At 48.5% G+C, this 66,903-nt stretch overlaps 1 protein-coding gene across 1 annotated transcript; it reads left to right on the top strand.

The window, feature by feature from the left end:
- The first annotated feature begins 6,331 nt into the window (after positions 1 to 6,331).
- On the top strand, positions 6,332 to 41,770 carry LOC140404383 (sorbitol dehydrogenase-like). The gene is made up of 9 exons (XM_072492828.1): positions 6,332 to 6,555; positions 18,951 to 18,984; positions 22,372 to 22,536; positions 24,783 to 24,942; positions 26,864 to 26,982; positions 29,506 to 29,571; positions 34,638 to 34,816; positions 37,950 to 38,071; positions 41,371 to 41,770. Exons 1-9 carry the CDS (start codon positions 6,505 to 6,507, stop codon positions 41,666 to 41,668), a joined length of 1,194 nt encoding a protein of 397 aa, XP_072348929.1. The 5' UTR covers positions 6,332 to 6,504; the 3' UTR covers positions 41,669 to 41,770.
- Positions 41,771 to 66,903: the final 25,133 nt, after the last annotated feature.

The following is a 66,903-nucleotide window of genomic DNA, read 5'->3' as shown; positions in this document are numbered from 1 at the left end:
ACATTTCTTTAAATAAATCTTGTACCTTCCTTTTTCACATGAATATGCTCCAGAACGGACCACTAAAGAGCGAGGGGCACTCTGATAGATGTACCATTCTGCTGTTTCTGAAGCATTAAAGGGAATAGTTAATAAGGGAATACCCTCTCCTGAGTTAGTATTGGTTGCAATGCATACCCAACAATTGGAAATGTTGAAATTTTTAGTGTATATCTTAGACGTGTAAAGGAATGTGTTCTCATTCAGTTCTGGTACAACATTTACAAAGCCATTCAAATAACTGAAAATTAATATTACGGTAAACATTTTACAGATCTTAATATTTATACGTGCGCTTCACATGTGATGCGTGGATACAACTTTTCTTTCCTTACTGTTGCTTAAAACATTGATATACTGATTAAAAATTGATATCGTGATTACATAATTCAGTAATAAACAATTAATAATAATAATTTCATGTACACAAATAAAATGATTATACAGTAAAAAGTTGAGTATATGATTTAGTAATAAATGGTAAAATGATTATCAAAATTGATTATGTAATTTAGTAATGAATTATTAAGAATAATTCACTAATAAATGAATAATGATGCAGTAAATAATAGTTCAAATGAAACTTTCCATTTTGATGTTATTGGCTAGTGGTGCATATGAATTAATATGAACCATATGGATTAGTGGGGCATTATGGTTAGGCATCGTTAGCCAAAGTATCTGATCAGCAACATTAGTACGTAAATGATAAGTCCAAATATGCAAAATAGGAAAAGTCCCTTAATGATGTTAATTCCTGTGCCACCCAACCAATTGGAAAGCCAACACCAAAGAGTGTAATTAAAGGGTTGGTCAAGTTTTTTTAAAACTTTGTATTGGATGTGAATTGCTAAGTCTTTGACATCTTCTGGATTATACACAAAAGCCTGTTGAAAGGGTTAATTTTCTTGCAGAAACAAAAAGGGGCATATAGCTTGGAATGATGTCATTCGCATCTTTCTCAAACATTTTTTATATATGTCACTCAAATGGACTGGGAGTAAAAGTTGGATTGCTGCCAAATTACTGCTTATCAATTATCTTAGAACAATGTGCTCTTGAAACATAGATTTGCTTTTAATCAGAGTTGTGTTTTTTTTAAAAACAGCTTTCACATTGTCTGAAGTTTTAATTTCCAGACTAATTTTAAACATTTATTTTAAAATATCAAACACAATAACTTATTGAATATATGACTGAACCAATCTTGTGCTGAATGAACTTGGTTTTCTGTAGATAAATTTGTCAACTCTGTTAAAGGAAGCACAGCTAACAAGATTTGTTAATTTTTTTAAATTAATAAAGCAACATTCAAAATAATGACAGTTTTCTCAAGTTAACAGCTCTTGGCAACTTTTAGCGATACGTGACTTGGAGCGTATCCCTGTAGCCAGGAGGTGGGCCTTCATCATGGGAGACCAGTTTGTAATCATGAAATCTGAAACTCGCAAAATGGCAGTCTTCAACATGAGAAAGGAATTTCATATCTCTTCTGGAATTCTTTTTCGAAGTGAGTACAAAGGTTGGATTTGTCATTAACGGAGGAGGAGAAGCAACGATTGATGTGCTATTTTTAGCAGTTGCGGTTTCGGACTGGGACTGAAGTCTGGGTAGGATCACATTTAAAGCTGCAGACAGTTCTGGTTTTAAACCAGTGACAAAATGGGTTTTTGATAGATCTTTAAAATGGTTTAAAACCCAGGCTGTTGTCTTTATCACTTCAACTCCAAGCTGTTTGGTGCTTAATGGGTTAAGTTGTATTACACTTTGTTTGCCACTAGGCTCGTTGCTTAACCGAACAGGAGTTTCTTGTTTAAAAATCTCACAGTCTATTAAAGCTGCCATGAAAGGCTTTTGGATCGGAGCCAGCAGCATTTTGTGATCGGTCTCAGAGTAAGATAATGGTTTGTTCTGGGGTAAAAGGGTCCTTGAACCCGGAACAGACAGATAGCTCATTTGGCCATACTCCCCCATGTGGAACTTCGATCAGCGTATCCATTGTTTTCAAGTCAGTAGCAGCTTGCAATAATGCAGGATCTGATCTAGTTACCGCTGGTACACCTTGGGCCTTAGTTAAAATCATTTCAATTCTTCCCGTTGGTGGCGCTGTTAATTTGTCTGTCAGTAATTTGTTATGACATTTCATGGTGTCCATGTCACTTTCCGAAATACATTTTTCTTCAAGTAACTGGCAATTGTGACTTTCAAGACCATCATTTTCTGATATTAACTGTTAAAGTTTGGATTCTGAGTCAGTATTTTTCTTTTGGAGTTCATCAATTTGTAATAGTAATAGTTGAGCATTTTGAGTCTGCCAATAGTGTTTCAGTTTGATCAGATTTCTCGAGCTTAGATTTTCCAGCTCCCAATTGGTCAATGACTGCCACTAGTTTTTCTTTGGCAGTTTTAAGTTCGCAATTGTGTTTTGTGTTTGTGACTGTTTCTTGCTGTTTATGGAGCTGTGCCATTACTGCAAAAGACCATTTCATAGGTTTTGTTTTGGTCAATCGTGTGGTTTTCTCCAAAATTTTTTTGATGTTGTCAAGGGACCACTTTCCTTTAGGGGTGTCATATTTTGATTCAATTTTTGTGGATACTTTAGACAATCCAAATCGTCTATAAATCAAAGATCTAAGATCACCCAATATATCATCAGAGACATCCAGTACAGCGCGACCTCCCTTGGACGTTGTGGGAAGTAGTTCTCTACCATTTCAAGGTTCTGAATCTATTTTACGAGTCATGTCCGCCATAAACTCAGCCTTACACCCAATTTTTTGATCGTCAACTATGTTTTTGTGCACTCTTTGTACACTACCGTGACTATTCACTATTCAGTCCCGTTTTATTTTAGTTTCTACGATCGGCACCCGATTGAATGACGCAGTCTGAAAAAGGTTCTATCTAAGGGGTCGAAGCACTGCTTGATGCGGCTTTAAGACTGTTACTGGGTAAAAAAGATGTTTTCTTACCCCAGTCTTAGCTGTTTTTTGGATAGATGCCTTTGGGTCTTCCATCCTTCTGGTCTTTCTTCAGCCTTCCGATTTCCTGCGACTCTGCGCTCCTCCCCTTTTGCCAAACTATGCCAAATTGATGAGATCTACCATGCGGAATTAGTGAGGTCTTGCGACACTAAAACTCAGTAGAAATTTGAGTTAAACTTCTCGGATGCGAACAAGAATCTTTATTGTCTCTATTTGATGACAATTAGGAGAAACTTAAATCTATTCTCAATAAAGTCAGGCTAGCAAAAGGACGTAAAGAGAAGTAACTTGTACACAATTTAACTTTCAAAATAATACAGAAATGGTTTCTTGCTTACAGCAAAACAGCTTGCATTTGCTTCAAGAGGTAGTGGAAAAGTGAAAATATGAAAAATGGAGATAGCGAATAGTTTAGATCAAAGTATAGAATGATCCTGGATAAAGATGGTCGTACGGACCATCACGTTTATAGGAAATCTTATCTGTCTTGAGCCATTTATCTACACCTCTATGTCGTCCTAATTGGTTTGGGTTAGAATCAAATGTATTCGATTTGACGGTTAACTGTCAATCCTCAATGTGCAACATAAGTTCTGAATGTTTCATGTTTGAATATTTGTGTATGTTATGGAATGCGATTCTGTGCTATTATCAAGACTAGTTTCTACTGGATTTCTGCTGACTTCACTTTATCCACATTATGAACAATAGTGCCTTCATGTTGCTATGGTGCCTGCTTTGTCCTTGATCAGATTACTGGTACAGCTCATGTTTTAATGTCAAACTGTCTTTGAAAATATGTTTGTGAGAACAATAGCTTTTTCATCCTTGCTCAGTAAAAATGTTGTTTTTATCTCCAATGAGTTTAAGCATGTGTCAGGCTTTTTGTGTCTCTGTTGAAGCTATTTGTTTTATCATGACCTGAGGTTATGAGTGTTGAAATCCTCAATTTAAAATGGGTATTTAAACTGGGGCTTAATATTTACACTAAATAGCCTTCTTTTACCTATCAGATCTATCAGGAAATAGTCGATTCCTATCAGCCGGGATCGAACCCGGGTCCTCAGCGCCGTAGGCAGCATTGCTAACTACTGCGCCTCTGTATCACCCCAAAATAATTGCGTTTATACCCTACAATTAATCTGCTTCTATGACCTGAAAAGCCTGATTCAAATTGAAGGTCTTCAAAATAATGCATACTGCATAAACAAAATATATACTGCATAGGTTAACTTCCATAATTCCGTAACATTAAGCAAGTGTGCCAAGTAATCATTGAGACTCAGTATTTATTATCCAAGCATGCCGTAGGTGGTTTATTATGGGAGCCAGTTTAGCTCAGTTGGCTGGGCAGCTGGTGCATGATGCAGATGGAGGCCAACAGCGTGGGTTCCATCCCCCTACTGGCTGAGGTTATTCATAAAGGCCCTGCCTTCTCAATCTCAGCTGAGGTGTAGTGATCCTCAGGTTAAACCACCACCAGTCTGCTCACCCCTCAAAGGGACTATGCTGACTTAACTTAGTAGATGTGCTCCTATGATTTTGCATCTTTAATAAAAAGGGACAAAACCCCAGATAAGTGGCGGCTCTTTTTCAATCTCGACGGGACTTTCCACCCCCTCTTGCTAATAATAATGATCTTTATTATTATCATAAGTAGGGGTTACATTAACACTGCAATGAAGTTACTGTGGAAATCCCCTAGTCGCCACACCCTGGCACCTGTTCAAATACACAGAGGGAGAATTCAGAATGTCCAAATCACCTAACAAGCACGTCTTTCGGGACTTGTGGGAGGAAACTGGAGCGCCCGGAGGAAACCCACGCAGACACGGGGAGAAGGCGCAGACTCCGCACAATCTGGTAATCGAACCCGAGTCCCTAGCGCTGTGAAGCAACAGTGCTAACCACTGTGCTACCGTGCCGCCAACTGCGACTACGTGTATTCCTGGAAGTCCCATCATATGATTTTTGCCCCCATGCTCCAGCCAATAGATGGCCAACACATCCACCCTGGTGACCTACACCAATTGGAAAGGAGTAAGTCTCATTATTGTAATATCCCACACAGGACCTACAAGTTGGGAATGTGTGTCTTCCCCATGCTCCTTGCAGAGTGCGAGATCCCTTGCTAGGAGCGGGGTACCTCAGTTACCTGTTGTGTATAAAGTCGGCCAGTAAGACGCTGAGAGCAGAGATCTACCGGTTTGTGTATATTTCTCTGGAGAAAAACGGAAAATGGGTGGCACAGTGGCACGGCGGTTAGCACTGCTGCCTCACAGTGCCTGGGGACCCGGGTTCAATTCCGACCTTGGGAAACTGCCTGTGCGGAGTTTGTACTTTCTCCCCGTGTCTGCGTGGGTTTCCTCCGGGTGCTCCGGTTTCCTCCCACAGTCCAAAGATGTGCGGGTCAGGTGGATTGGCCAGGCTAAATTGCCCTTTAGTGTCCAGAGGTTAGGTGGGGTTACAGGGATAGTGAGGGGGCGTGGGCCTGTGTAGCGTGCCCTTTCGGAGTGTCGGTGCAGACCCGATGGGCCGAATGGCCTCCTTCATGCACTGTAGGAATTCTATGAAAACGCCGGGGAAACTCAACGGGTGTGGGCAACATCTGGGGCAGAGAGAAACAGAGTTAACATTTGGAGTCCAATAATAATAATAATTAGTCTTTATTGTCACAAGTAGGCTTACATTAACACTGGAATGAAGTTACTGTGAAAAGCCCCTAGTCGCCACATTCAGGCGCCTGTTCGGGTACACAGAGGGAGAATTCAGAATGTCCAATTCACCTAACAAGCACGTCTTTCGGGACTTGTGGGAGGAAACCGGAGCGCCCGGAGGAAACCCACGCAGACACGGGGAGAAGGGGCAGACTCCGCACAGAAAGTGACCCAAGTCGGGAATCGGACCCGGGACCCTGGCGCTGTGAAGCAATATGACTCTGCTCCGGTACTGCCAGGGTTGCACCCACACCAGTGTCCTGGAGATTTGGCCATCAACACCTGCAGATTCCTGGAGGGTTGGAACTGTCTGACCCCAGCAGTGTGGCTGGCCCTCCTTAAGTTTGGGGAGAAAGTTGAAAGTGAAAGTTGCCTGCTGTATTTATATATGCACACTTTGACATCTGATTGGCTGAAAGGGGGGGGGGCGAGGTTTCAGCCAATGAAGCCCCCCCCCATTGTAAATAATAACGAGATGGGGGCGGGATGTCAGAGGTCCGTCTGAGAGGTAACAATGATAGCTTGTGTGATGCAAGGTGTGTTAAAACAGCCCTGCGCTGGGGCTGGGAGGCTAATAGCGAGGGAACAGGGCAGTGAACAGCGTGTGTGCTGGCGACTGGGGGCGACAACTTGGAAAGAACAGCCGGAGGAAGTGCAACGCAGACCAATGATAGCTTCATCCCAGTAGGAAAGCAGCTGAACCAGAACTCCCACCTCCCCCGACCGCCTCCCAGCTGATCAAAGCCACTAACCGCAGGCACAAGATGTCGGAGAACTTATCTCTCGTGGTCCACGGGCCAGGAGATATTAAACTGGTAACCCCATTTTGCCTGGACGGGCTTGTCCATCACGTGCACTCGCAGGGTGACCATTTCTTGGTTGCCCAGGGATTAGAGTTACACAGGGAGGCTGGCTGGAAGGGTTCTCCCCGGAGCACAGAAGCTTCCCCCCCCCCCACCCATGGAGGAGGGTTGGTTAGAGGTGTTTAAATCAATGAGCAAAGGGTAACGAAAGAGACAAATTGGCCGGGATTCTCAGGCCGCTCGCTGCCGGTGGGATTCGCTGGTCCGCGCATCCGTGGGTTTCCCGGCGTCGTGGGGTGGCTTCAGTGGGAATTCCCGTCGACAGCGGCGGGAGCAGGGAATCCCGCCGCCAGAATGGGATTTGGATTTGATTTATTGTCACGTGTACCGAGGTACAGTGAAGAGTATTGTCCTGCGTACAGTCCAGGCAGATCGCTCCATACATGACAAAAACATAGGACACATGATAGATACACAATGTAAATACATAGACATCGTGTGAGCATACGGAGAGTAGTATTACTCAGTAGAGAAGATGTGTGTAGAGATTAGTTCAGTCTATTGAAGAGTAATTCTGGAGTCTGGTAACAGCGGGGAAGAAGCTGTTTCGTGCATGTTCTCAGACATTTGTATTGCCTGCCCGATGGAAGAGGTTGGAAGGGAGAATAACCCGGGTGGGAGGGATCTTTGATTATGCTGCCCGCTTTCCCCAGGCAGCGGGAGGTGTAGCCAGACTCAATGGATGGGAGGCGGGTTTTGCGTGATGGACTGGGCTGTGTTCACGACTCTCTGTAGTTTCTTACGGTCTTGGGCCGAGCAGTTGCCATACCAGGCTGTGACGCAGCCAGATAGGATGCTTTCTACGGTGCATCTGTAAACGTTGGTAAGAGTCAATGTGGACATGCTGAATTTCCTTAGTTTCCTGAGGAAGTATAGGCGCTGTTGTGCTTTCTTGGTCATAGCGTCGACTTGGGTGGACCAGGGCAGATTGTTGGTGATGTGCACACCTAGGAATTTCAAGCTGTCAATCATCTCCACCTCGGCACCATTGATGCAGACGGGCTCCATTAACGGCGCGATGTCCACCAACCGGCGCCAAAAACGGCGCAAATCAGTCCGGCATCGCGCCGCCCCAAAGGTGCGGAATCCTCCGCATCTTGACCGGCCGAGCCCTAACCTTGAGGGGCTAGGCCCGAGCCGGACTGATTTCCGCCCCGCCAGCTGGCGGGAAAGGCCTTTGGGGCCCCGCCAGCTGGCGCGGAAATGACATTGCCGGGCGGCGCATGCGTGGGAGCGTCAGCGGCCGCTCACAGCATCCCCGTGCATGCGCAGTGGAGGGAGTCTCTTCCGCCTCCGCCATGGTGGAGACCGTGGTGAAGGCGGAAGGAAAAGAGTGCCCCAACGGCACAGGCCCGCCCGCGGATCGGTGGGCCCCGATCGCGGGCCAGGCCACCGTGGGGGCACCCCCCCCCCCGGGGCCAAATCGCCCCGCGCCCCCCCCAAGACCCCGGAGCCCGCCCACACCGCCTTGTCCCGCCGGTAAGAGAGGTGGTTTAATCCACGCCGGCGGGACAGGCATTCCAGCAGCGGGACTTCGGCCCATCCGGGCCGGAGAATCATGGGGGGGACGCAACCAACTGGCGCGGCGGGGGGTCGGAGAATCTCGCCCAGGGTTCTGTTCGATACTACGCTTCCTGAAATCAATGACCAGCTCCTTAGTTTTGTTAAAGTTGAGGGAGAAATTGTTGTTGTTACACCACGCCACTTGGTTCTCTATCTCCCTCCTGTACTCTGACTTACTGTTGTCCGAGATCCGACCCACTACGATCGTGTCATCAGCAAACTTGTAGATGGAGTTGGAGCCAAATTCTGCCACACAGTAGTGTGTATATAGGGAGTTAAGTAGGGGGCTAAATACGCAGCCTTGCAGTGTTTGAGGACTTTCATGGAGGAGGTATTGTTGTTTATCCTTACTGGTTGTGGTCTATGGTCAGGAAGTTGAGGATCCAGTTGCAGAGGGTCCTAGGTTTTGGAGTTTGGATATGAGCTTGAAGGTGGAGCTGTAGTCAATGAATCGGAGTCTGATGTAGGAGTCCTTGTTGTTGAGATGCTCTCGGGATGAGTGTAGGGCCAGGGAGTCTGCTGTGGACCGGTTGCGGCGGTATGTGAATTGCAGTGGATCAAGGCATTCTGGTCTCATGACTAACCTCTCGAAGCACTTCAACTTCATAATGATAAATATCAAGGCCACCGGACGGTAGTCGTTGAGGCATGTTGTCTGGTTCTTCTTTGGCCCCGGTACGATGGCGGTCTTCCTGAAGTAGGTGGGAACCTCGGAACAGACTAGGGAGAGGTTGAAGATGTCCGCGAACACACCCGCCAGTTGGTCCACACAGGATCTGAGTGCATGACCAGGGACTCGGTCAGGACCCGTTGGTTTCCTAGGGTTCACTTTCAGGAAGGCCGATCTGACTTCAGAAGCTGTGACGGTAAGTATGGGTATGTCTGAGGCAGCTGGGGCGGTTGACAACGGCTTGATGGTTTCCTGCTCGAACCGAGCATAGAATGCATTGGGTTCATCGTGGAGGGGTGTGCTGCTGCCGGAGATTCTACATGGCTTTGCTTTCTAGCCGTCACGTTGTTTAAGCCTTGCCACAACCGACGAGTCCATGTCACTAGTCTCTAGCTTAGTCTGGTATTGTCTCTTGGCATCCCTGATGGCTTTGCGGAGGTCAGTACCTGGATTTCTTGTATAGGTCGGGGTCGCCTGTCTTGAACGGCTCAGACTTGGCCTTCAGTAGGGAGTGAATCTCCCAATTAAACCATGGTTTTCTGCTGGGGAATGTATGTACTACCTTCTTTCGCACGCAATCTTCTGCACACCTTCTGATGAAATCTGTGATGGTGGTGTCATACCCGTTTCGGTTGGTCACTGAGTTCTTGAATATGACCAGCCCACTGACTCAAAGCAGTCACGTAGGAGCTCTTCTGTTGCCTCAGACCAGCATTGCACGACTGTCTTAACCGCTTAAGTTTCTGCATGTATGCCGGGAGAAGGAGCACCGTCTTATGGTTCGATTTTCTGAAGTGCGGTCAGGGGATGGATAGGTAGGCACCCTTGATGTTTGTGTAGCAGTGGTCATGGATGTTGGGGCACCTGGGTGGGACAGGAGGTGTGTTTGTGGAGTTTTGGCAGTACACTCTTGAAGTTGGCCTGGTTGAAGTCCCCGGCCATGATGAACAAGGCCTTGTGGGAATTCTGTGTCATTGTTATTAATAGCGGTGTACAATTCGTCAAGCGCCTTCTTCACTTCCGCCTGGGGTGGGATGTAGATCGCCGTGATGATGGCAGAAGTGAACTCCCGTGGAAGGTAATACGGATGGCACTTCACGGTCCGGGGAGCAGTAGGTCGCCAGGGCCGCCACATCCGAGCAACAGAAGGAGTTGATAAGGAGGCAAACCACTCCACCTTTCGCTTTGCCCGTTGATGCCATGCGGCCCATCGGTGTATTGAGAAGCCGTCGGGTTGTAGACGGCGCGCCGTCTTCCCCTCCGCTGCCCTGCCGAAGAACACGCGACTGGAAGGTCGGCAAATCCCACCCATTGACTGAAAGATTAATTACCAGCATCCTATCGGGCTGCATCACAGCCTGGTATGGCAACTGCTCGGCCCAGGACCGCAAGAAACTTCAGAGAGTCGTGAACACCACCCAGTTCATCACACGAACCTGCCTCCCATCCATTGACTCCATCTACACCTCCCGCTGCCTGGGGAAAGCGGGCAGCATAATCAAAGACCCCTCCCACCCGGCTTACTCACTCTTCCAACTTCTTCCATCGGGCAGGAGATACAGAAGTTTGAGAACACGCACGAACAGACTCAAAAACAGCTTCTTCCCCACTGTCACCAGACTCCTAACTGACCTTCTTGTGGACTGACCTCATTAACACGACACCCTGCATGCTTCATCCGATGCCAGTGCTTATGTAGTTACATTGTATATGTTGTGTTGCCCTATTATGCATTTTCTTTTATTCCCTTTTCCCATGTATTTAATGATCTGTTGAGCTGCTCGCAGAAAAATACTTTTCACTGTACCTCGGTACACGTGACAATAAACAAATCCAATCCAGTCCATTCCAGAGGGCACAGGTTTAATATACCTGGCAAATAAACCAGAGGCGACGTAGATAGAGGAACATAAGTAGGATGGATTGGAAGGGATGTTTTCCTCTTTGTAGAGGAGTCAATAACCAGGGGGCACAGATTTAAGGAAAAGGGCAGAAGATTTAGAGGGGATTTGAGGAAAAGCTTTTTCAACCGGAGGGGGGTGGGAATCTGGAACCCGCTGCCTGAAAGGGTGGTAGAGGTGGGAAGCGCTCACAACATTTAAGAAGTATTTAGATGAGCACTTGAAACTCCACAGCCTACAAGGGGTAAGGACCTAGTGATGGAAAATGGGATTAGAATGGACGGGTGCTTGATGGCCGACGCAGCTGCGGTGGACCAAATGGCCTCTTTTTACCCTGACATGAGGAAAATGGGGTTTACGTCAGGGGTTACGCCACAAGTGGTTAAGATTTGGAGTATCTGATCCGATGGTGGAAATAGAACTACATGGAGATGTGGATTATTTCACGGGATGCCCATCCCTAATTTCCCCTACAATGAGGGGTTTGTTACGCCATTTCAGAGGGCAGTTAAGACAAAGCCACATTGATGTTGGTCTGGAGTTAAATGCAGGCCGGATTTGCTGAGGAAAGCAGCATTATTTTTATGACGAGCAACTAGTTTTGAATACCAGATTTGTCAATTGAGCTGCGTTATACTTTGTGCTCACACTGTGATTTTGTATATCCTGTAGTCAGATTGTGTACTTGAATATTATGTACTCAGACTGTGTGCTTGTATACTATGTACTCAGACTGTGATCTTGTATACTCTCTAATCAGACTTGTATACTATGTACTCAGACTGTGATCTTGCACACTCTGTATTTAGACAGGACTTGTATACTCTGTACTCAGACTATGATCTTGTATACTCTCTAATCAGACTTGTATACTATGTATTCAGACTGTGATCTTGTATACTCTGTAATCAGACTATGATCTTGTATACTCTCTAATCAGACTATGATCTTGTATACTCTCTGTAGCGCACAAAGACTCACGAGAGACGAATAGAGATGAAGTCGATGAGGCTTTATTAAGCGTGACTTGTTCCCCGCAGTTCAGCAACAGACTGGCCTGCGGGGGAGAACTCCTGGTTCTTATACTCCGCCTTCAGGGCGGAGCTAGAGATCAACAGCCAACCAGGACCCGGGATCTGTCAGCCAATGACATCACGGCTTCACAGTCCCACATGACCCCTAATGCATACTACCACATTCACCCCTTGTTAAAAATGAACCCGGCGGGATGGTGCTTCGCATGGTGGTAGGGGTTTACAAGGCTGGTCCTGGGAGGAAAAAAACTTTTGCATGTCATCACAGTGCCCTACACTGGGCTATGTACAGGGTTTTTTGTTTTGAACTATTTACAGTATTCGTAAGAGGGAAAAAGGAAAAAAATTCTCGTTAAAGTCCACAACATTCTAGTGTTACACCGATGCCACGAGTCGGTCGGGTTGTCTGGTCGTCCTTGTCGATCGCCTCAGCCCCGGTGGTGGTGGTGCTTGTTCCAGTGTTGTCGTCTCCGGGAGCTTTATGGTTTCTGCTTCAGCTTCACTTCTGGTCGGACCTGGGAGGAGGACGATCCTCCCGGGAAGGGGGCTGTCGCGGGGTGCGCCGGTGGCAGGGAGGGGGTGATTGGTGTCGAGGGGGTGTGCGTGTTGCCGGCAGGCGCCAGATCTCGCAGGGAGACCGTGTCCTGTCGGCCGTCGGGGTACCCCACGTAGGCGTACTGCGGGTTCGCGTGGAGGAGGTGAACCCTCTCGACCAACGGGTCCGACTTGTGCGCCCGCACATGTTTCCGGAGCAAGATGGGTCCTGGGGCCGCCAGCCAGGTCGGCAGCGACGTTCCAGAGGAGGACTTCCGTGTCGGGGTGGATGAAGCTTTCTGTGCTCCCGGAGTCGACCAGGCATGGTGTCTTGTGCCCGTTGATCAGCACCGTTGTTGTCGTCGTCTGGAGCATCCGGGGCCGTGCTTGGTCCAGCGTCATTGAGGCCAGACGTGGTCGTAGTGCTTCAGCGACTTCCTCGAACCCCGTGGAGCCGTCGATGCTGGGGTCCATTGTTGCCGTCCAAGGTGGCGGCGGGGTGAACACAATGGCCGCCCCCATGCATCGCACATGGCTGGGGGGTCCCAAGATGGCGGCGGGGTGGACAAAATGGCCGCCCCCATGTGTCGCACAGGGCTGGGGGTCCCAAGATGGCGGCGCCCCTCCTCCCCTCGTGGTGGCCGGGACCCAAAATGGCTGCGCCTGCGGGTCGCACATGGGGCGCTGGGGGGGTTGGGGAGCGTTTGAAACGCGCAGGACTCCTTCTCCGGGGACAGCGGTGGCCAGGACCCAAAATGGCTGCGCCTGCGGGTCGCACATGGGGCGCTGGGGGGGGTTGGGGAGCGTTTGAAACGCGCAGGACTCCTTCTTCTCCGGGGACAGCGGCGACCCCCCGGGACCGGCACACAGCCGCGAAATGGCCCTTTTTCCCGCAGCTCTTGCAAATCGCTGCGCGGGCCGGGCAGCGCTGCCGGGGGTGTTTCGCCTGGCCGCAGAAATAGCAGCGGGCCCCCCCGGGACGACTTGGCGTCTGAACCGCGCAAGCCTGTGGGGGGGGGTTTGTCGCGACGGGGGTCCACGGAGCCCAAGGGGCTGCCGCGCGGTCAGGGCCGTAGGCGCGGGCGTTTCGCGCGGCCACATCTAGGGAGGCTGCAAGGGCCCGTGCCTCTGAGAGTCCTAGCGACTCTTTTTCTAAAAGTCTTTGGCGGATTTGGGGAGAGTTCATACCTGCCACAAAAGCATCGCGAATTAACATGTCCGTGTGTTCAATCGCGTTTACCGGCGGGCAGCTGCAGGCCCGTCCCAAAATTAGCAGCGCGGCGTAGAATTCGTCTAGCGATTCTCCGGGACTTTGCCGTCTCATTGCGAGTTGGTAGCGTGCGTAGATCTGGTTCACTGGGCGAACATAGATGCTCTTTAGTGCTGCGAACACCGTCTGGTTTTCCTCTGCGTCTTCTATGAGAGGGTAAATTTCCGGGCTTACCCTCGAGTGCAGGACCTGTAGTTTCTGGTCTTCTGTGACCCGGCCGGGGGCCGTTCTGAGGTAGGCTTCGAAACAAGTCTGCCAGTGTTTAAAAACTGTTGCTGAGTTCACTGTTTGGGCGCTGATCCTCAGGCATTCCGGGACGATCCTGAGCTCCATAGTCCTTTAAGCACGCTTAATAAATTGTAGCGCACAAAGACTCACGAGAGACGAATAGAGATGAAGTCGATGAGGCTTTATTAAGCGTGACTTGTTCCCCGCAGTTCAGCAACAGACTGGCCTGCGGGGGGAGAACTCCTGGTTCTTATACTCCGCCTTCAGGGCGGAGCTAGAGATCAACAGCCAACCAGGACCCGGGATCTGTCAGCCAATGACATCACGGCTTCACAGTCCCACATGACCCCTAATGCATACTACCACACTCTCTAATCAGACTTGTATACTATGTACTCAGACTGTGATCTTGTATACTCTGTAATCAGACTATGATCTTGTATACTCTCTAAGCAGACTTGTATACTATGTACTCAGATTGTGATCTTGTATACTCTGTAATCAGACTATGATCTTGTATACTCTCTAATCAGACTTGTATACTATGTACTCAGACTGTGATCTTGTATACTCTGTAATCAGACTATGATCTTGTATACTCTCTAATCAGACTTGTATACTATGTACTCAGACTGTGATCTTGTATACTCTGTAATCAGACTTGTATACTATGTACTCAGACTGTGATCTTGCACACTCTGTATTTAGACAGGACTTGTATACTCTGTACTCAGACTATGATCTTGTACACTCTCTAATCAGACTTGTATACAATGTACTCAGACTGTGATCTTGTATACTCTGTAATCAGACTATGATCTTGTATACTCTCTAAACAGACTTGTATACTATGTACTCAGACTGTGATCTTGTATACTCTCTAATCAGACTTGTATACTATGTACTCAGACTGTGATCTTGTATACTCTGTAGTCAGACTATGATCTTGTATACTCTCTAATCAGACTTGTATACTATGTACTCAGACTGTGATCTTGCACACTCTGTAATCAGACTTGTATACTATGTACTCAGACTGTGATCTTGCACACTCTGTATTTAGACAGGACTTGTATACTCTGTACTCAGACTATGATCTTGTACACTCTCTAATCAGACTTGTATACAATGTACTCAGACTGTGATCTTGTATACTCTGTAATCAGACTATGATCTTGTATACTCTCTAAACAGACTTGTATACTATGTACTCAGACTGTGATCTTGTATACTCTCTAATCAGACTTGTATACTATGTACTCAGACTGTGATCTTGTATACTCTCTAATCAGACTTGTATACTATGTACTCAGACTGTGATCTTGCACACTCTGTATTTAGACAGGACTTGTATACTCTGTACTCAGACTATGATCTTGTATACTCTCTAATCAGACTTGCATACTATGTACTCAGACTGTGATCTTGTATACTCTGTAATCAGACTATGATCTTGTATACTCTCTAATCAGACTTGTATACAATGTACTCAGACTATGATCTTGTATACTCTCTAATCAGACTTGTATACAATGTACTCAGACTGTGATCTTGTATACTCTGTAATCAGACTATGATCTTGTATACTCTCTAATCAGACTTGTATACTATGTACTCAGACTGTGATCTTGTATACTCTCTAATCAGACTATGCTCTTGTGTACTCTGTACTCAGACTATGTACTTGCATACTCTGTACTCAGACTGTGTTCTTGTACACTTTGCAATCAAACTATGATCTTGAATACTCTAGTCAGACTGTGTTCTTGTATGCTCTGTACTTAAGCTGTATTCTTGTATACTCTGTAGCCAGACTGTGATCTTGTGTACTCTGTAAGCAGACTAGTGGTATTGTCACTGGACTGGTAATCCAGAGACCCAGAGCTGTATGTTTTTCCTTCCTTGTTATTTAATTGGGAATAGAGATAGTAATGATAGGAATTTACTGTATTGAGTAGTTTTGTTGAAGGGGTAATTTCAAGTATTTTCAGGTGTGATATTAAAGAGTTTCGTAGTGTGTTAATAATTAACTTTTATTTTAAAATACCAAATTCCTGTTTCGTCATGTAATCCCTCCTGGAGTGAAGTATTCTTTCCGCACAGTCTTACAAATTAAAATTAAATATTGAGGTTTCGATCCAGTATCCTAGCCACTGTTGGGGTCTGGTCCGGGCTCGGAATAAAATTGGGGGCACTTTACCAGGACAAAGCAGTGACAAACAATTCCTCAAACATGGACAGAAATGGCCTCCAACGCAAGTCAAACCCGTCCACCGACCCCCTGAGGGTGAACCTCATCTCTAATGTGAGGAAGTTGTACAGATCCCCCAACCACACCATGGTGCCGCCAATCTCCAGTTCAACAGTGTCCACGGCCGGGCAAAAAGCGAAGTGAGGCCAATCAAACACTTTCCTCGGTGGTGGAAGAGGTTACTCGGGATGGTTTACAACGGCAGACGAAAGCAACATATTTGGATTTGGCGTAGGAGCCGCAGTTAACCTTATCTAAAGGGATGAGGAAGGTAGAGAAAAAATTACAAGGCTGAACATTTAAATTTGCCCGAGACGCAGCCTGAATCATTGGAATTAGCTAGAATTCAGCTACAAATGATACAATTAAAAATGCGGAAAAAGATAAACAGAAAGAAATAAAACTGAAGAAATTGGTCATGGCAGAGGAAATGGAAAAGAAGAAGCTTAAGGTAGAAATAGAAAGATTAGCAAAGGAAGAAAAAGATAAGGAAAAAGAGAGAATTTGAACTTCGGAGACTGGAACTGTAAAGAGAACATCAATGGAAATGTTGGACTTAAAGGCAGAAGCTGAGGAAGGTCTAGAGGAAGAAGAAATGCTTCCTGGTCAAAAGCTTAGTGGGAATATGTTTAAATATATTTGAGCATCACCAAGATTTGATGAGAAATATGGGGAAGCCTTTTTCATCTTATTTGAGAAAGTGGCTAAACAATTTAATTGACCAAAGACCATGTGGGTACTTTTGGTTCAAAAAGGTAGGGCTAGTGAGGTTTTTGCATCATTGTCAGAGGAGGTATCTAGGGATTACGATGAGGTGCAAAAAAACCATGTTAAGTGCATATTAACTAGTGACAGAAGTGTACAGACAAAGGTTTAGAAATCTAAGGGAAGAACCAGGTCAGACATTATACAATTAAACAAAATAATGCTGTTAGATGGGTAAGAGCATTAAAAATAGACCAAACGTATGACGCTCTTAGTGAATCGATTATTTTGGAGGAATTTAATGATTCACTTCCCGCAGTGGTGAGAACTCATGTGGAAGAGCAAAGAGTTAAAACTGCTGGATTGGCAGCAGAAATGGCAGATGATTTTGAATTGGTTGATAAAGCAAAGTTTGGTTTTCAACATCAATTTCAATCTGTGAAGGATAGAAACTGGGGAAATGAGAAATTCACAGGTGGTGAATGCAAAGGAGGTTTAGTTGGTGATGTTAAGGAGAGTTTGCCTCAGAATAAAAATGAAACCTATGATAGTAGAAGAGCGATAAGGAAAATGAAGTTTTAATAAAGATGGACATGCGAAGATGCAGTATTGGTGGCTGAAGAAATGTGCTGGGAAGACAGAGTCAGTAAGACAGCATGAGCCAGTGGGTTTCATTAAAGTGGGAAGCCAACCCTTGTCCCAGTGGAAGAGAGGCAATAGCGTACAGCCTGTTCAGAGGTTGGTGGACGAGCAGGTACCAGAACTTTTCACAGATTTTATTTGTGAGGATAAAGTTTACTTGTGTACAAGGTGGAGAAGGTAAGGAGATTAAGATCTTAAGTGATACAGGAGCAAGACAATCTTTAATGGTGAGAGATAAGGAGATATGTAGTTTGGAAGAGGTTTTTGCCAGAAAAGGTGGTAATATGTGGAATTCGTGATGAGAGGAGCAGTGTGCTGCTATGTAAGGTGGTCAGGTTAGAGCATCCGGTTAAAAGTGAAGAAGGGGTGGTAGGGGTAATAGAAAAATTACCTTTTTCAAGGGTACAATTTATCCTAGGTAAATGGAACAGTGATTAGCACTGCTACCTCACAGTTCCAGGGTCCCGGGTTCAATTCCAGCCTCGGGTGACTGCCTGTGTGGAGTTTGCACGTCCTCCCTGTGTGTGCGTGGGTTTCCTCCGGGTGCTCTGGTTTCCTCCCACAGTCCAACGATGTGCAGGTTAGGTGGATTGGCCATGATAAATTGCCCCTCAGTGTCAAAAAGGTTGGGTGGGGTTACTGGGTTAGCTGGACAGGGTGGAAGTGTGGGCTTGGGCAGGGTGCTCTTTCCAAGGGCCGATGCAGACTCGATGGGCCAAATGGATACCTTCTGCACTGTAAATTCAATGGTTCCATGGTAATGCTATGGCTGGATCACAGGTGGGAGTGCCGCCTACTGTTGTTGAAAAGCCAGTGGAAAGTCAAACAACTGAGGTGTCACAAGAAATATATCCTGGAGTGTTTCCTTTGTTTAAAAAATTCCCAATTAAGCCAATCCACCTCCCCTGCACATCTTTGGGTTGTGGGGGTGAAACCCATGCAGACACGGGGAGAATGTGCAAACTCCACACGGACAGTGACCTGGGGCCACTTTCGATCCCAGGTCCTCGGCAATTTGAGGCCGCAGTGCTAGCCACTGGCCCACTGCCAGGACAGAGAATCCTGCTACCGGGTGCGGCGGGATGGAGAATCCCGTCCTATGTCTGTAGAACGAGGGAAAGAATTTAATTTGAATGTGTAACGCTTGATGACCGACAGGGTTGGGTGCAGTGGGAGATATTTTAGGTACGATCAATTCTAAGCATAATTCTAAGACTGGAATACCGTTTTATTCCACTTACCAAGACCTCCATAATGAATTTGAACTGAGTCTGGCCTTTTTGGCGGAACGCTTTGTTTGACTCCGTACAAAAAGTTGTCCAGCCATTGTGATCCTGTTGCACATAATGTTCTGCTGCTGGAGGTTGGGGACCGAAGGAAAGGTTGTGGTGGGAGGTCACCAAGTGTCCAGCATTTAGGACATGAGGCCTCCGGGGGTGGCCAGCATGCCAAACCTACTTGGGTTAGGGGTAAGAGTTAGAGGGTTAGGGTTACATCATAAAATCTCGCCGTTTATTTCCGTCACATCGCACTTTTCTTCTCTCCACAGGAGAAACGCCCAATTCCGGAACCATGCCCTGGTGGTAAGCACGTTGTTCTCTAGAAGATTTCCTGAACGAAAGCCTTCCTCATTCCTTTCCAATTACTTCCCCCCCCCCCCCATCCTTTGTCACACACACTGCCAGACTATTTTAGAGACATGCATTGTGCAAAAATGTGTGTGCTACGGCGGCGCAGTGGTTAGCACTGCAGTCTCACGGCGCCGAGATCCCAGGTTCGATCCCGGCTCTGGGTCACTGTCCGTGTGGAGTTTGCACATTCTCCCCGTGTCTGCGTGGGTTTCGCCCCCACAACCCAAAGATGTGCAGGGTAGGAGGATTGGCCACGCTAAATTGCCCCATAATTGGAAAAAATGAATTGGGCACTCTAAATTTATTGATTTTTTAAAAATGTGTGCTACAGTTTTAAGCTAGGGAGCAGAAACGCAGTTCAGACTTTAATGCAAACATATGAAATAGGAGCAGGAGAGGGTCATTCGGCCTCTCATGTCTGCTCTGCTATTCAACAATATCATGGCTGATCTGTGCGTGTTGCAAAGTTCCAAAGTTGCGTAAACCTCCGAGAGAAAAAGCTCCTCCTCAGCTCTGTCCTCTAAGGGCGACCCTTCATTTTGAAGAAGGTGGCTTGCGGTGTTCCCAACTCCCTGAATTGGACTTCCACCGTTATCCATTCTCAAGCATCGCGATTAATTTATCCAATTAGCATTCCGAATCGCACGCGCTCCTGCGAGCAGGGCTCGATACTGGGCAGGGGAAAACCCAATTGGATGCCAAGTCCAACGCCTTCCCTGCTCCGCCAACTCAACCATTGAAGAAGATGCTTTAGGCAAAAGGTCAAGTAAAGCTGGAGTGGAATAACAGCTTTGTCATTACTGGGGCATTTAGATGTTTGTCGTAAGATTTATTACCTTTTCTAATAGTTCTTATTGAATGGGAGGGAAAGGTTTCACTTTCTTATTCCCTGTTAAAAATATGTGCATTGGAATAAGTTTCCCCCAAAACTTTGGTCAGGATGATACGGCTCGATGTAAGTTATTGGAACATGATTTCCTACACTGATGCAGTGCGGGGGAGTGAGGGGCAATGACCGTGAGAAATGAATGTTTGAGCAACGGTGTTCCAAAATCTGTTCTTTTTCTTTAAAAAATCTTTTTTTTTTTCTTTAAAAAATCTTTTTTTTTTCTTTAAAAAATCTTTTTATTCTCCTCATTTTCCACATTTTCATCAAATAGACAAGAGAAAACCAGCAATAACAAATACCGTGCCAATACCCAAACAGCGCCCCCTTCAATATACAAACCCCAACATCACCCGTACTTTCCAAATAAAACGCAAAAGAAAATTAGCAGTCATCCCGTAGACAATGTGCTCAACACCCCCAATAAACCCCCCCCCCCCCGCCAATGTTCGATGGCAATCAATTCTAGAATGTGCATGATAAACAATCCCCATGAATTCTAGAACCCTTCCATCCTCCTCACCCCAGCCCAAACTTCACCTTCTCAAGAGTCAAGAATTCCAGCAGGTCCCCCAGCCACGCCGAGGCAGAGGACGGAGAAGCTGACCTCCACACCAGCAGGAGTCCCGTCTCCGCGCAATCAGCGAGGCGAAGGCTAAAACATCTGCCCCCCCGCACCCGCCTGCAGCCCTGGCCGGTCCGACACCCCGACAATGGTTTTTAGAGGCCCTGGCTCCAAGGTCACCCCCGGGATGACCTTGAAAACCGCTCTACAATATCCCTCCAACTTCGGGCAGGCAAAAATCTGTTCTTGAGTTGCGAAGGAGCGAGCAAGGTTCTTTGCAAATCCCCAGTGAGAGCTTCTTCTCAACTCTGTAAACGAGGAGTTTGCCAACTGCAAGGCGTTGCTCATTCCACCTTTACATGAAGCAGGTCAAAAACTATTCTTCATCAACACAACAACTCTGTCTTTGTGCCTGCGACGTCGTTGTCCAATCACTCCCAGCTCCCACCTATCCTGACCTTCTACTTTGCCCCACCTGCCCCAACCCCTCTTAAACAGCATAAAATCCATTTCATTTCTCCCTCGCTGAAGAGTCGCACGGACTCAACACGTCGGGCTGGATTCTCCGATCCCCCAGCCGCATGTTTCTCGGCAACGGGAGGCGGCGCACAGTTCGCTGGTGGTAGAACTCTCTGGGGCGGCGGTGCTATGTCGGAGGGACCCGAGAATCAAAGCCGCCAGCGAACGGCCGGAATTCTCCGGCCGGCATCCTCCGGCCATTAACTCTGTCCCTGCCTCCGCAAAGTTTGCCACCGCCTGACATTACCCAGCATTTTCTGTTTTTTATTTCAAATTTCCAGCATCCACAGTATTTCGCTTCTATAACAATTCTTTACAGTCACGGTCCTTATTTCCAGAATTTATTTTTGTGTGTTGGTTTATCATAGAATTTACAGTGCAGAAGGAGCCCATTCGGCCCATCGAGTCTGCATCGGCCCTTGGAAAGAGCACCCTATTTAAGCCCTCACCTCCACCCTATCCCCATAATCCAGTAACCCCTGGACACTATGGACAATTTAGCATGGCCAATCCACCTAACCTGCACATCTTTGGACTGTGGGAGGAAACCGGAGCACCCGGAGGAAACCCACGCACACCTGGGGAGAACGTGCAGACTCCGCACAGACAGTGACCCAAGCCAGGAATCAAACCTGGGACCCTGGCGCTGTGAAGCAACAGTGCTAACCACTGCGCTACCGTGCCACCCCCATAGATACGGTTTCCTTCTTTCAATATTCAGTAATGCCCATTTTCTGAGGCACTTTAGGAGCTTTAGAGGTTGGCAACCAGCCAATCTTTGCCCTTTCAGCTACAAGGAGTGGGGGGGGGGGGGGGGGGGTGCCGACTTTGCAGTGGCTTCCCAAATTGCTAACTTGGAGGTTCTCTTAATCAAAAGATCGCCCTTTGGAAGACGCTGAGTCGATCTGTAGACACATAAGGGGCTGGTTTAGCACACTGGGCTAAATCGCTGGCTTTGAAAGCAGACCAAGGCAGGCCAGCAGCACGGTTCAATTCCCGTACCAGCCTCCCCAAACAGGCGCCGGAATGTGGCGACTAGGGGCTTTTCACAGTAACTTCATTGAAGCCTACTCGTGACAATAAGCGATTTTCATTTCATTTCACTTGCTTCCAGATAGATTTTCATTGGTCCACTCCACATCAAAAAATAATTGATAAAGAAAGCAATATCAGCTCTTCACAGAAACCAAATCTGAATAATGTAATCCCATTGCACTACAAATTTACTTATTTTTGTTTAAGTCATGTGTCTTTATCGTAAATGGTCCGCGTGTTCCGAAGTACCTGCGTTCAGTGTGTGAAGCTCTCCTCTGCTGAAGGTTGCGTTGTGGTTTGAAACATTAATTTCCTTGCTGTGCTGTGATTCCAGAGGTCCTGCTGAAGATTCATTCGGTCGGCATCTGTGGCTCTGATGTGCATTACTGGCAACATGGAAGAATCGGCGATTTTATTGTCAAGAAACCAATGGTTTTGGGGCATGAAGCTGCCGGGACTGTGCATAAATTGGGGGAAGGAGTCGAGCACCTGAAAGTAGGTCAGTCCGTTAAAAAACACCTTATCGAACCTATAAAGAAAAGTCTTACGATTGTATCATGCTTTCCACAACTACTGAAAGTCTTATAGAATCATAGAATTCCTACAGTGCAGAAGGAGGTCATTCGGCCCATCGAGTCTGCACCGCCCCTCTGAAACAGCACCCTAGCTAGGCCCACTCCCCCACCCTATCCCTGTAACCCCATCTAACCTGTGCGTCTTTGGACACTAAGAGGCAATTTAGCATGGCCAATCCATCTAACCTGCACATCTTTGGACACAAAGGGGCAGTATAGCATGGCCAATCCACCTAACCTGCATGTCTTTGGACACTAAGGGGCAATTTAGCATGGCCAATCCACCTAACTTGCACAAGTTTGGACACTAAGGGGCAATTTAGCGTGGCCAATCCACCTAACTTGCGCATCCTTGGACTGTGGGAGGAAACCGGAGCACCCGGAGGAAACCCACGCAGCCACGGGGAGAACATGCAAACTCCACGCAGAGTGACCCAAGGACAGAATCGAACCCGGGTCCCCGGCGCTGTGAGGCAGCAATGCTAATCACTGTGCCAATGAGGTACTTTTGAAGTGTAGTCACTGCTGTGACGTAGGAAATGTGGCAGCCAATTTGCCCACAGTAAGTTCCTGGGAAGAACAACGTGCTCACCTGTTTTAAGAATATTGGTTGACAGCTTAACATTGACCAGGGGGCTGAGGAACATTCTCCTCCTGCTGATGAATAGTGGAATTTCTATATTTACCTGAGAGAGCGAGCCAGGTGTAGCCCTCACTCAGTACTATGTGTCGGCCTGGGTTATATGCTCAAAGACTTGACCCCATGATCTTCTGACTCTTAACGTGAGAATGCTACCAATTCAGCCAAGGCTCATGCTAATCTTGTGCTGCCAATTGTTAATGTGCCTGCCATCAGTACGTCATCGAAGTACATTTTATCCAATGAATGTGAGAGCAGGAACTCACTTGCACTCACGTTTGCATAAGTACCAGGGGCGAGATTCTCCACTCCCGCGCCGGTTGGGAGAATCGCCTGGGCCGCCAACATTTCCCGGGACGCCGGTCCGACGCCCTCCCGCGATTCTCCCAAGCGGCGGGAACGGCCCCGTCGAGTTCCGCGGGCCGCAGGCCGGAGAATCGCCGGAGACACCCAAAATGGCGATTCTCCGGCACCCCCGCTATTCTCAAGCCCGGATGGGCCAAGCGGCCAGGCCAAAATGGCGGGTTCCCCCCGGCGCCGTCCACACCTGGGGCGTCATTCTCCGCTGGCGGGAGTCTCCGTTTTGCCGGCGCCCGGGGGTTTCCCGACGGCGTGGGGCTGCCCCACAATGGGAAACCCCATTGACCGGCCGGTGTTACGGAGACTCCCGCCGGCTGGTCTGCGCAGAAATGTGGCGGGGCGGGTAGGAGAATTTCCTACTGCCGTCGGGAACAGCGCAGAAAAGCTGGGGGGATGGCCTGCCGGGGGGGGGGGGGGATCCTGCACCGGGGGTACCTCAAATGTGGCATGGTCCGACGATCGGTGCCCACCGATCGTCGGACCGTCCTCTCTGAAGGAGGGCCTCCTTGCTTCCGCGGCCCCGCAAGATCCATCCGCCATCTTCTTGCGGGGCGGACTCAGAGAGGACGGCAACCACGCAAGCGCGGGTGACGCCAGTTATGCGACGCCGGCCGTGTCATCTATGCGGCGCCGCCTTTACGCGGGCGACAAGGCCTGGCGCGTGTAGATGACGCGGCCCCGATCCTAGCCCATTGTCGGGGCCTGAATCGGTCGGGATAGGGGCCGTTTCGCGCTGTCGTGAACTTCGACGCCGTGAGAATCCCGCCCCCTAAATTTAATAAAATTTAACTGCAGGTTCTTCATTCCGAAGGATTAGAGTTGAATTTCGTTAATTTTAAAAGTTAGATTCAGAGGAACAAAAAAATACCCTCAAAGCCAGCTTGGTGCTCGCGTGCAGGCACATTCTTTGAGAGCATTGATGAATGGTGAAATATGCAGCATGGGGCAGAACTCAAAATGCTCTTCACTGGAGCTCTAGAGCTAAGGCATTCTCTGTGGGTAAAATCTAAGCTGTATTGAATCATAAAATCGTGGAATGATGCTGGAGGAGGCTCTTCGGCCCCTTGTCCTTGTTCTAACTCTTTTTTGAAAGAGCTTGGGCAATTAAACCCGGTGTCCTGAACTTTCCCCGTGACCCTCTTTTACCTCAAGTGTTTTATTCTGCCGTAGGTGACAGAGTTTCTATCGAGCCGGGTGTCCCGAGAGAGAACTGCGAATTTAGCAAAATTGGACGCTACAATCTATCCCCGACAATTTTCTTCTGTGCTACTCCTCCTGACGATGGAACTCTTTGTCGTTACTACGTCCACAATGCCAGCTACTGTTTCAAGTGAGTAACTCTTACATAGACGCAGAGGGTCATAGAGTTTTACAGCAAAATGAGGCCCCACGACCCATCATGTCGTGCTGGCCATCAAGCGCCTGTGTATTCTAATTTCATTTTCCCGCACTTGGTCTGTAGCCTTGTGTGCTGTTGCATTTCAAGTGCTTGCCTAAATGCTTCTTAAATGTGAGGGTTCCCGCCTCCACCACCCTTTCAGACAGCGAGTTCCAGATTCCCACTGCCCTCTGGGTGGAAAGGTTTCCCCTTGAATCTCCTCTAAATCTCCTGCCCCTTACCTTGAATCTATGCCCCCTGGTTATTAACCCTGCCACCAAGGAGAAACTTTTCTTTCTGTCTACTCTGCCCCTCATAATTATGTACACCTCGACCATGTTCTCCCTCAGCCTTCTCTGCTCTAAGGAAAACAGCCCCAGCCTCACCAGCCTCTCTTCATAGCTGAGACGCTCCAGTCCAGGCAGCATCCTAGTGAATCTCCCCTGCACCCTCTCCAGTGCAATCACAGCCTTCCGAAAGTGTTGCGACCAGAACGGCGGACACTACTATGATTGTGACCTAACAAACTTTTCATACAGCTCCATCATAATGTCCCTGCTCTTATATTCTATGCCCTGGTTAATAAACGCAAGTATCTCATATGCCTTCTTAATAACCTTATCTACCGGCGTATGGTAGCACAGTGGTCAGTACTGTTGCTTCACAGCGCCAGGGACCCGGGTTCGATTCCCGGCTTGGCTCACTGTCTGTGCGAAGTCTGCACGTTCTCCCCGTGTGTGCGTGGGTTTCCACCGGGTGCTCCGGTTTCCTCCCACAGTCCCGAGATGTGCAGGTTAGGTGGGGTTACACAGATAGAGCGGGGGAGTGGGACGAGGTGGGGGGCTCTTTCGGAATGTCGGTGCAGACTCGATGGGCCGAATCCCACTGTAGGGATTCAGTCCCTTAGGAAAAAAGATCCGCATGTATATTCCCAATGGCATTGCACAACGGGCTCCAGCAAGACACTCACGAGGCTCTGTTTTCTTTTCTGCCACCATTCTGCAGGCACATCAGCTTGGGCTGACAAGTGGCAAGTTTACATTCATGCCACACGAGTGCCAGGCAACGACCATCTCCTACAGGAGAGGATCTAACCATCGCCCCCTGACATTCAATGGCATTACCATCGCTGAATCCCCACAAACAAAATCCTGGGGGGTTACCATTGATCAGAAACTGAACTGGACTAGCCATATTAATACTGTGGCTACCAGAAATAGTCAAAGGCTAGGAACCCTGCGACGAGTAAGGTGAAGAGCAGCAGATATCTATGAACACCACCACCAGGAGGTTCCCCTAAATGAATAATCATTTACATCCCGTGAATGAATTAAAAAAACATCCCTTCTCATTAATTGACTATTAGTATGTAAATTGTGCAAGTGGGTCGGGCCACGTGTTGAATTTTGTATTCCTTTATGGGATGTGGGCGTCGCTGGTTAGACAGCATTTATTGCCCATCCCTAGTTGCCCTTCAGAAGCTGGTGGTGAGCTGCCTTTTTGAGCCGCTGCAGTCTTGGAGGCGTAGGTACACCCACTGTGCTGTTAGGGAGGGGGTTCCAGGATTTTGACCCAGCGACAGTGAAGGAACGGTGATATATTTCCAAGTCAGGGTGATGAGTGACTTGGAGGGGAACCTCCAGCTGGTGGGGTTCCCAGATACCATCTGCCCTTGTCCTTCTAGATGGTCATGGTCCCTAACGCTGTGATGCAGCAGTGCTAACCCCTATATAGACATATTTAGACAATATTATAGACATTCTGTTTCAGTGGGTCACCATCTGATCCTTACACGCTAAAACATAAGGAACGATGTGAAAATCTTCCCGTCGAACAAAAGGTTATAACAGTTGTGGCGCCTCCTTGTTTTTAGGCTTCCTGAGTGTGTGAGCTACGAGGAAGGAGCGATGATTGAGCCTCTTTCTGTTGGGATACATGCCTGTCGTAGGGGTGGAGTCCACATGGGCCAAAAGGTGCTCATTTTTGGGGCAGGTAGGTGGTTGCGCAGGTGGACTAACCGTCCCTGACGTCAGCAACGAAATGGGTTCATGAGAAATTGTTTTGTGCTGTTTTAAGTTGAGATCAAGAAGGAACAGCACGTCGGTGGGTATCCCCCGTAAAAAATAAGTTGGAATAAATCACCAACAAACACCGGTAAACCAATTTCAGAAAAGCTCAGAGAGCAATCAACATAGCTATGGTCGGAGGCCTAGTAGTGTGCCGAAACCACAGTGTGTCTTAACCCGGATAAATGACTACAAGTCTGTTTCATGAAACAATTCAATGTTTATTTACTGACACAAATTTGTTAAGGTTAATCAATCACACACGCATACAACATCAGTTAAACTGTAAAGCAAGTTCGCACAAGACCTTAACTTAACATCAAGTGACTGACAAGTACCGGACGGGTGAAGGCTTTTATCTGTCACCCTCAGTCTTGCATTTCTCGATGGCTGGTTGGTGGTCTTCCTCGTTCTTGGCTCTTATCTTCCTTCTGCTGGTGGCAAGGGTGGTCTTCCTCTTCGGCCGGGTGTGAAGGGTCACCATTGTTGGCTGCATCTGGACAGCGAGAGATCGAGGGGTTGTGTAGCACCTTTTATCCCTGGGGATTTCGCACCTTTTTTGGTGGGTCCAGGTGGGCTACCAATCAATCGATCAGGGCTCGATCACCCTGATCGATAAAGTCCAATCAAGGTCTGCCACCTTAATGGTGGGACGTGCCCTTACCGGCCATGTCCGTTAGTGTCCGAGGCACCTCGGCCTTTCCATATAATAGACGTCGTTGAGTCTGATACTTAGAAGCAATTTGCATGTTAGCCCATTGCCCCGGGATGGCCTGGAGATGGTCTTTTTCCTGTGCGGTTTGCAAAGTCCGGGCTGCAACTTTTGTTTATTCTGAACTGTACCCTGCTTGTTCTCGAACTTGGCCACTTTTCCCAGCATCCCTTGCCGGACGCCATTTTTGGTGGCCGCACTAACGATGAAGGTGACTGAGGCAATGCATGGACTAAATGGCGTGTGTGCTTAACTCGATTTGATGCTGTGTTTGCAGAGAAACGTTGGTGTATACCATGGATTACACTTTCCTCGTTAATTGAAGATTGCCTCCAGATTTAGTTCAATGTAGATATTTGTGACGTAGATGGATAATAGGGCTGGCTATACACAAACCTTGCTTCCAGTGATCTCTGTGAAGTGAGCCACTTTCACCGCCCTGCAGCCTCCAGAGTTCTGAAGTTAATTTTAATTGTGCCAATTTGCAGAGGGTCTCTGATCGTGTGGTTACAGCAGTGTGACCCAGAGCCAAACAGAAAGGGGGGGATTTTCTGTCTGTTTTTGCTGGCGGCATAGCCTGGCCTTACCCAGTTACTCTTGCTCTCTCTTGTACCTTTGTGGGGAGATGTTGCCGCACTGTGAGAGAAAGCTCTTCTCGCACTGGCCACGCCCGCTGTCTCGGAGGTCGATGTTTACCTGCTCTTTGTCTGTTGGCTGATGCTCAGTGTTGTGGGAGAGCAATGAAGGGAAAGTGGGATCTTCCGTTAGCCGACGCCGAAATCGGGGAATGCGATTGGGCGGAGAATAGCTTCCGTTGCCAAAACTGCAACAGGCGCTGATTTGACGCCAAATCGCCATTCTCCGTCACCTCGAAAATGGAGTCAATGTGTTTCACTCCGCACGTACAGTAGGCACCGTTTGCATATCATTAGCGGGCCAGTCCCGGTATTCTCCGGGGCCTCCGCGATCCTCCGCGTCCGATGGCCCGGGTTCCCCGTGGCGCGGCTCACTTGTGCTTTTGAAAATCGTGAAACCGACATCGTGGCAGCTGAGGGAGAGAGGGGGTACGGAAGGTGTCCAACATTGCCATAGTTTGCTGCCAGTTGTGCCGCTGGCCGGGGTGGGGGGGGAGGAGAAGAGTAGTGGGAGTTGGCCAGGAGGTGGGCTGTGGGGTCGGGGCGGACGGGCATGGAACACCATTGCCGCAGCCGGCCAGGCAGCCACGCAGCTGCGCACACCCATAACACCCCTTTGAGCCTGGCGCCATGGGTCGTATAGGTGACCCCCCCCCACCCCTCCCAGGGCACCCCCCTCTGGCCCCAGCCGACCCATCAGCTGTGTGGGCCCCTCCAGCACAGCCAGTGCCATCTTGGTAGCTGGGATGGTGTGTATGGGGAGTGTAATGTGTATGTGCGGCTGCAACTTACCGGCCTCCTGAGTGTCGATCACGGACCCGGCAAATCCTGCACCGTTTCTCATTAGAATCGACTGTGTTCCACGTAGCGCCGGTGCGAGCCCCTCAACGGTAATGGAATGGGTCTGGGTGCGGCGCCCGTTTTTCTGTCGCAAAACTCCACGGATTCTCCATTGCCGTCTCAGAAATCGAGAATCCCCCCTGGCATGTTTATTAAACAGAAAAATAAGCTGATGTTCACGTGTTAGGTATCTCCATTTGCGTTCATAATGCAGCTCTGCACAGTACTCTGCTTTTGATCTAACTTTCAACCTTTCACTTAGGGACAATCGGGCTCATGAATCTGCTTGTTGCCAAGTCTATGGGAGCCAGCCCAATTGTGGTTGTTGGTAAGTGTATTTTGCGTAATATTTAAAATGGTTGAGATGGCCACATTATGGCCGGGATTCCCCGGTCTCCCAGACGCGTGTTTCTCGGCTGCCCGCCGTTCGCTGGTGGCGGGATCATCTCTTCCCGCCGCCTGTCAATGGGAATTCCCGTTGAAGCCCCTGTACCCCCACCCCGCCCGGGAAACCGGCAGGCGGGGGTGCGCTGCCGGCAGCAAGAGACAATCCCAACGGCCGGAGGATTCCGGCCTACATTGCTTTTGGCTTGTCTTATGGTGTTATTTTTTGGGGGGGAAGGAATGTGGTGCTTTTTTTTATTCATTCATGAGATGGGGCCTTCGCTGGCCGCATGGACCAGCATTTGCTGCCCATCCCTTGAGAAGGAGGGGGTGAGCCCACTTCGTAAACAACTGAAGGTCCGTGTGGTGTAGGTACATCCACAGTGCTGTGGGGGGGGGGGGCGCTCTGCTGACTGCTGACTTTGTAAATACAGTATTGCAGAGGGCAGCTTGTCTACTTGAGGCATGAGTGCTTAAAACAAAGGGCAGGATTATCCAGCCCATCCCACCAGCGGGATCTTCCTGCCCCTCCGATTGTGACCCTTCCCCTCGCCCCGGCCGGTTCCACAGTGGTGAGACTGGAAGATTCTGCTTGCCCCCCAGTGGCGAACTTCCTCCACCAAAAAAGACACCGCGGGGTTGAGTGCAGATCGTCCCTCCCAAAGCTTTTGGGCTTGACCGGGGAGGCAGTGGCATAGTGGTATTGTCACTGGGCTAGTAATCCAGAGACCCGGGCTAATGATCAGGGACCCGAGCTCGAATCCCACCACAGCAGGTAGTGGAATTTAAACTCTATAAAACATCTGGGATTAAAAGTCTAATGATGACCATGAATCGATTGTTACAAAAAAACATCTGGGGCGAAATTCTCCGGAAACGGCGCGATGTCTGCCGACTGGCGCCCAAAACGGCGCAAATCAGACGGGCATTGCGCCGCCCCAAAGGTGCGGAATGCTCCGCATCTTTGGGGGCCGAGCCCCCCAACCTTGAGGGGCTAGGTCGGCGCCGGACGAATTTCCGCCCCGCCAGCTGGCGGAAAAGGCCTTTGGTGCCCCGCCAGCTGGCGCGGAAATTACATCTCCGGGCGGCGCATGCACGGGAGCGTCAGCGGCCGCTGACGGCATTCCCGCGCATGCGCAGTGGAGGGAGTCTCCTCCGCCTCCGCCATGGTGGAACGCCACCCCCCCCCCCTCCCCCAGGACCCCGGAGCCCACCCGCGCCGCCTTGTCCCGCCGGTAAGGTAGGTGGTTTAATCCACGCCGGCGGGACAGGCATTTTAGCGGCGGGACTTCGGCCCATCCGGGCCGGAGAATCGCGCGGGGGGGGGCCGGCCAACCGGCGCGGCGCGATTCCCGCCCCCGCCGAATCTCCGGTGCCGGAGACTTTGGCAACCGGCAGGGGCGGGATTCACGCCAGCCCCCGCCGATTCTCCGACCCGGCGGGGGGGTCGGAGAATCTCGCCCCAGGTTCACTAATGTCCTTTAGGGAAGGAAATCTGCCCTCCATACCTGGTCTGCCCAACATGTGACTCCAGACCCTGTGACTCTGAACTGCCCCCTCAAGGGCTGTTAGGGATGGGCAATAAATGCTGGCACAGCCTGCGACGAACACATTTAAAAAAAATTCAGACTGCAAAGCCCAGCTCAGTTCTGTGCATTTAATTCCCACCTGGATTTGCCTGTTCTGAATTTTGATTTTGCCGGGAGTTTTGGGAAGGGTTACTCTGTTAATATCAGCAGCTGCAAACTGATACAAAGAGATGGAATTCTATATAACGCTCAAATTTTACATTTGACTAGAGACACCATGGTGCGTAACCAAGCGGGTAACAAAGTTGAAAAGATTGGGCGCTGCTATAAAGTTAGGAGTAGGAGAGTAAGACATGGTGCATTATCTCACAGATTCAGTGTCAAAAATGCTTTATTTACTACTAATCCTCCTATCCCCTCAAACCTAACTGACATTGGCCCCTCTAAAGAAATTTTGTATAATTTGCATTTTTAAAAAATGACTAATTGACCTCAGGCATTTCCATAAATGAGGCTTTGTAACTTCCACACCATTGCAGGTGCATGCCCCCAGGATCTATGACTCCATTGTTCTCCCAGGGAGTCCAATCCATGTATCTATCATTCGATGGTTTGGGTCTTGCACCCGCAAAACGGGGCAAGGCTTCATCCCTCACGCTTCCATGAAGTGTGGCATGATGGCATCAGGTTGGCAATCCAACATCAACCCGCCAATCTCTGCCAAATACGAAGGCCAGCAGCCGGCAGAATCGCCAGCTCGCCTGCCCCGTTGGGAAGGGAGATGACTGGCGAGCTCCTGGACTTGTTGAGAAAGCCAGTGGGCTGCAATTTTCCATTTTCCCACTCCATTATCCACTAGTCTCATGGGAAAAACATTGGGAACGAGCTGGGCCGGGTGTGAAAGTGAAAGTCATCACAGTCCCAGGGTGGGGACCAGAGCCTGCTTTCCCCTTTGAGGAGGGGGGCTGACTGGTGGTGATTTAAGCTGAGGATCACCATACCTCAGGCAAGGGGCAAGGTTGAGAAGGCGGAGCCTTCATGGTGACCCCAGCCCGTACGGGATTTAAACTCGCACTGTTGGCACCGCTCCGCAACGCGTATGAGGTGACGCAAGAGTGGGTGGAAAGGTCAGCAAACGTAACCGTGGCCGCGTGTAGCAGTAGAGTCTGCTGATGAAGGTGGCCGTGGTTGAATGTTTGTCTACTTTATTTGTTCAGCTTCATGTACAGCCTGATTAAACAGCTAAGCAGCTGGGGAGAGGGAAGGGACTCTTTAAATCGGTGGTCGGAACGCACTTCCACTTCATGGCCTCTCCCTCCACACATCCCGCCCGAGATTCCAGATTCCTCCCAGAGCCCTCTATCCCAATGTCCCTTAGCCAGCATTCCAATGGGAGGCTGATTGGCCAGACAATGCTAGGTTCAACATGCTGAAATGACGGGGGTAGTGGTACCAAGCGGACCATGCACGTCCCATTCCGCCTCCCCTACCCCGCAGCCCGCCCAACGTGCGATCAGAGTCCCACCGTCTCGGCCTTACATTTGCTGAGTTTGAAAGATTCTTTTTCCGCAAATAGTTTCAAGTAATTTCCCAATTTGGACCTTCAGTTTTGACTTAGTTTGAATGGTGGCAGCTTTTCCAGGCTGAAAAGACATTTCTCTCCAATCTTTCAGCAAAGTCCAGGTTCCAACACCAAGGCTGGAACGATTCAGCAACCCGCCCCTGACAGGCCCCCTGCCATTTTACTTTCGAAGGAGAGTTGACTGGCAGCAGGCGGGACCCGCCGTCCTCCATTGGACGGGAGTCCCGATTAGGAGAGCTGCCGGCCATTCAGGTTGGCCGGTACCGCCCATGCGGGGGGAGGGGAGGGTGGGTGTCACAAGGTAGGCAAGATGGGCAAGGGTGGCACCGTGATTAGCACTGCTGCCTCACAGCGCCAGGGACCTGAGTTCAATTCTGGCCTTGTCTGTGCGGAGTCTGCACATTCTCCCCGCGTGTGCGTGGGTTTCCTCCGGGTGCTCCGGTTTCCTCCCACAGTCCGAAGGTGTGCAGGTTAGGTGGATTGGGCATGCTAAATTATCTCTTGGTGTCCAAAGATGTGCAGGTTAGTTGGATTGGCCATGGTAAATTGCCCCTTAGTGTCCAAAGATGTGCAGGTTAGTTGAAGGTATGGTGATAGGGCGGGTGGGAGAGTGGGCCTGTGTGTGGTGCTCTTTCGGAGGGTCGGTGCAGACTTGACGGGCCCAATGGCCTCCTCCTGCACTGTAGGAACTCTGTGGTTCTAAGTTAGGCCAGCGGGGATGTACCAGCATCCGGGTGCCAGCCTACAGATTGTGGCCACAAAAGAAAAGGCCTTCAAGTGGCCACTTGTGGGCTTTAACTGGGGCAAGGGTGGGCTTCCCATCCGAGGAACCTGCCCAATCCACCGCAGAATTGCTTCCAGGTCAGGGTGAGTGGAATCCCGGTGGGAGTCCCATCCGTGCGAATCCCCCCCCCCCCCCCCCCCCCCCCCCGCCTCCATCCCCACCCCCACCATGGCCGCAAGGAGGAGCCTAGAATTCTGACGCAGGCCGGGGAGTGCAGTTTAAGGCCACAATCAAATCGACCGCGATGCTATTGAATTACAGAGCCGGCTCGAGTTGTTGGATGGCCAACTCCCTCCCACTCCCCTTCCTGAATCAATATCGACTGCTGTTCATTAAATTTAAAGGTAGCTTTATAAATAACTCCTTGATATTTAGGTATCATGGGCAGAATTTTACTTCTTACTGTCTGGCCATCCTTACATTATAAAATTTTAATGTGGTTTATACTATCAGGAAAAATGAATTCAATTTTATTGGCTGAATCAGTGTCTCCAGGGAGAATTCATAGTGTGCGGAAGAATTTTACTGGTCATTATAAATGTTTCCTGTGGTGATATGCATCACTGTAAATATACAAGAGGTTAATGTGAACACACTACACCTAGCTAGACACCAGAGGGAGCATCAGAGACATCATGACACACAGGCAGTCAACCAATAGGTCAGTAAGACAGGACACGACCAATGGGCAGCCACGACACACCCAGACGTGACACCACCACAGGGGGGCATTACACCAACCCATATATAAGGACACAGGGCACATGATCTTCCTCTTTCCAATGGAGACAGTTAGTGAGTACAGACAGGGTTAATTGAAACACATCACACCCACCACGTGGATTGTAGCAGACTGGTTCGTCAGTCTGAGTAGCTATAGCAGGATTAACAGGAGAGTCGAATCCAAAGAAGGAGAATCGTTAATAGTTTAATAACTGTGTTAAAGCTATCTCCAAGTCTGAACCTTCCTTTGTCAGAGTGCACATCAAGGAAGCAGCTTTTATGCTACGACAAGAGCATAACAAAACATTTCCGTGATAATTTAGTTTGAACCTTCTGCTACAGATTTGTCTCTAACCCTCTGCGGTCTTTTTTGGCGCATTAAACTATTTCAGATATGGTGCAAGAACGTTTGGACATGGCAAAATGCATGGGTGCCTCTTGCGTTTGTAAAATGGAAAAAAACACGTGTCCTCGAGAGATGGCATCGAAAGTGAAGACTGCCCTCTGCGGTATGCCAGACGTAACAATTGAATGCACAGGGGCGGAGCAGTGTGTCCAGTCTGGTATCTATGTAAGTATTGAGGCAGTGGTGAATGTTTGGTCAAATGCTTTGCCGTCCGTTACTTTTGCACCACGAGTTAGTCATGGAGCTCCGCCCGTGGTTTTTGGAAGGCTGCATTTTTTGCCCATCTCGAAGCGGATCTGAGGGTCAACATGCGCAGGATTGGACACAGACGTAGCGCATTCAGGGTAGGGTTGGCAAGTTTCCCCCTTGCAAAGGGGATTTGTGAAACCGGCTGGGTTTCTGTGAGAAGTTGCAAGCTCTCCCCCCTCATTGTTCTGGTGGCGGCCTGATAAATCCACAAACGTATTGCACATCCCCACCGACACCTGGGAATCCCTGGTCCAAGACTGCCCCGAAGCAGAGGAAAAGCATCCGGGGAGGAACCGAACACCTGGAGTTCCATCGCCGAGGCCAGCGGGGTGGGGGGTGGGGGGGACGTGTGGCAGCCCGGAGACCCCACCCATCTCCAAACACCATGCCCCCCTCCCCCTCACCATGACAGAGACTGTGACGTTCATCAGACGGAAATCCCGGATCTGGGACTACGTCTCAGGGCGCGGACCGGGTAGGGGAGCATTTCTCACTACGGAAGCCCCAGTTTCATTAATTATACACCGAGGGGTTTAGCACCATCTTCTGTAAGGGGGCAGACCTGATGACGCACACCCAGCCATCATATCTGGCCGCCATATTGAAAAGGAGCCCAACGTCGCTGACTTCCTGTTGAAGAAACATGATGGGCCTCCAGGAACACTCTGAGGCTGGAAGATGGAGCTCCTCGATGATATTACAGGTGGCAGGATCCACCTGTAGGTGCTCTGCCCACCCACCGCAGGTACCCCAGGATCCACAACAGCTGGCGGTTTCCATCCCGCACCCCGGAGGCAGCTGCACGCATCGTCCCTGATTTCTGCACACCAAGTGTGCCCTGGGCCGGCATGTTTTGCCGCCGGCATGGCGGAGAATCGGGCTTGGAGGGAAGATTCTGGTCCGGGCCTTCATCTGCATCCCGTTAGCGGAACGCAAATCAGTTTATCGCCTCTGGTGGAATTCTCCCACCGTCATGGTGGACACCAGCGGAAGATCCCACGGGAACTTAACACCAGCGTAAACCGCTGCTGATCTCTCCCCCCAGCCTGCCCGTACGCCATAGAACCCGTGGGGGGGGGGGGGGGGGGGGGGTGCAGGGACGAATTCCACCCATTGATCTCCGTTACTAACACTAGTCTCTTTTGTTTCTCCAGATTAATTTAATTAACTGAATTCACATCCTCCAGCTGCGATAGTGGAATTTGGCTCTTGTACCCGGATCATTAGTTCAAGGGCACCAATCTTCCACTGACCCCAGCACTGCACTAGCGGATCCATGGAGCTGAAATAGCTGCTCTCAATTGACCAAGTAGATTGCAGGAGAGTAATTCGAATACTTGGCCGGAATTCTCTGGCCATTCTCTTCCCGCCGGCAGTGCACCTCCGCCCGTGGGATTCCCAGCGGCGTGGGTTGGCGTCAATGGGAAATCCGATTGACAAGAGGCGGAAAGATGTAATCCTGCCGCCAGCAAGCGGCACCGAGGAACATGCGGCTAGGAGACTGGAGAATCCAGACCCTTGTTTATTTGTTTGCCTTTGTGTAGTTATTACATGAAGTGCGCGCATGACACACCCTCTCATTTTGAGCGAAGGGGGAAGGTTAAAGGTCTAAATAACGTAATCAGTTATTCCGCCCATGCCGATTCAACGAGGGCACACAATCGTGTCATTGGCGACAGCTATGCCAGTTTAGCATTCAGCCCCATTATGGGACGTATTGCGTTACAGTGTCGCCTGAGGTAGTAGATCAGGCTCAGGGAGCCAAGCAGCCTCGCGCTGTGCCTGTTTCTCATGCGCCTATGTTGCCACTTTGGAAGCAGCTAATTAGATTGAGTTACAAAGAGGAGAATTTGTCTGAATGGAAACGGAAGAAAAGTCAGGTGACCTGCTTGCCCATCGAGGAGGATTATGTGTTGTTGGAGGAGTGGATTTGTTTGGCTTTGTTTCCATGTGATTTTTTAAAAATTCACTCATGCTGGGTGACACTGGCTGGGCGAGCCTTTATTGCCCATTCCTAATTACCCTTGAACGGAGTGTCTTGCTTGGCCATTTCAGAGGGCATTTAACACGGTAGCATGGCAGTTAACGCTGTTGCTTCACAGCGCAAGAGACCCAGGTTCGATTCCCGGCTTGGGTCTCACTGTCTGTGCAGAGTCTGCACGTTCTCCCCGTGTCTGCGTGGGTTTCCTCCGGGCGCTCCGGTTTCCTCTCTCAAGTTCCAAAAGAAGTGCTTGTTAGGTGAATTGGGACATTCTAAATTCCCCCTCTGTGTACCCGAACAGGCGCAGGAATGTGACGACTAGGGGCTTTTCACAGTAACTTCATTGCAGTGTTAATGTAAACCTACTGGTGACAATAATAAAAATTATTATTATGAGTCTGGAGTCACATGTAGGCCAGACCGTAAGGACAGCAGATTTCCCTCCCTCAAGGACGTTAGTTGGGTTTTTTATGACAATCGCCAAAGGTTTCATGGTCATAGAGGCCATTCAGCCCATTGAGTCTGCACCAGCCCTACTTAAGCCCCACGCCTCCACCCTATCCCCTTTTTCCCCGTAACCGACCAAACCTGGGCAATTTAGCGTGGCTAATCCACCTAACCTGCACACCTTTGGACTGTGGGAGGAAACCGGAGCATCCGGAGGAAACCCACGCACACACGGGGAGGATGAGCAGACTCCGCACAGGCAGTGACCCAAGCCGGGAATCGAACCTGGGACCCTGGAGCTGTGAAACAACTGTGCTAACCACTGTGATACCGTGCTGCCCTGTCATCATTAGACTTTTATTCCAGATTTTTATTGAATTCAAATTCCACCATCTGGCATGGTGGGATTCAAACTTGGGTGCACTACCCTCGGTCTCTGAATTGCCAGAACCCCCAGCACCTCCCCATGAGTACAACAAAGCACTAATTCAAATTATTTGGTACTTCAACTTCTTAACACAGAATCAGCGGGAAATTGGTAGATAATGTTTAATCGTCCTTGAAGGTACATTCAGAATTAAGAAATTTGACTTTTTCCTTTTAATCTCCTTTTTTTAAAAGGCTACCAAGTCTGGCGGAGTTTTGGTTCTGATAGGATTGGGTAACACGAATACCACCGCCCCCCTGATAGCTGTCACAACCCGAGAGCTGGACGTCCGTGGGATTTTCCGATACTGTAACACGTAAGTGGCAAAGGCAACGTTGGGGATTTCCAACGATAGGCAACTCGGTTCCACTGAAACATGAGCCAATTCCTGAGGTAGTGTGTTCCACAGTCTCGCCTTTCTTTGTCCACACTATCTGATATTTATGGCCCAGAGTGCAGACATGGGAGGTATTGTGGTGCCCTGGGTAATGTCCTTTACCTCAGGGCCAGAAGCTCCGTGTTCAAGACCCACTGCAGGACTCAGTGGCCGTGGAAGGCGTGGCCAAACAGGTTGGCGGTGGGCCTGTAAATCCTTCCAGTGGTGGACGGTGAGAGTGGGAGAGTTTCCTGGGCAGCCAGACTACAGAAGGCAGCACCAAACTACGGCAGTATTTCTACAGGCAAAACCATGGACCAATCCATTGGAAGTCCATGATTACCAAGGCCCGCCTAGGGTCATGGTAGCTGAAGGAGGGAGGAGTACAGACAGTGGAAAGAAACATCTTTTCTACGCTTAACCACGCAACCAATATGACTCTGGAATTCAAGTCGGATGATACAACAGGACTTATAAGTACCTTAGAATCCTTACAGGGCAGAAGAAGGCCATTCAGCCCATCATATCTGCACCCTACCGAGGCCCACATCCCTGCTCTCCCCGTTACCCCACTTAAACTGCACATCTTTGGGCAATAAAAGGCAATTTGGCGTGGCCAATTCACCTAACCCGCACATCTTTGGGCTGTGGGAGGAAACCGGAGCACCCAGAGGAAACCCACGCAGACACGGGGAGGACGTGCAGACTCCGCACAGACAGTGACCCAAGGCCAGGATTGAACCCGCGTCCCTGGGGCTGTGAAGCAGCAGTGGTAACCACTGTGCTACTGTGCCGCCCTAAGGAATAGCATCAAAGGGCTCGTCCAGGAATTGAACTTGGGGGCCTCTCACAAATTCGCGGGACACAACCCCCGAAGCGAGTATCTCATCCCAAGCCAGTGCTCGTTGCCACGTAGATTCATTTTGAAAATGGTGGGGGGTCCCATCACCATGAATGACAACAAACAAAATTGTGAATGGTAGAACCCTTAAGAGTATTGACAATCAGAGAGATCTAGGAGTACAGGTCCACAGGTCACAGAAAGGGGCAACACAGGTGGAGAAGGTAATCAAGAAGGCATACGGCATGCTTGCCTTCATTGGCCGGGGCATTGAGTATAAGAATTGGCAAGTCATGTTGCAGCTGTATAGAACCTTAGTTAGACCACACTTGGAGTATAGTGTTCAATTCTGGTCACCACACTACCGGAAGGGTGTGGAGGCTTTAGAGAGGGTGCAGAAGAGATTTACCAGGATGTTGCCTGGTATGGAGGGCATTAGCTATGAGGATAGATTGAATAAACTCGGTTTGTTCTCACAGGAATGACGGAGGTTGAGGGGCGACACGATAGAGATCTACAAAATTATGAGGGGCATAGACAGAGTGGATCGTCTGAGGCTTTTTCCCAGGTTAGAGGAGTCAATTACTAGGGGGCATATGTTTAAGGGGCAAGGTTTAGAGGAGATGTACGAGGCAAGTTTTTTACACAGAGGGGAGTGGGTGCCTGGAACCCGCTGCCGGAGGAGGTGGTGGAAGCAGGGACGATAGTGACGTTTAAGGGCATCTTGACAAATACATGAATAGGATGGGAATAGAGGGATATGGACCCCGGAAGTGTAGAATATTTTAGTTTAGAGGGGCTGGTTTAGCACACTGGGCTAAATCGCTGACTTTGGAAGGAGACCAAGGCAGGCCAGCAGCACGGTTCAATTCCCGTACCAGCCTCCCCGAACAGGCGCTGGAATGTGGCAACTAGGGGCTTGTCACAGTAACTTCATTTGTAGCCTACTTGTGGCAATAAGCGATTTTCATTTTTCATTTCATTCAGCATGGTCGGCGCAGGCTTGGAGGGCCGAAGGGCCTGTTCCTGTGCTGTACTTTTCTTTGTTATAGGGCCTTGTCGTGCAATAATATTCAAACTTACACAATCTCAGAATCTCTCAGAAGATAGGACAGAGAAGACAATAAGGCGAGGTGGGGCGAGTGGGGAGGGGGGGCCTGTTTGTCTGCCTTTACACCCATTGAAGTCGAGGGAATATTGAACGCGGTGGCCTCTCCCAAATTCCCTTTCTGCCCTTCATCCAGGCTGTGCCCCAAGTGCAGATAACAACCTTCCCCAAGTCCGATTTCCATCTCATTCTCAGTCACCTGTGTGATTGGAGGACAAGACTGGTTGGATCAGTTGACAATTTAATCCTTCATCTGATTACAAAAGTCGATTGGGCGACCATTGGGAAGTATCAGCGCGAAAATTATTTTTTTTACAGACTTTGATGTGCAAAGGTGTCAATTGTTTGGTCCCCCCTCTACTTTCTTTGCTTCATCATTGCTGGTGTCAGTCCGTTCAATAGAAAGTGGCCAATAAAAGCAAATTACTGCAGAGGCTGGAATCTGAAACCAAAAAGAAAATGCTGGAAAATCTCAGCAGGTCTGGCAGCATCTGTAGGGAGAGAAAAGAGCTAACGTTTCGAGTCCAGGTGACCCTTTGTCAAAGTTAAATGAAATGAAAATCGCTTATTGTCACAAGTAGGCTTCAATGAAGTTACTGTGAAAAGCCCCTAGTCGCCACATTCCGGCGCCTGTTCGGGGAGGCTGGTACGGGAATTGAACCGTGCTGCTGGCCTGCCTTGGTCTGCTTTCAAAGCCAGCTATTTAGCCCAGTGTGCTAAACCAGCCCATACAGACAAAGTAGGAAATGTTTATACTGCGGAGTGAGAATGAAAGATGAGTCATAACCACAGAAAGCAAGGGGAAAGAGTGTTAATGGCAGTCCCCAGAGAGAACAAAAGATGTGAAAGGCCAAACTGCAGAGAAAGTGGTAAATGCCTGCTTTGTAATAACAGTCAGGAGAACATCACATGGACACATAAGGTTGTAGTAATTTCTACTCTCTGGTCAGTTGAAAATGAAAATCGCTTATTGTCACAAGTAGGCTTCAATGAAGTTACTGTGAAAAGCCCCTAGTCTCCACATTCCGGCGCCTGTTCGGGGAGGCTGGTACGGGAATTGAACCGTGCTGCTGGCCTGCCTTGGTCTGCTTTCAAAGCCAGCGATTTAGCCCAGTGTGTTAAACCAGCCTTAATGTGGGATTGTAAATGTGGTGAATGTATCATTTTAATGTGACTGAATTGGTGCGTGCATTTAAAGGGTTCCTGCGTGTGGCAATTGTCAGGGTACTGGGAGGGCTGTGAGGAACGGTAACATCGCTCACCTTATGTTTCTGTCTTTTGCTACTTTAGATGGCCCACGGCAATTAACATGTTGGCTTCACAGATGGTAGACGTGAAACCTATGATCACACATCGCTTCCCCCTGGACCAGGCCATTGAAGCATTCGAGCTGGTGAAGAAAGGTACAGCGCTCAAGGTGATAGTGCAGTGCGAGGAGCCAGAGAAAAAAGAAGATCCTCAGGCAAATGCACTCGAACAGTGCCAGCAGCAGTGCCAACAGTTGCTGCAACAGTGCCAGCAACAGTGCCAACAGATGCAGAAAGACCAGAAGGAACACTGCGGGCGTATCGGTGGCGGTCGCTCCTGAGCTTGTTTGTGTCTCTTGGTTGGCACACAGACCTAACTGTCTCACGCACTGAGTTTTCACTCAACATCTGCCCCAAGTCTGTAATAAACACACTGAATGATTGCCGGTTGTTGCAGTGAGTTTATTAGAGTCATAGCATGGAATCAGGCCCTTCGGCCCAGCTGCTCCATGCTGCCCAGTTTCTATCACTAAGCTAGTCCCACTTGCCCGCTTTTGGCCCATCTCCCTCTATACCCACCCTGCCCATGTAACACTGCTTTTTAAAAGACAAAATCGTACCCGCCTCTACCACTGCCTCTGGCAGCCCGTTCCAGAAGCTCACCACCCTCTCTCTGTGTGAAGAAATTTCCCCTCTGGTCTCTCTTCCCTCTCACCTTAAACCTCTGCCCTCTAGTTTTAGACTCCTCTACCTTTGGGAAAAGATGTTGACTATCTACCTTATCGATACTCCTCATTATTTTACAGACCTCTATAAGATCGGCCCTAAGCCTCCTACGCTCCTGGGAAAAAAGTCCCAGCCTATCCAGCCTCTCCTTATAACTCAGACCATCAAATCCTGGTGGCATCCTCGTAAATCTCTTCTGCACTCTTTCTAGTTTAACAATATCTTTCCTATAATAGGGTGACCAGAACTGAACACGGTATTCCATGTGTGGTCTTACCAATAGGCACACATAGACATAGAAGGAGGCCATTCGGCCCATCAAGTCTGCACCAACCCATTTAAGCTCTCACTTCCACCCTATCCCCATAACCCTCCTAACCTTTTTTGGTCACTCAGGGCAATTTATCATGGCCAATCCACCTAACCTGCACGTCTTTGGACTGTGGGAGGAAACCGGAGCACCCGGAGGAAACCCACGCAGACAACGTGCAGACTCCGCACAGACAGTGACCCAGCGGGGAATCGAACCTGCGACCCTGGCGCTGTGAAGCCACAGTGCTATCCACTTGTGCTACCGTGCTGCCCATACAACGTCTTGTACAACTTCAACAAGACGTCCCAACTCCTGTATTCAATATTCTGACCAATAAAACCTAGCATGCTGAATGCCTTCTTCACCACCCTGTCCACCTGCGACTCCACCTTCAAGGAGCTATGAACCTGTACCCCGAGATCTCTTTGTTCTGTAACTCTCCCCAACTCCCTACCATTAACTGAGTAGGTCCTGCCCTGATTTGATCGACCAAAATGCATCACCTCACATTTGTTTGGTGAAGTTTCATTACTGCTGGGGTTCCTCCAGCTCCCTAGTCCACTCCGTTTGTAGATGCAAGGCACACTGAGGGTCTCTGTGCAGTCCGATTCTCAGCTCTTGGCAACTGAGTTACAGCAACTTGCTTTTAGAAAGTGCCTTTACTGTAAAATTGCCCAGGGCACCTGAACAATGAACAAAAATGAATATTGAAACAAGGAATGAGAAGCAATGTCAGTGCCCGGTTATTTAATTTCCAGTTCAGAAACAAAAATGAAGATTGACAGTAGATAAGATCAAATTACTGCGGATGCTGGAATCTGAAACCAAAGAGAAAATGCTGGAAAATCTCAGCAGGGCTGGCAGCATCTGTAGGGAGAGAAAAGAGCGAACGTTTCGAGTCCAGATGACCCTTTCTCAAAGCTTTGTCAGCCTGCAAAACATATTCGATGATTGAGCACCCACAACCCCTGGGGAGGAGTTTTCCAAAGATTCACAACCCTTTTGAGCGAAGATATTTTTTCCTCACCTCAGCCCTAAATGATCGGCTCCCTTATCCTGAGATCGTGCCCCCCCCCCCCCCACCCTATGTTCTGTGTTTTACATTACCCGACCAGTGGAAACAATCTCTCAGTGTCCACCCCGTCAAAGCCCCTTCGGATTCTCAGACATTTCAATGAGATCACCTCTCATTCATCTAAACCCCAGAGAATATAAACCCAATGTACTCAACCTCTCATCATCGGCCAACCCTCCCTCATCCATGAGACCAAATTAATGAAGCCTCACTGTGACCACTCCAATATTGAGTATAATACTTTCTTGAATACAGAGATCACAAACTGCACACTGTAAGTATGTCTGGGTGGTTATATGGCAAGTAGCCGCTGATTGGGGTGGGATTTAGTGGCCCCGTTGGGCCCGACATGGATCCGGGCGGAACAGGTGAATGTTGCGAGCCCCAACTCGGATTCCGTGCCAGGTGCAAAACCTCGCGCGACTCACCTGACTAGCTCTGTCCGGGATCTCGCCCTCGCCGTCTGAGATCCAGATCTGTTACTCAGCGGGGGCACCTGCTCGACGTGGCCAGGTCGTCAGTTAGTACTAGTCCACACAAACATGGATCAGTTGTAACGGCACCTTGGGGAGTCTCCCAAGCCATTGGAGGTACCCGGGTGGTCAGCGACGAGGCAGGGTGGCACATGGCACCTACCCCTGGTACCGCCAGCCTAGGACACTGGACGCAAGCATTGGCACTGCTTGTGTGCCTGGGGAACTGCTAGCGGGCTAGGCTGGCAGTAGCAGGGTGCCCAGGTGCTAGATTTGCAGTGCCAGGGGCTCAGGCTCAGGGGGGCCTTGCCAGGTAGAGGGGGCATGAGGGGAGGGGGGGTTCCCGGGGCCTCCCCAAGGTTGGGAGATGAGGGGGGGGGTGTCAAAAGTTGAAGAGGGCGGCCTGAAGGGGCCAGGGGGTCACCTCTATCCCTTCTCCACTCTCAGGATCCTAAGTGGTCTGGACTCAGCTCCTGGAAAGTGTCAACTGAGAATCTCATCGAGATTGATCAGTACAAAATATGGGAATGTCAAGTGTGGTGCGTTAGGTAGCGCCTGTGATTTAATACAGTCACAAGACCACCCCACTGGTATCTATTAAAAAAAAAGGCCACCATCCTTGGTGTTCAGAAGGGTGTGCTTTCAACAATGATCAGTTTCCTGAATCCAGTAACATACTTTCCCACTTGGTCACAAACTTTGGCATACTCTCCTCGCCCCAAAGGCCGGGGACACGCACACACGCCAGCTCTGGGACGACCTATAGAGTCCGCAACCACGGTTTCCCAACCATAAGACCTTAAATGAGCAACAAAAGGCCCTCCTGATGTCACATTCTCAGATAACTGTCGATGTGTCTGTGTGACTCAAATTGTGGGGCCAGTTTGAAGGTAACTTTTTAGTAAATAGATAGCGCTCGTCAAAGCACTCCAAATACTCAGCTGTGGTCCTGCAAAATAGTATTGATTACCACCTACTCGACTGAGGGAGCAGAGGAAACTGTGGGAGTGCAGCTTAAAATAGTCGCACAGGACACTGGTAACTTTAGACAGGCTGTATCATCTTTCCTCCGCCATGTCGTTTAACATTATCAACAGCACGTCTAGTACAATATAAATACAACCAAGCTCCAACACACACAGTAACCCCCAGGCAGGGAGGAAGGGGGAACCTCCTTGTTGGCCTGGTCAAGTTGGCTGCTAATGGGTCCAGGCAGCGGGTGATCGAGGGGGTTGTCCATCCCGACTGTCTGCCCCGCTACCGCAGCTATGTTCGCTGCTGGGTGTCCCTGGAAAGGGGGCTTGCAGTGTCTGCCAACACCATTGAGGCCTTCAGTGTCTGGAGGGCACCGTGCAGGAACTGGGGTGGTTTGATGACATTTGGATTTGATGCTTTAAGTTTCCTTTGAGTTTCTGTTAACCTTGATGCAGTGTCCCTTTAAGGAACCGCATCCATCCCTCAGTTTTCCGATCTATTTGGTTAGTGGAAAGAAGCACACAGTACGGCCACATCTCGAATAGACCCTGCCCAGGATCTCGACCTCACTAAACACCCGCACTCAGAACTCAGGCAACTTCAAAGTCCCGGCATCTCAACCCTCCAGCTTTACAATGCAGTCATTCAGAGTGTTTAGATGCGGATTCCTGCCTGGCCTGTGCTGAGAGTGACAACGCCAGCCCCACCCCCCCCCCCCCCCACCCTACCTAAGCAAAACAAAACCCTCAAGAAACACAAAACAAGCCCAAAAATGGCCTCTTTTGCAATCCAGCTCTTGGCCTGTAATATTGTAGGTAGCAGATGAGGACATTTCAGCAATGATAGGATGAACAACAAAGAACAAAGAAATGTACAGCACAGGAACAGGCCCTTCGGCCCTCCAAGCCCGTGCCGACCATGCTGCCCGACTAAACTACAATCTTCTACACTTCCTGGGTCCGTATCCCTCTATTCCCATCCTATTCATGTATTTGTCAAGATGCCCCTTAAATGTCACTATCGTCCCTGCTTCCGCCACCTCCTCCGGTAGCGAGTTCCAGGCACCCACTACCCTCTGTGTAAAAGACTTGCCTCGTACATCTACTCTAAACCTTGCCCCTCTCACCTTAAACCTATGCCCCCTAGTAATTGACCCCTCTACCCTGGGAAAAAGCCTCTGACTATCCACTCTGTCTATGCCCCTCATAATTTTGTAGACCTCTATCAGGTCTCCCCTCAACCTCCTTCGTTCCAGTGAGAACAAACCGAGTTTATTCAACTGCTCCTCATAGCTAATGCCCTCCATACCAGGCAACATTCTGGTAAATCTCTTCTGCACCCACTCTAAAGCCTCCACATCCTTCTGGTAGTGTGGCGACCAGAATTGAACACTATACTCCAAGTGTGGCCTAACTAAGGTTCTATACAGCTGCAACATGACTTGCCAATTCTTATACTCAATGCCCCGGCCAATGAAGGCAAGCATGCCGTATGCCTTCTTGACTACCTTCTCCACCTGTGTTGCCCCTTTCAGTGACCTGTGGACCTGTACTCCTAGATCTCTCGGACTTTCAATACTCTTGAGGGTTCTACCATTCACTGTATATTCCCTACCTGCATTAGACCTTCCAAAATGCATTACCTCACATTTGTCCGGATTAAACTCCATCTGCCATCTCTCCGCCCAAGTCGCCAGACAAACTAAATCCTGCTGTATCCTCCGACAGTCCTCATCGCTATCCGCAATTCCACCAACCTTTGTGTCGTCTGCAAACTTACTAATCAGACCAGTTACATTTTCCTCCAAATCATTTATATATACTACAAACAGCAAAGGTCCCAGCACTGATCCCTGTGGAACACCACTGGTCACAGCCCTCCAATTAGAAAAGCATCCCTCCATTGCTACTCTCTGCCTTCTATGGCCTAGCCAGTTCTGTATCCACCTTGCCAGCTCACCCCTGATCCCGTGTGACTTCACCTTTTGTACTAGTCTACCATGAGGGACCTTGTCAAAGGCCTTACTGAGGTCCATATAGACAACATCTACTGCCCTACCTGCATCAATCATCTTAGTGACCTCCTCGAAAAACTCTATCAAGTTAGTGAGACACGACCTCCCCTTCACAAAACCATGCTGCCTCTCACTAATACGTCCATTTGCTTCCAAATGGGAGTAGATCCTGTCTCGAAGAATTCTCTCCAGTAATTTCCCTACCACTGAAGTAAGGCTCACCGGCCTGTAGTTCCCGGGATTATCCTTGCTACCCTTCTTAAACAGAGGAACAACATTGGCTATTCTCCAGTCCTCCGGGATATCCCCTGAAGACAGCGAGGATCCAAAGATTTCTGTCAAGGCCTCAGCAATTTCCTCTCCAGCCTCCTTCAGTATTCTGGGGTAGATCCCATCAGGCCCTGGGGACTTATCTACCTTAATATTTTTTAAGACACCCAACACCTCGTCTTTTTGGATCACAATGTGACCCAGGCTATCTACACCCCCTTCTCCAGACTCAACATCTACCAATTCCTTCTCTTTGGTGAATACTGATGCAAAGTATTCATTTAGTACCTCGCCCATTTCCTCTGGCTCCACACATAGATTCCCTTGCCTATCCTTCAGTGGGCCAACCCTTTCCCTGGCTACCCTCTTGCTTTTTATGTACGTGTAAAAAGCCTTGGGATTTTCCTTAACCCTATTTGCCAATGACTTTTCGTGACCCGTTCTAGCCCTCCTGACTCCTTGCTTAAGTTCCTTCCTACTTTCCTTATATTCCACGCAGGCTTCGTCTGTTCCCAGCCTTTTAGCCCTGACAAATGCCTCCTTTTTCTTTTTGACGAGGCCTACAATATCACTCGTCAGCCAAGGTTCCCGAAAATTGCCGTATTTATCTTTCTTCCTCACAGGAACATGCCGGTCCTGTATTCCTTTCAACTGCCACTTGAAAGCCTCCCGCATGTCAGATGTTGATTTGCCCTCAAACATCCGCCCCCAATCTAGGTTCTTCAGTTCCCGCCTAATGTTATAATTAGCCTTCCCCCAATTTAGCACATTCATCCTCGGACCACTCTTATCCTTGTCCACCAGTACTTTAAAACTTACTGAATTGTGGTCACTGTTACCGAAATGCTCCCCTACTGAAACATCTACCACCTGGCCGGGCTCATTCCCCAATACCAGGTCCAGTACCGCCCCTTCCTAGTTGGACTGTCTACATATTGTTTTAAGAAGCCCTCCTGGATGCTCCTTACAAACTCCGCCCCGTCTAAGCCCCTGGCACTAAGTGAGTCCCAGTCAATATTGGGGAAGTTGAAGTCTCCCATCACCACAAACCTGTTGTTTTTACTCTTTTCCAAAATCTGTCTACCTATCTGCTCCTCTATCTCCCGCTGGCTGTTGGGAGGCCTGTAGTATACCCCCAACATTGTGACTGCACCCTTCTTATTCCTGATCTCTACCCATATAGCCTCACTGCCCTCTGAGGTGTCCTCTCGCAGTACAGCTGTGATATTCTCCCGAACAAGTAGCGCAACTCCGCCTCCCCTTTTACATCCCCCTCTATCCCGCCTGAAACATCTAAATCCTGGAACGTTTAGCTGCCAATTCTGCCCTTCCCTCAACCAGGTCTCTGTAATGGCAACAACATCATAGTTCCAAGTACTAATCCAAGCTCTAAGTTCATCTGCCTGACCCGTAATGCTCCTTGCATTAAAACATATGCACTTCAGGCCACCAGACCCGCTGTGTTCAGCAACTTCTCCCTGTCTGCTCTGCCTCAGAGCCACACTGTCCCTATTCCCTAGTTCTCCCTCAATGCTCTCACCTTCTGACCTATTGCTCCCGTGCCCACCCCCCTGCCATACTAGTTTAAACCCTCCCATGTGACACTCGCAAACCTCGCGGCCAGGATATTTATGCCTCTCCGGTTTAGATGCAACCCGTCCTTCTTATACAGGTCACACCTGCCCCGGAAGAGCTCCCAGTGGTCCAGATAATGGAAACCCTCCCTCCTACACCAGCTGTTTAGCCACGTGTTTAGCTGCTCTATCTTCCTATTTCTAGCCTCACTGGCACGTGGCACAGGGAGTAATCCCGAGATTACAACCCTCGAGGTCCTGTCTTTTAACTTTCTGCCTAGCTCCCTGAGCTCCTGCTGCAGGACCTCATGCCCCTTCTTGCCTATGTCGTTAGTACCAATATGTACAACGACCTCTGCCTGTTTGCCCTCCCCCTTCAGGATGCCCTCTACCCGTTCGGAGACATCCTGGACCCTGGCACCAGGGAGGCAACATACCATCCTGGAGTCTCTTTCACGTCCACAGAAGCGCCTATCTGTGCCCCTGACTATAGAGTCCCCTATTACTATTACTCTTCTGCGCTTTGACCCTCCCTTCTGAACATCAGAGCCAGCCGTGGTGCCACTGCTCTGGCTGCTGCTGTTTTCCCCTGATAGGCTATCCCCCCCGACAGTATCCAAAGGTGTATATCTGTTCGAGAGGGGGACAACCACAGGGGATTCCTGCACTGACTGCCTGCCCTTTCTGGTGGTCACCCATTTCTCTGCCTGCACCTTGGGTGTGACCACATTTACATAACTGCGATCTATGACGCTTTACGCCACCTGCATGCTCCTAAGTGCATCCAATTGCTGCTCCAACCGAACCATGAGGTCTGTGAGGAGCTCCAGTTGGGTGCACTTTCTGCAGATGAAGCCATCCGGGACGCTGGAAGCCTCCCGGACCTGCCACATCTCACAGTCAGAGCACAGCACCCCTCTAACTGACATTGCATCAATTAATTAAAATTAAAATTTGTCTTTTTTAAAAATATTTTTTTAAAAAATTTCAAAGTTACTGTCAACTATCTGTTTCCTAGCACTAGATTTCTAATAGAAATGCGATAGCTAACTATAGTACTCTCCGATCTCTGGCTTAGATATCCCTCTAAATTATAATTAAGTTATTATGTTTAATTAGTTACCAAATACTAGCCACTCTGGCCACAGCTTTTCTGTGATGTCACTTCAGTTTCCCCCCGACACACACAATTTGAAAAAAGGTATAAAAGTAAAAATAAGTAAAAATCACTTACTTACCTTCTTACCTTCTGAGTGTCTTAGATGTTCTCAGGTTCTCTCGCTGACAGAGACTGCTCCTCCACCTCCGAACCTTGACCTGCACAATGCTAATAATATAATAATAATATAATATGGCACTTACCTCACACCAATGGGTCTTATTATTAGGTTAGAGGAGGAGGGCGGGTGGGAGACACTACACGTGTAGTGTCTCGGGTTTCCTCTCCACCAGAATTTATTGGTTGGGGGGAGGGGGGGGACTTCCCAGAGGTCCGCGGGTCGAACTTCCGGTATCCCGCCTTATATAAAAACAAATAAAACAGAAAAGAAGAACAGACACGGGACCAGGTAAGGGTTTTTAAATTCACTACTCACCTCCCAGAAGGACCCTGCGCACCGCTGCCGCCGAAATCCGAAGGGCTGCTCCTGTAAAGGTAAGGCTTTTAAAGTAAGTACTCACCTCCCAGAAGGACCCTGCGCACCACTGCCGCCAAAATCCAAAGGGCTGCTCCTGTAAAGGTAAGAGTTTTTAAATTCACTACTCACCTCCCAGAAGGCCCCTGCGCACCGCTGCCGCCGAAATCCAAAGGGCTGCTCCTGTAAAGGTAAGAGTTTTTAAATTCACTACTCACCTCCCAGAAGGCCCCTGTGCACCGCTGCCGCCGAAATCCGAATGGTGTAGCAGACTTGATGGGCCGAATGGCCTAATTCTGCTATTATATCTTATGAACTTCTGAACTCTTATTGCGGCTGCAATGTTTCTGTTCCTGCAGCTGCCGCCTTTGTTGTTGACAGCACTGTAGCATTGTGGATAGCACAATTGCTTCACAGCTCCAGGGTCCCAGGTTCGATTCCGGCTTGGGTCACTGTCTGTGTGGAGTCTGCACATCCTCCCCGTGTGTGCATGAGTTTCCTCCGGGTGCTCCGGTTTCCTCCCACAGTCCAAAGATGTGCAGGTTAGGTGGATTGGCCATGATAAATTGCCCTTAGTGTCCAAAATTACCCTTAGTGTTGGGTGGGGTTACTGGGTTACGGGGATAGGGTGGAGGTGTGGACCTTGGGTGGGGTGCTCTTTCCAAGAGCCAGTGCAGACTCGATGGGCCGAATGGCCTCCTTCTGCACTGTAAATTCTATGACTCTGGTCGGCCGGCTCTCCCTGATATTTCTCACACCGCACGGCGTACTTTGAGAGTTCCGGGGCTCGAGAGCGATGTGCGAAAGGTTTCACATCGACACGGCGGCACAGCGGTTAGCACTGCTGCCTCACAGAGCCAGGGATCCGGGTTCAATTCTGGCCTTGGGTGATCGTCTGCGTGGGTTTCCTCCGTGCTAAATTGCCCACTGGTGTCCAAAGGTTAGTGTGGTTATGGGGCTAGGGCTGGGTTGTGGGCCTAGATAGGGTATCCTTTCAGAGTGTCGGTGCAAACATGATGGGCTGAATGGCCTCCTTCTGCTCTATGGGATTCTATGATTCTCGAGCGACAGCAAAAACACACCCCTAGCAACAGCAGCATTTCTCAAAATACTGTAGACCCCCAATTGTGACCATTTTAAATGCATACACCATTTGAATGATCTATTCCCCATTCATTTACCAGGGCCCCAAAATTACCACTGGCCGTATCAGATACCAAACCCCCTGAGGTTTAATAACTGCTGGAAAAATGCAGCAGGTCAGGCAGCATCTGTGAGGAGAAGAACAGGGTTAACGTGCCATATTCTCCTGACTGCTATTTCAAAGCTGGCATCCGCCACAACCAGCGGACTAATGGCAGAACTGGCACAAAGCAGAGAAAGTTGGTACTTCCGAGTAGTTTACACCTTTGAGCAGCAAGTCTGGCGAAGTAATTTCCAGGGCAACACTTCCCCCCCCCCCCCGGCAGCGCGGAGTACTCTTTGTAACAAAATAAATAATTAAAGTATTAACTGACCAACTCAGTCGTGACCTCCCATTACACGGGTGACTGGGGACGAAGATGGAAGTTAGACTTTGGACAAGCTGATTCTTGTCCTGCTGTTTACATCTCCAACCATCCACTGCTGTGTCTCTGCCAAGTAGGGTCAGTTAAGGGTAACTTGTTCAAGGGCAATTAGGGAGATGCCCCTCCAGAACGGTACAGGCACCTGAAGCGCATTTCCAGGACCCCACAGCAACTCTCGACTACACCCCTGGTCGCACATTGTAGCGTGCTTCGCGCCAGTCTGTGGCCTCCGTATAGGCGTCATCAGTCAAGGCAGCAATGGGCAACCCCCGTCGCCCAGCAACCAGCCCCGCAGGTCGGTGGGGGGGGTGTCCCTCGAAGATATCGGGATCACAGATTGTGCCACCACGAAAGAGTCATGTACACTGTCCAGGTACCGGGCGCAGACGTGCAAGATCTTCATCTCCTGGTCACAGGTCACCTGCACCTTCATGGAGTAGGCCCCCTTCCTGGTCATGAACACGGCCCTGTTATCTGCTGGTGGCCGCATGGTGATGTGCACTCCATCGATCACCCCCTGAACCATGGGTATCCTGGCGACGGCAGTGAAACCCGCTGCCCGGCCGTCCTGGTGGGCGCGGTCCATGGGGAACTAATGTACTGGTCCAGAAGGGCACACGTGGTGTCGGTCAGGGGATGGAAGCACCTGTGCAGTGATGCCTGGGAGATGCCGGAAAGGTCTCCACTCGGCGACTGGAATGACCCCGTGGCGTAGACGTTTAGGGTGACCGTAACCTTGACGGCCACCGGGAGAGAGGGTCCTCCCCCCAGTCCCACGCAGTGCCAGGTGTGCCATATGGAGGCCACGGTTTCCTGGCTCCTCCTCAGCCTCCTCCTGCAATCCCTGTCCGGGAGGTCCTGGAAGGACATGTGGCATCGGTACGCACGGGGCCTCATCAGGTGCCTCCGTGACACCACCTCATCGTCATACTCGTCCTGCGGCTCCCCCTCGTCTGGTTCATCCTCCTCGGCCTGTCAGGGAGGCGGACCTGCAGCCTGAGCGGCTGGCAAATGCCCCTGTGCAGCTCGTACCTCTGCTGCGGCCTCTGCCTCCTCTCTGAGCCGCATGTGCTCATGCTGCCATAGGGCGACATGCAAGGCAGCGGCCTCCGCCACGGCGGCCAACATCGCTGGGTGGTGGCCAAACGTTATGATCTGGATGGGGTGAGGGGAAACTAAATGTTATCATGGCGCATACAGCCGTCCACAACCAGGTGCCATGACGTACATGGTTGCCCCATTTGGCACCCTGCGTCGCAGCCACCCCCGCCCTGTCGGTGCCTCCACACCTGTCACCCGTCCCATCTGCCAGGGCCACTGTTCCATGGCACAGCCCAGCTGAGTGGGGTGGCTGGCGAGGGGCCCGGCAAACACCCAAATGGCCGTGATGCCTGCAATATGAGTGCCCATCAACATGGCCGCTGTATTGGCGTCCATAGCATGGGTTTCGCTCTGTCATGGCGAGGGGCTTCCAGCCGCTCAGCCTGTCTCCCCCACCTTCCCCGCAATTCCCCCGACCCTTGAGGGCTTACCCCCGCAGCAGCCAGCGGCCGGTGTGGGTGCCCATCAACATGGCGAACATGTTAGCGTCAGTAGCGTGGGCATCGCCCTGTCATGCCAGTGGGCTGCCGGGCACTCGGCCTGTCTCCCCCACCTCCCCCGACACTCCCCCAACCTTTGAAGGCTTCCCCCCCCTTCTCCGTTTTGGGAGCCCGAAGTCTCCACCACGCCGACCCCTACCTCCTCTGGACGCCTCATCAGCTAGCACGCCTGGCTAACGATATTTTAAAGGTGGCAGGAACCACACCGTCGGGATTTCGGACCACAGATTCGTTAGGGGCCCGAAGAATCAGTCGTCAGGCCAACTCCCGCGATTCTCTGGGCCGTGGGGCGCCGCTGTGATCGCGAAATCTTTTGTGAGGTGTGGAGAATCAAAATTCAGCACCGAACCGGCGTCGCAGGCCGTTTCGGCGTAAACGCCGATTCTCCAGCCCCTCGCGGACTCGGAGAATCCAGCTCCTCAGTCCTTAATTGGGTAATTTAGCTGTTTAGGTTGGGAAATTAAAAGTTGAATCCCTGAAACCGGAGTCAGCGGAGTTTCATTTCAATTGTTCCCTTTGGTTGGTTAACGATGTGGAGTCTGTATCGGTAGAGTTGATAAATACCAAGGGACAAAAAGCATCAGTGAATGTCATATATCGACCCCCAAACTGCAGTAGTGATGTTGGGAATGGCATTAAATACGAAATTAGAGGGGCATATAATAAGGGAATATCGGTGATCGTGGGTGATTTTAATCTGCGCATAGATTGGGCCAATCATGTTAGCCACAATGCAGTAACGGAGAAATTCCTGGAGTGTATCTGGGGTGGTTTTCTTGACCAATATGTGGTGGAACCAACTAGCGAGCAGGCCATCTTAGACTGGGTACTGTGTAATCAGAAGGGAACCATTGCCAATCTGGCTGTGCGGGGCCCCTTGGGGATGAGCGACCATAACATGATAGAATTTTTTATCAAGATGCAGAGTGAGGTAGTTGATTCGGAGACTAGGGTGCTGAATCTTAATAAAGGAAACTGTGAAGATATGAGGCGTGAGTTGGCCTTGATAGATTGAGGGGAACTGCAACAACTATTCATTCCTGTCTGACACAAAAACAAAATGAGTAAGAGGGCCAATCCATGGCTTACAAAGGAAATTAGAAATAGTATCCGATCCAAGGAAGAAGCATAGAGATTGGCCAAGAAAAATAATAGGTCTGAGAATTGGGAGCAGTTTAGAATTCAGCAAAGAAGGACAAAGGGATTGATTAAGAAGGGGAAAATACTGTATGAAAGTAAACTTGCAGGGAACATAAAGACTGACACTGAGAGTTTCTATAGATATATAAAGAGAAAGAGATTGGTAAAGACAAATGTGGGGCCCCCTACAGACAGAAATAGGGAATGTATAATAAGGGACAAAGAAATGGCTGAGCAATTAAATACATACTTTGGTTCTGTCTTCACAAATGAGGACACAAATCTGATACCAGAAATATTGGAGAATGAAAAGTTTAGTGAGAGGGAAGAACTGAGGGAGATCAATATTAGTAGAGAAATGGTGCTGGGAAATTTTTTGGGATTGAAGGTGGATAAATCCCCAGGGCCTGAGAATCTGCATCCCGGAGTGCTTAAGGAGGTGGCTCTGGAAATAGTGGATGCATTGGTGGTCATCTTCCGGGATTCTATGGACTCTGGAATAGTCCCTGCAGATTGGAGGGAAGTTAATGTCACTCCAATATTCAAAAAGGGAAGTAGAGAGAAAACAGGGAATTATAGACCAGGAGACCTAACATCGGTAATGGGAAAAATAACAAGGACTTTACAGTGGAACATTTAGAAAGCAGTGGCAAGATCAGTCAGAGTCAGTGTTGGGGGACATTTTCTGATACTGGACTATGATATAAATTATAGGTGGCTCTGTAACTACATTTTTGCCCCTATATTACTTTTGAATAGTTCTGTTGAGACAAGAGGTACTCATTGGCTTAGATGTCTGTTTGGAGATGCAATTTGTAGAAATAGATAGTTTATACACAATGCTTGTTAATATCAGAAAGGATACAAAATGGCTGTTGGCTATTTTAGCAAAAGACACAAAATGGCTGAACTAGCCACATTCTGAACAATAAGTGACAAACTGTGTAAACTACCTCATGAGAACCAGGCGTGGGTATGTATAGGGAGTATTTTAACAGCCGTTGATAACAGCTTCACAGAACAAGGAATGCAACCTACAGTTCTGAAAAATGAGGAGGGGATCTCTGAGAGACTTATGAAATTCTAACAGGACTAGACAGGGTAGATGTAGGGAAGATGTTCCCGATGGTGGGTGTGTCCAGAACCAGTCTGAGGATTCAGGGTGAATCATTTCGGACAGAGATGAAGAGATATTTCTTCACCCAAAGAGTGGTGAGCCTGTGGAATTCATTACCACAGGAAGTAGTTGATGTTAAAACATTGAATATATTCAAGAGGCGGCTAGATATGGCACTTGGGCCGAATGGGATCAAAGGTTACGGGGAGAAAGCAGGATTAGGTTATTGAGTTAGATGATCAGCCATGATCGTGATGAATGGCGGAGCAGGCTTGAAGGGCCAAAAGGCCTCCTCCTGCTCCTAACTCTATGTATCTATGGTTGGCCCACTCAAGGACAGGGGAGGGAATCTATGCATGGAGCCAGAGGAAAGGGGTGAGGTATGTCATGTGTGGGTACCTTTAAGAAATGGGTGTTTATAAATGTAGGACCTCATCCTGTTTTTTTACCTATATTGATGTTGCCTATATGCATCACGGCAGCTGGCTGTTCATCCTTCCTCTTTAGAATGTCCTGCAGCCGTTCTGTGACATCCAGAACCATTGCACCCAGGAGGCAACATACCATTTTGGTAGGAATAACAGCAAAAGGGATTATTATTTAAATGATTAAATATTAAAACATGCTGCTGTGCAGAGAGACCTCAGTGTGCTAGTGCATGAGCCAGAAAAAGGTGCAACAGGTGATTAAGAAGGCGTATGGAATTTTGTCCTTCATTGCTGGAGGGATGGAGTTTAAGACTAGGGAGGTTATGCCGCAATTGTATACGGTGTTAATGAGGCCACATCTGGAGTATTGTGTTCAGTTTTGGTCTCCTTACTTGAGAAAGGGGGTACTGGCACTGGAGGGTGTGCAGAGGAGCTTCACTAGGTTAATCCCAGAGCTGAAGGGGTTGGATTACGAGGAGAGGTTGAGTAGACTGGGACTGTACTCGTTGGAATTTAGAAGGATGAGGGGGGATCTTATAGAAACATATAAAATTATGAAGGGATTAGATAGGATAGATGCGGGCAGGTTGTTTTCACTGGCGGGTGAAAGCAGAGCTAGGGGGCATATCCTCAAAATAAGGGGAAGTAGATTTAGGACTGAGTTTAGGAGGAACTTCTTCACCCAAAGGGTTGTGAATCTATGGAATTCCTTGCCCAGTGAAGCAGTAGAGGCTCCTTCATTAAATGTTTTTAAGATAAAGATAGATAGTTTTTTGAAGAATAAAGGGATTAAGGATTATGGTGTTCGGGCCGGAAAGTGGAGCTGAGTCCACAAAAGGTCAGCCATGATCTCATTGAATGTCGGAGCAGGCTCGAGGGGCCAGATGGCCTACTCCTGCTCCTAGTTCTTATGTTCTTAATAAGCTTAAGGTTCCCAGCTGCAGACAGGACATATCCTTATGTTAGTCTTGAGTGACTTTTGCATGAAGTTAGGGGCAAGTAAGACAACACCCACTTTAACCATATATGTGATAACTGGGATGCTAAGAAAATTGATTGACTGCATGTAATGAATTGTGACGCAAATATAGTTGATTGAGTGTATGTAAATGAGAATACAACTAATTCCACCCCTGGAATCTGTATATTAACCCCGTGTGAACCTTAGCTCAAGTGAGAAAGAGGATTGCGAGACTGCGTAGTCTCCAAATCTTTCTCCCAGATCTGAAATAATAAATTGCTTCTTTACTTACTCAACAGGCCTATGTGTGAATATTTTCACCTCTAACAGTCAGCATGGTTTATGAAGGGGAAATCATGCTTGACAAATCTGTTGGAATTCTTTGAAGATGTAATTAGTACAGTTGAGAAGAGGGAGCCAGTCGATGTGGTATATTTGGACTTTCAGAAGACGTTGGACAAAGTCCTGCATAAGAGATCATTGTGCAAGATTAAAGTGCATGGGATTGGGAAGTGTATTGAAAAGTGGATAGAAAACTGTTTAGTAGAGAGGAAACAAAAAGTAGGAATTAATGGGTCCTTTTCAAATTGGCAGCAGTATTGCTACAGGGATCGGTGCTGGGACCCCAGCTATTCACAATATATATGTGAATGATTTGGATGAGGGAACAAAATGTAACATCTCAAAGTTTGCAGATGATACCAAATTGGGTGGGAGGGTGAACGGTGACGAGGATGCAGGGATCCTACAGCATGATCTGGACAGGTTGGGCACGTGGGCAAATCATTGGCAGATGCAGAATAATTTGGGTAAGTGTGAGGTTATTCATTTTGGAAGCATACACAGGAAGGCAAATTAGTACCTGAATGGTTATAAATTGGGAGGGAGGAGTGTACAGCGGGACCTGGACACCAATCCTTATGCACCAGTTGCTGAAAGTAAGCATGCAGGTGCAGCAGATGGTAAAGAAGGCTAATGGTATGTTGGCCTTCATTGCGAGAGGTTCTGAGTACAGGAGCAGGGATGTTTTGTTGCAATTATACAGGGCCTTGGTGAGGCCACACCTTGAATATTATGTGCAATTTTGGTCTCCTTCTCTGAGGAAGGATGTTCTTGCTCTCGAGGGAGTGCAGCGAAGGTTTACCAGACTGATTCCAGGGATGGCGGAGCTGACATATGAGGAGAGATTGACTAGGTTAGGATTGTTCTCATTGAAGTTCTGAAAAATAAGGGGGGGATCTCATAGAGACTTATGAAATTCTAACAGGAGTAGACAGGGTAGATGTAGGGAAGATGTTCCCGATGGTGGGTGTGTCCAGAACCAGTCTGAGGATTCAGGGTGAATCATTTCAGACAGAGATGAAGAGATATTTCTTCACCCAAAGAGTGGTGAGCCTGTGGAATTCATTACCACAGGAAATAGTTGATGTTAAAACATTGAATATATTCAAGAGGCGGCTGGATATAGCACTTGGGCCGAATGGGATCAAAGGCTATGGGGAGAAAGCAGGATTAGGCTATTGAGTTAGATGATCAGCCATGATCGTGATGAATGGCGGAGCAGGCTCGAAGGGCCAAAAGGCCTCCTCTTGCTCCTATCTCTATGTATCTATGGTTGGCCCACTCAAGGACAGGGGAGGGAATCTATGCATGGAGCCAGAGGAAACGGGTGAGGTATGTCATGTGAGAGTACCTTTAAGAAATGGGTGTTTATAAATGAGTGTGTATATAAATATCTGTAGAGTACCTTTAAGAAATGGCTGTTTATAAATGGGTGTGTATATAAATATCTGTAGTGAGAGTACCTTTAAGAAATGGGTGTTTATTACTACAGTGATGTCAGAGAGTGGGTGGAGCTGGGCTGTCTGTCAGCTTTTTACTTTCGTTTTGGGCTGTTTGCTGCATGGTGTGTTTTAGTTTCGTTTTCAGAGCTGGATAGCTGCAGTCACAGCCAGAAGGTGTATGAGTCTCTCTCTCTGTTGCCTAAAGAATGTAAATCGATCCTTTGGTGATTTAATAACTGCTCTCAATAGTGACTTTAACATAATGTGTTTCTGTTAAAGGTTTTGTTTTTAAGTCTTATGGATGTTAAAAGGAAAGCTTGAAGGATTACTTAGTGTTGTATTCTTTGGGGGTTGTATTTGAATTGATGGTTGCTAAGATGTTCACTGTATGTTTTAAAACGGTTAACTTCAGTTCATAGAATAAACATTGTTTTGCTTTTTAAAAATACTTTTCCATTCTGCTGGACCACACCTGTAGAGTGGGCCGTGTGCTCCCCATACCACAATCTATTAAAAGTTGTGGGTCAGGTGAACTCCATGATACACTTTGAGGTTCTCTAAACCCTGGCCCACAACAGGTATTTAATGAGTACTTTGCGCCAGAATTCACCAAAGAGAAGGACTTGGTGGATGATGAGTCTGGGGAAGGGTGTGTAGCTATTTTGGGTCATGTTGAGATCAACAGGGGGAGGTATTAGGGGTCTTGAAAAACATTAAGGTGGACACGTCCCTCGGGCCTGATGGGATATACCCCAGAATACTGCGAGAGGTAAGGGAGGAACTTGCTGGGGCCTGAAGAGACATCTTTGTGTCCTCACTGACTACAGGGGGGGGGGGGGGGGGGTCCCAGAGGATTGGAGAATAGCCAATGTTGTTCCTATGTTTAAGAAGGGTAGCAAGGATAATCCAGGAAATTATTGGAAAGGATTCTTCGAGACAGAATTTACTCCCACTTGGAAATAAGTGGACATATTAGTGAGAGGCAACATGGTTTTATGAAGGAGAGATTGTGTCTCACTACCTTGATCACGTTTTTCGAGGAAGTGACAAAGATGATTGATGAGGGTAGGATGGTGGATGTTGTCTACATGGACTTTGTTGGGAATTTGTACTGGATATTGTATGAGCTAGGTATGAAATTCAGAATCATAGGTTTTAGTGAAAGGATAAAGCAGATTTAGGTGAGTAGTGAAATGGGTATGTAACCTATGTGACCTAGAGTAACCTTGTGTAACCTAACGTAATCAAACATAGAATAGATGACCTAATGTAATCAAGTATAATTGATATGATCAAAGCAGAAGACCCAGAGAAGTACTATAGCAGTCACTAACCAACGAATGCAAACAAGAGTCACTTGGGGGAACGATGAATACTGCTCAGTGATTCAATCTAATAGTTGACCATAATAAAAAAGAGAGAATAAAGTGAGCAGGTGTTTCCTACACATTCGGCCTAAGTCAGCTAAACCACGATTATTGCACAAGCAGAGAAGTTTAGATAAGGGCAAGAGTTATAACCACCATGGTTTAAGAGACAAAGAGAGGAAACAGGAAGCGACCAATCTTGAATAAGACAGATAAAGAGTCAACTAAAAACAATGGTGGCCAAAGCAAGGTCCGGCTGTAAAGTAAGATAAGAAAGATAAGAATCTTGAGATATGGAGCTGAAATGTACATAAAAAGACTGTAAGCCTGAGGGCTCATCGGATTGTTCCGGACATCCCGATTTTATTCTCTTGTGCTAGGTGAATAAAGTCTACTGCTTGGAAGATTGCTGCTCAGACTCTCTGTTTTAATCGGTGTGAACGAATTGTCGTCCTGGGGAACCACGACAAAATTGGCGCAGCGAGCAGGGTTGGTGAGAGATCGCCCAGAAAAGCATCTGGAAGGTGTGGCGGAGGCGGAGGTCCGACCGGGGCTGGACATCCCAAAGCCGGCATTCTGACAGCAAGGTGAGCAGATTTGTATTGCATGTAAATCCTTGTTGTCGGAAAAGGGATCGCGAGGCCCGGCGCACCCGGCTCTCTGCTGGTCCTGGATCTCCCCAACCCAAAAGATATCCTGCATAGGTAAAACTAAATTGTGTAAAATATTTTGAGAGACTGAGTCTGATCTGAAGAGTAGAGCTTTGCATGCAAAAGCGCGCTGAGAATACTGTATTGTCTGTGAATGGGTAAAAAGTGAGACGGGAAAAAGGCCGAACGCTAAAGTAATGCAATTAGGTTAAGTCAAGTGGTTTGGAGCGGGTTTTCAGGTTACGACTTGCCCAGAAGAGAGTAAGTGTGGGAAAATCTGCCAGTCCAAACCTACCCAGGGCCTCGGGTAAGGGACGTCAACCGAGAGGGAGAGAGATCAGTGAGAGATCGCTCTCTGACCTAATACGGTAGTCAAAAGCACAGGAGTGGAATCTAACCCAGAGAAGGGGATTAGCAGCTAGAATAGAGGAAGTAAAAGACCAATTTGAACAAACTGATCTGAGGTAGCGGCGTGGAGGACAGAAATAAGAGGGAGAGTCGGAACACAGGTAGGGTAATAACTAACAACTTGGAAAGATTACACTGACAAAACCGCCTAGTGGCGAGATTGGTGCAATCGGCTGAGAAGGAAGAAAAGTCAGGGGATTAAAAAGGATAATAACAAAAACGGAGGCAACACTGGATTGGAAAAAGATTACACATATAACTAACTTAGAGGAGATAAAGAATGAGTGGCCGTATGTAAACTGGGAAGGAATAGCCGATAGGAATTGGATAGACGAAATAAAATTGGAAACTCTAGAGAAATTAATAAAGGAATCTGACCGATACAGGGTTTCTGTACACATAGACGAGCAAGTGAAAACCTACTACCCTATAGCCCGGGAGAGGAGGATAGTGCCGGGACAGGGGACTACGGGGAAGTGGATATCGGGACCCCGGTTAGAGTTACAGATATTGGCAAGGGAAACCCAAAAGAAAGGTAAACAGGGGACTGAGCACGGAAAAGCAATACAGCGAGTAATAATCACTGTGATACCTAACTCTGACAGATTAAGTGATAAAAATTGTGACAGTAGTCCGAAAAGACGAGTAATGGCACACAAAGTTAAAACACCAGTGGAGATATTAGGGGATAAGTTCCCAGCCCTCAGGGGAGATATAGAACACGTCTCTAAAAAGTGGGCCAAAAGAACAAGTAAGACCAATACACAGTGGCCGGAGGAAGGCACATGGGACATAGAGAGATGTGGGGACCAGAAGGGAATGATAAAGAACTATAAAATTAAGGATAGGTCGAGCAAAAGAAGGGAGAAACGAGAAAAGGAGTTAGAGATACTAGCACTATTCGAACGAGAGGGGAAAGAGAGAAGAAGGGTATGGAGGGGAGGTAGGATGCAGATGCCAGTGCAACTTCAGGAAAAAGCAGAATTGGAAGATCCAAACGTAGCCCCGCCCCCATACTTAGGGGAACAGAGCTACACGGGACTGTACCCAGTTATATCAGGCACAATGAATTTTGAGGGAGAATGTAACATAGAACAAATGACGAAGGAGGAATGGGCACAGAGGGAGAGAGAAAAGAGACAAGGTATAGAAGAAGCGGCTAGGAAAACGGAAGAGGATTTGGATGGGCTGAGTCAAAGGAGAAAGGAGTTGGAGGAAGAAGTAAATGTGGTAGAACTTTTGAAATGGGCAAAGACGGTAATGAAAGTGGATAAGGAACGAGAGGGGAAAGGAAAGAATGTTAGAAAAGAATATGAGTGGAGAACAGAAGATGATCCCTCCGAGTGTGGAAGTGAGACATCACAGGGAAAAATAGAAGGAAAGAGAGTCGGAGTGAACAGAGAGGAAAAAGAAAGAGAGGAAATATGCTGGGAAGTGCACAAAGGGGCAGACAGACGAAGATTGGGGAAAACATGGATGTGGAAGCACCCAGAGAAAAATAGAATAGAGGGAAAGATGGAAGGAGAGACAGAAGAAAGTAGTGAAGACGAAGGGGGACAATCAGTGTTAGGGGAACAAAGAAAATCAACGCGGAAAAAACACAAACCTGTGAAGTTTCCAGCTGAGGATAGGAGAGAGAAAAGGATGCTCCCGGTGATTCTGAAGGGTGGCAGACTGCAGTATATCCCTTGGTCAGGTCAGGATTTGCCTAGTTTAGTTAATGAATTACCCAGTATTTTGGATGGAGCTGGAAGGTGGATTGGACAGTTGGAGGCAGGAATGGTGGGAAAAAGGATGGCATTGGGCGACATCAAAGCTCTCCTGACAAAGGTGCTAGGAATGGACCAAATGGCGGAAGTAATGAGACGTGCTGGCATCCCGACCGCAGCTTATGACCCAGAGGTAGATGGGACACTCATGGACCCGTATCGCCACGACATCTGGCAGGCACTGCGGGATATGTACCCCAACCGAATGGATGTAAAAACCCTAAGGGGAGAGCCATTGGGTGAGGAGGAGAATGCAGCTGTGTATGTGGAAAAGCAATTTAAAAAATGGAGAAGGGACACGGAAAGGGACATTCTAATAGACCCGCTGACCAACTCCATGTTCCGGGCTGCAATCCTAGAGGGCTTGCCAGTCTCAGCTAAGACAAGACTGGAGGAAGTAGTGGGCTTGGACTCAAAAAGCTACCGAGAGTTTGTGGATTATGTTGCCCATGCAGTAGAAAGACATCGCAAAGATGAAAAGAATGCAGACAAACAGCTGAAGGAGATACAACGTAAACTCCTTCAGGCACAGTTGGAGGAGATCAAAAGCAAGGATAAGATAAAGGCAAAAGAGGATCTCGTACCCAGAAAAATAGCACCGATGATGGTGGAGCAAAAGTCAGAGGAAATACCTGCACCAATAATAGGGGGGAGCGGAGATGGAGGCCGGCCCATCATAACCTATAACATTTCTGCCTTCCCACTGTCCATGAACCCAGAAGCCTATGGCCTAAATTATCAAAACCCATACGCCCTGCAAAGTCAGACTGACTGGAATAGAAATGGGAAAGGACAGGGAGGTGGTAGGCCACCCTATCAGAATCAGAGAGGACAGGGACAGGTTAATCATCAGACTCCGAGACAGGGACCATTGCCTGGCCCTTCAGGTGTGTGCTGGGGGTGCGGGGAGGCAGGGCACATAAAAAGGAATTGCCCGCGAAATTCCCACAGGCAGGGGGAAAACCAGCAGCAGACAGGCCAGCAACTGATCCAAGTGTCGCCGAACAGCATCCCGATGTTTCAAGGGCCGGTAAACCATCAGAGTTCCCCATAGGGAGGCCCAGAGAACCCCAAAATGGTAGGACAGTACGTACAAATAACAGAAACCGCAGAGCAGGAACCTATAGTTAACGTTAGAGTAGGAGGGATCGAGGTCCCCATGATGATAGACACCGGCGCCACATGTACGTGCATACAAACGAAATATGCGGATCACTTACCATTGTCAAACCAGTTTGTAAAAACTGTGGGGTTCTCGGGGAAAGTAACATTAGCTCGAATGACGACGCCGGTGCCTGTTACCATTGGAAATAAGACTACCCATGTACCTATTTTAGTATGTGATAAAACTCCTTTAAATCTGTTGGGAAGGGATGCAATCCTAGGTCTAGGACTGAAATTAGAATGCACTGAACAAGGAATTGATTTGATGGGAATGTATCCACTTGAAATACCAGGAAAGGAAAGGGTTAATGTATATTGGTTGGGAGATATAGAGGAACAAGTTAAAAAGCAGATATGGGAAGTTTGGGGAAAACTTATGGACGCCTGGGTTCCACAAGCCAAATGGCCAAGAACAGAATTACACAGTACAATGATATTTGATGAAAAGCAGGAACCTGAGGTACAGGAGAAATGGGAAAGGGAGGCGGGACGAGAACAGGAAATAAAGTCAGGAAGTATTTTAATCGGACTAGAGGGAGCGGCCCTCACAATCGTTAGGAATGAATGGGTTGACAAATGGTTCTCTGTATCTGGAGCGGAGCCACATGTCACATTGAAAGTGAATCCGGGATATAGATCAAAAGACCTAGGACCAATGGTGTTGAGAGCACAAGACTTAGAATTTGTCCAGACAGACAATGTAGATATTTGGACGTCCAGCGATGGACAAATGATGAAAATAATTTTGGATGTTAAGATGCTTGGGAAACCAAAGCAAATAACAATAGGAGTGCAAATTGAGAAACAGGAACTGGAGTGGAGAGAGAGTTTAGAGCAGGATTTGAACTCCCTCCCGCAGGAGTTGTGGTCCAGACAGGACACGGATGTAGGGAGGGTCAAAACCGCTAATCCAGTTGAAGTCAGATTAAAGACAGGACGCCAGGGGCCTTATAGGCCGCAATACCCAATCAAGACAGAAGCAATTGAAGGAATTAGAGGAACGATTAAGGGATTGATAGAAGCAGGGGTATTAAAAGAGACCCGGAGCAGGTGTAATACACCGCTGCTACCGGTAAAGAAGGCGGACGGAGAAAAATGGAGATTGGTGCATGACCTCAGAGCAATTAATGAGGTAGTGGAAGATATGCCAGTAGAGGTTCCAAACCCTTACACCTTGTTGACAAATATACCACCTGAAAGTAGATGGTTTACTGTGATAGACCTATGTTCGGCATTTTTTAGTGTGCCGTTAGCTCAAGAAAGTCAGTATCTCTTTGCATTTACGTTCGAGGGGAAACAATACACATACAATAGGATGCCCCAAGGATTTAAACACTCCCCACATGTATTCAATCAGGTGTTGAGAGCAGATTTAAAAGGAGTGCAGTTGGAAGGAACACTGATACAATATGTGGATGATTTATTATTATGCACAGAAACACAAGAACAATGCAGGAAGGATAGTTTAAAACTATTGGAAAGACTAGCAGAAGGGGGCCATAAAGTATCCAGGAAAAAGCTGCAGCTGTGCCAGAAAAAAGTAGAGTACTTGGGAAGAGAAATATCAGCAGGGCAGAAGGGGATAGCTTCTCAGCAGATAGAAGCTGTACTAAAAGTTCCGAAACCACAGACGGTGGGACAAATGATGACATTTTTGGGAATGACAGGATTCAGTTCAGAATGGGTGGAAAGCTATGCGGAAAAAACGCAGGCACTACGAAAGGTAATGAAGGAGGCAGGGTGCGAAGAATTAAGAACCAAACTAAGATGGGATAAAGATGCTTCAGACGCATTTGAGAATATAAAGAAAGAAATGGCACAGGCACCAGCATTGGCTTTACCGACCTATGACAAACCCTTTGACTTATTTGTGAGTAACAGAGAAGCCGGATTTGCTACAGCAGTGTTAACGCAGGAAAATTGCAAGGGTAGACGAAGGCAGGCTGTAGCATATTACAGTACCAAGCTAGACGACGTAGCAATGGGATATCCTCCGTGCTATCAAGGCCTGGCAGCAGCTTGGTGGGCGTACGAAAAGGCAGCTACAGTCACAATGGGATATCCGATAAACATACATGTGTACCATAAGGTAGCTGAATTGATTGAAAAAGGGAAGTTTGTTCTGACGCCGGCTAGAATTCATCATTTTCAAATGCTGACCACATTCCCGGACATTACGATAGTGAAGTGTAATAGGGCCAACCCAGCTGACTATATGCCATTACCACATGAGGGAGAGGAGCATGAGTGTGTAAGAGAGACAAGAGTGTTTATGAAACTGAGGAAAGACTTGAAGGCAGATAGATTAAGCACAGAAGAGAAGAGGACGTTGTACGTTGATGGTTCGTGTTATAGGGATCATAGGGGAAATCATGCTGGCTATGCAGTAGTTGAACAGAGAGGGGAATCATTTGAGGTAATAGAGGCAAAAGAATGTGAGCAGCCATGCTCAGCCCAGTTAGCGGAGCTTGAAGCACTGACCAGAGCATGCGAGTTAGCAAACGGGGAAGCGGTGGAAATTTATACTGATTCGGCCTATGCCCACGGGGTCTGCCACCTGTTTGG

Source organism: Scyliorhinus torazame, chromosome 30, assembly GCF_047496885.1.
Source record: "Scyliorhinus torazame isolate Kashiwa2021f chromosome 30, sScyTor2.1, whole genome shotgun sequence".
In the NCBI taxonomy this organism is placed as follows: Eukaryota; Metazoa; Chordata; class Chondrichthyes; order Carcharhiniformes; family Scyliorhinidae; genus Scyliorhinus; species Scyliorhinus torazame.
Note: the sequence above shows the minus strand (reverse complement) of the source record. Positions and strands in the feature narration are given on the sequence as shown.

What these genes read in the sequence shown, in the direction of transcription:
- LOC140404383 (XM_072492828.1), top strand. Translation starts at nt 6,505, where the DNA reads ATGTCGGAGAACTTATCTCTCGTGGTCCACGGGCCAGGAGATATTAAA. An exon ending in GGCCAGGAGATATTAAACTG is followed by an intron (nt 6,556 to 18,950) that starts GTAACCCCATTT and finishes TTCTCTCCACAG; the next exon opens with GAGAAACGCCCAATTCCGGA. An exon ending in TCCGGAACCATGCCCTGGTG is followed by an intron (nt 18,985 to 22,371) that starts GTAAGCACGTTG and finishes CTGTGATTCCAG; the next exon opens with AGGTCCTGCTGAAGATTCAT.